The sequence below is a fragment of the Bactrocera dorsalis genome, chromosome 2 (assembly GCF_023373825.1).
Source record: "Bactrocera dorsalis isolate Fly_Bdor chromosome 2, ASM2337382v1, whole genome shotgun sequence".
Classification (NCBI taxonomy): domain Eukaryota; kingdom Metazoa; phylum Arthropoda; class Insecta; order Diptera; family Tephritidae; genus Bactrocera; species Bactrocera dorsalis.
In genome coordinates, this window is record NC_064304.1 from 34202117 (window position 1) to 34274205 (window position 72089).

Consider the following 72089-nt stretch of genomic DNA (forward strand, 5'->3'; position numbering starts at 1 on the left):
TCTGAATTATTGTAAAGTTAGAATGATGCTCGAAGGCTTGGAAATTTGCCTTGAAATATTTTAGGTTTATATTTTTTTTGAGTATTTTATCGAATTATGTGGTTTTTTTTTCAATTCTCCGTTATATGATTTACTGTTAAGGTTCAATTTTCATATCTTAGATCTTTTTGGATTCTATTTCACACATTTTCTCACGTTGATGTTATACACTAATTTTAAAATAACTCTAAGGATGATCAGACGCCAGTGATTTAAAACAGCTGACTCAAAACTTAACGAAAACGAAAAAATCATTGGAACACTCAATCTTAAATTATTATATTTGCAGAAAATTCTTTTCAATAAAAAAATCCCTCTTCCTAAATCCCCTACCGATCATCTGTATTTCTAACAAGAGTTCAGCCACTTTTCATTTCACTTAAAGTTCATTAATTTTCCGCTCTTCGCAAACTTACAGTCCTTTCTTTTCACGCACACCCTCGCCCCGCACACAATGCGCCGCAGTCAGAATATGACGATCGTCGATGAGCGCGCCACTACAGCCGAAATCATCTGCGAATGAAAGGGAGTTGATTATCACTTTCCACACACACAAATCACTTAAGTACACATGCGTGAAATGAAATCATACTTGAATTGTACACCAGCAACGCCAGCCACGGAAACTCATCCAGTTCGGCGATTTCGCCGCCGTAAATACGATTTGTCACCTGCTTGCCACATTCGTTGCGCAAATTGAAACTCTCGCCCAGTTCCACGGTCTGTATGCGACGTTTTAGTTTCTTGCGTTTGAATTGCGCGGTCACATTTTGAAAACGGCGATATTCGAATTTCGAAAACTTCAGTGACGGATATAGATAGTCCTGGCCATTAGCTGGACAACAAACCATAGGCTCCGGCGCAAGCGAGTCACATTCTTTACACGAGCACTGCACTTTCTTTAGAAAATTCACTTTCTCGGCGGATATGTTCGGCACGCTGCGCGCCAGCAGATAAGCCGAGCAATTGCCAACGGTCACACAAACACCCACTTTAGCCTCATTAGGTATATCACACTTCTGCTGAGCAGCCACCGGTTCAAACGTTGGGTTGTCTTTATTTTCATTAACTGCTGAGGGGTCAAGTAATGGAACGTCTGTATTGGCGCGCGCCTTCAACACGACTGTTAGCGATAATGTGACGAGAAAACAGTGGAAGTGCATTGTCAACTTACGATTTCGCCGATTCGGAATTTCGAAAATGTCCCACTCATACGTAAACACCAAAGCGGCCCAGATGTCTAGTCGACACTGCAGAGCGTCAATGAAGGCACGTTTAAAAACCACGATTTATGTGTGTCTACGACCGTCCTCGTCGTCTCCGGCGGTGTTACTAATGTGAAGCGTGCTACTTAAATGGGCTGCTCGCGGCAATAACTCAAATTTACCAATTCAATTGAATAATTCGTAAAACGTTTCAGTTATCCGCTCAAAGCACGGGCACGACCACACCAGCTTGACGTACCGCTCAGCTGTGAACGCTATTTAAGCGCCGAACGTCAATGCCGGCGAGAGTGAACGAAAAACGCTGTCAAGTTGTGCGTTCGCAGCGCTTATGAGAAAGACACTGTATAAATAATAGTTTATTTACGTCTGTTTCTTTGCTCGATCACAACGTCAATGTCGCGTCTTCGACAAAAAAAACCTGCCAGGAGCGGTCGCAGCTCCAGCAGCGCTTTCGTCTACCTTTCATACAGTTAATTTAATAACCAAATCAATATTCGGAAAAACAGTCGTAAAATAATTAGTCCATCAGCTGTGCCATGATGTGGCGCCCTTATTTGTGCTCATTTTATGCGAAATCGCCAAGCGTCCATTTCGAAAACCAGATCGCCAAGCTGAGGCTGCGGTCATTTACACTTTATGTTTACCTTTTTATTCGTCATACACAATGACGGCGACGGCGGCGCCGCTTCGTTGTTAAGTGCGGACAAATTATGCAATGACGTAACGTCAAGCTCTCATACGCGACGCGTGCGTATACTTCATGGTCGCCAAGCAGCATACTTTAAGCCGGTTCCGCACAATAACAACTTGTGTTGGTTTGAACAGCTGACAGCTGTTGCGGTTTCACTTTCGTTTAAGTCATGATTAAGTTGTTTGGTAATTAAAGCGCTCTTGCTGCATACTTTTAGGCGCTAAGATTAGCTTTAAGCTGTGTATGGCGAGATGTAAAGTATAAGACGACTCTTTGTTTAGGAGTGTATATTTAAATTCATTCAAGTAGAGAGTTGAATGCACTTGTACTTTGCTGATATCATTTAAAACCATTTAGCGAGTGGCGAATCGAACATACAACTTGTATGATATGATATAAACTGACCAAATTCAATTTAGGTAAAATAACAACAGTTTATGCCATTTTAATGAGGTATCTGAAGATTTTCTTGAATTCAATTAAACTGGTTAACCACCATCATCACCATCTGGGGACCCGACATTTCTTTTCGGATGATATTCGATCGACATTAGCAACTCGGACTGACGTATTGAACGACTTGGCGCATTTTACGTCGAGATCTTAAATTGAAAACGTACAAAATATAGTTTGTGCAAAAGCTGAAGCCACTCGACCTTCCCAAGCGGACATCTCTTCACTCTATGGGCTCTTGAAAAGTTTCAAGAATATCCTCCGTTTCGAGCCAAATCTTGTTCAGCGGTGAGTCCCACCTGAAGAGATTCAAGAGTTGGCATTTTATCCAGAAAAATCAACGGCTTGTTGTGGTTTGTGGGCCAGTGGAATATCGGTCCATATTTATATTTCTTCAAAAACGATGCCGGTGAGAACGTAGCCGTCAATAGCGACCGTTATCGTGCCATGATAACCCACTATTTATGCCTGCAATTGAATCACGTGATCTCGGCGACATGTGGTTTTAACAAGACGGCGCCACTTCCCACACATCACATCAATCAATGAATTTATTGAGAGTATACTACGGTGAGCAGATAATTTCACGTATTGGGCCAGATGATTGGCCACCAAGATCATGTGATATCACATCGTTAGACTTTTTTCCTATGGGCATATGTCAAGTCTAAAGTTTATGCGGACAAACCTGCTTCGATTCAAAAGAAGCAAAACATCACGCGTGTTATTCGCTAGTTAGCACTCGTTCGAGGAGTCATCGAAAATTGGACTCAATGGATGGACCATCTCAGACGTGGCCGCAGCCCACATTTGAGTGAGATAATCTTCATATTTCGAATAATTCCCTGATAACATTCCCTATTAAATTTGAAGTTTCTGTGTTTTTTTTCAGTTGGGAACAGTGAAACGGATTACCCTTTACTACTGACATAAACTCTCAGAAATATGACCGATACCTGATTGCATACCTGGAAATCATATCATTTAAAAATCGAATACCATACAGTATATTTATGCTGTAATTGGGACTTCATCAGCTTGAGATTTCTTAACTAACAGCCCGCTTAATTTATTGCTTTCTTTTGCCATCTATGAATTAACCTCTTTCCCACTAAACTGCTTTAGAAAAAGATCTGCATCATTAGTGAGTTTTAAACATATATCGCGCTTGAGTATCTTTTGCTCGGGGGAAACTTAACAAAAATTAACAAAAAAAGAAAATCAATCTGTCTACTGACAAAATAAGCTAAAAATTGAAAAAGAAACTCTGTTGGCATGCGAGGTCTATGCCTCACTAATGAACGGGAAACCCGCAAACGGAAATGTACCGCTGAGCTACGCATGCAAAGGTCAACTGCTAATGCTTAGTAAACCACAAGTTGAGCAGACAAATTAATAACAATTTCGAATTGAATGCGAATATAATACAAGCATTTGCAATACTATTTCTGCAAGTCATACTAGTTAGTAGAGAAAATAGTATTATAAATACGTATCATACTTATATATAGCAATGCAACAAACCAGTTGTTATCAACTGTCATCGAATGCTGGGGACTTCACCATATATTTTTGTTACAAAAATTTTTTATATTGCATTTGGTGCAGTCGATTTTTCATGGTTCGTTCAGTCCCTTTGGCTATGGAACTCTTTATATTATTCATTATTAATCCTAATAACCTTGTGCCAAAGTTTTTTCTAATCCTCGAAACGGTTGTTAAAGTCAATTTCTGGAATAGCCTTCAATGCGCGTAGTGATTCGCGTTAAATGTCTTCAATTGACTCAAAACGGTTTGACTTTGCTGAACAGCCAGAAGTCACCCGAATAGCCTTCAATGCGCGTAGTGATTCGCGTTAAATGTCTTCAATTGACTCAAAACGGTTTGACTTTGCTGAACAGCCAGAAGTCACCCGAAGCTAGATCATGCAAATATTGCGGCACGACATTGGCTGAAAATTTTTCGAAAAACTCACGAAGAATCAATGCAGTATGCGACGGTGCATTATCATGGTGCAAAAGTCAAGAGTTGTCGGCTCATAATTCCGACCTATTTTTACGAAAAGTCTCGCGCAAACGACGGATAGCACACAAATAGTCTTCCTTGTTGACAGTTTGGCCACTCGGAAACTCGGAGTGCACCTCATCTCGATAATCTAAGAAAATTGTCATTGATTTTTGAACTGCTTTGACGTGGTTTCTTCGGCTTCGGCTCACCTTTGCCACGAGATCCGGTCGAGTCGGCGTTACGAGTTTTCGAGAAAAAGGTTCGGCGAAAGATGTATGGTTCTTTGCGCGTTGGTCCCGGCGAATATCGCATAATGGCACGATGAGCTGTATGAGACATACGACGACATTGACATACTTGTAGTTCAGCGAATTAAGCTCTGAAAATATTCGACGCAATACCCGCCGAGGGAAAAAGTGAAAGAGGAAGACCTCCACTCCGTTGGAAGACCAGATGGAGAAGAACCTGTCTTCGCTTGGAAAGACTAGCGCACTGCTGTTAACTTGGCTATACTCGGCTTCTACGCCAGTAAAGAAGAAGCTCACCATGCGAGATAATGCGAATACCAAAAGTTTCCTTCAATATATTGATTGGTTCGTTGGATGTATGGTGTGTAGCGACGTTTTGTTGGAACCAAAGGTCGCCCACAGTGCTGTCCCCTTCCCACATGTCACATCAAACAGTGGTTTTGCGAGCATATATCTTTTAAGGATGTAAAACGGATTCTGGATTATCATCACTTTAAAAGCGATAATTTTGTTTCTAGCGTACCTATTCAACTATAATTTTCCATTAAGTTAAGTGTATTCCGGAGTAAGTCTGTTCATTACCAAATCGCAAACCAATATAAATATTTGTCAAATAACAGGTGTAAAAAAAAACCAACGCCAAATAAAGTAATATCTCACTGAAAACCACACGTCTAAAAAACCCCCTATACAATTAACTTGCGTTTATTTATTTCGAAAAGTGAAAGACCTAACAGATGAATTAAAAAGTCCCCGCCCCATCATAGTAAAACGCATTTATTTTTGGCAACATTCGTTTTTTATGCAATTTATGTAGTTCCCTTTAAGGGCGATAGACTGATTATAGCGCTCCTCTAACTTTTCGATACCATTTTTGTGGTACGATTTGTCCTTTGCTTCAAAACATGCCTCGCTTTCGGCGATAACATCTTCATTCGACAAAACTTTCATCCCAGCGAGCCTTCTTTTGTGATCTGTGAACAGGAAATAGTCGGTGGGCCAGATCTGGAGAATACAGTGGTTGAGGAAGAAATTATAAGCCCAATTGATGGATTTTTGCCGTCGTTTTCACTGACTTGTGACACGGTGCATTCACTCGGTGTAACTCTTCTGGAAAAGAAGTTTATCTTTTTTTTTTCTCTACCATAAACTACTGAGTCATAGGCTTAAATGTAGGTAATGTAACATACACACAGGATTAAGGCCTAAAATAGATACTGTAAGGGCAAAAAACCATCTTGTGTATAGGTTAAGTTACTCTGGTAAGCCAATAAGCCAGACCAGTTTGGACCAGTTGGAGTTTAATTGACAAGTCCAAGAAGAGTACTCGTCTTTTAGGATGCCTGCACTTGACGTGAATTTTAACAAACCCTACGGCCTCACTATCGATATCTCCTCCAGTGTATCATTATTTCCCTGGTGCCCTGCTGTAGACATTTTCTCATTTTCTGCAGTCTTCTCGTTCTGTCAGCCCCATTCTGCGGACGTGTGTCGCCAACAGACAGTGACCAGTTAGTATTCCCATCATATTCCTACAGTCTCTTCTATGTACTGAGTGCCAATAGGAATTTTGTGTACTTCCGATCTAGCGTTTTGCACATGACTTTTGAAGTATTGCCCTATGTATATATGTAGCTCGTTCAATTGGGTTTTGATATTCTTTACCATGCTTCTGTTGAGATCGTGGTTGACCACGTTTTCGGATGTTAGCCGTACACGATTCTTAGCAATCTCGTCCAATTATTACCTTCGATGGCTTTGTGGCCGGGGAGTTGCTTGCTTCTGGCAACTTCAGGCAATCTATACGATGTTACTGCCTTGATTGCGGCTTGGCTGTCTACGCAGATGTTGCCTCTGAAATGGCCTGCAGGTTTATTAGAGGATAGTTCTGCGGCTTTCGCAATAGCAAAGCCTCAGCTTGAAATATACTGCAGTGGTCTAATCTTAAAAGGTTGTCTTATGCCTAAATTTGGACAGTATAGTCCCGCACAAACTCCATCGTCCGTTTTCGAGCCATCCATATAGATATCAAAGTGTTGCGCGTAACTAACATCTCTTATGCCAGCCATCTTTTTCTATGTTTACTTTGAACCTTCTTTCCCAGTTGAAAAGTGGGATTATGTAGTTGGTGTTTACCCAACCGCCATTACCCATTCTATGTTAATTCTCTTGCAGCCAGTAGTCGTCCCACCGATTTTTCTGCGCAGTTTTCAGCGAAGAGGTCTATAGATGGCAGGCTTAGTAAGAGTTCAAGAGCAGCGAGCAGAGAGCCTCTGAACCCTTTCCATTGGCGTCCGATAGGAAGCCAGAGATATAACAGTAGTCAAACCATTCAAAATTGTTATAGTTTTTGCGGAAGATTGCCATTTCAATAAATAATTTCAAATTCGAAATATTTTTAATTTAAGAATTTTTTATTGAATTATTAACAACACGAAAGAATTATTTCGTCATTACATTATAAATTCTTATACTATAAAATATAAATTATTTTCTACATTTGGCTAATTTAATTACGATAAATAACCCCACAAATATAATACAATATATATTGTGGGGTATAATTTTTCGAATACGCGAATATGACACGAAACAAAATGAGAAACTAATGGCAAGATCACAATTAAATTCATGTTATTAAATGCTAAGATAACCTAATAATTACATAATTTATATATATAAATACAAGTGTATTAAGAAAAAATTAAATTAATTGCGTAAATTGCTGCGTATCCAGTTGTCATAGTTCGCCACACGCGTATGCACGGCCGGCCAGCCGCTCAGACCGCACTTGTAGCCAAACGACACGATGCCCTCCAACACCCAAGCATCGTTGCGGAAACGCATCAGCGGGCCTCCAGAGTCACCCTCGCAACTATCCTCGGCATAATGGCCACCAGCACAGAGTTGAGAACTGACCACATTCACCTTGCGTTCGCGATACTTGCGCTGACATTGTGGCAAGTCCACAAGCGGCACTTGTAATTTCTGTTTTACAGCACTTTTGGGGCTGCGCAGCGTGCGACCCCAACCGGCGACGGTGTACAGTGTGCCGCTAGCGGGTGCCGAGCGCTCTTGCGCCACAGCCGATGGCAGGCAGATGGGACGTATGGAATCTGAGAAGCGTATATCCTGATCGAGACGAATCAGTGCGATGTCGTTCTCCTTATTGGGTGAATTATCACGATATTGCCCGTGTGGTATCGTCCCTTCAATGCCGACACGTATGGCCGCCGGAGCGCAAGAGTAGTCATTGCAATCGGTTTGCTTCGTGATGTCAAATTCGCCTAAGCGAACGCCAACACTGCGGAAAGAGCAAATAATGATATTAATAATATTTTTTTTATGAATTTATATAAAAGTTATTTTTATTTTTTGTTTTTTTTTTTTTATCTAAAAAAGTAATGATATTATTTTCGTGAGTGAAAATGAATTTTCGAAGGTTAAGAATGTATGAGATGAATTAGTGTTTACTTGTAATTATCAATATATAAATGAAATAGTTAAATTCGTCTTTAGATATATCGATCTGTAAGGAAATTTTTTTTGACTAATCTTCACTTCTAAACCTCAATCGACTGGCTTAGAGCGACAAAGTCGATCCATTTCTAAAATGGATGGTAACTGGTGATGAACAGTGGGTCACCTAAGATAATGTCAAACGAATGCAATCATGGTTTAATTGTGGTGAGCCGGCGCAAACTTGGTCTCAGCAACGATTGATGGTCGGGATGGTTTTGCTATGTTTGGAGGTGGAATTGCTTGGGAATAATCTACTAAGAGCTTGGGCTCAGCCAGGATTGGTTGGATCACCTAAGACAATCTCAAGCGAATGAAATAGTGGTGAACCGGCGCAAACTTAGGCTCAGCCAGAATTGATAGTCTGAAAGATTCTGGTATGTTTGTTTCTGGAATTTCTTTGGAATAAAAAGAGCCGCTCTCCTACGGTCATGTTCTTAATACGGATCTTGACTATCTGCAGTTGGAGGATCTGAATAAAGCAATCACACAGAAGTGGCCAGAGAGTTGGAGAGGAATCCGGCATCCATCAGGACAATATCTGACCAGCGAGATCGAAAGTGACCGACTAGAAGCTCCGGAATCTTGGTTGAGATGTTCACCTTATAGTCTCAATAAGTGATCGCTACCACTTTCTGTCCATATCGAATGATTTTACTGGTGAAAACTTCATTAAATCATTTTTGCCAATAAGGACGGGAATGTCAATGGCCTTGGCATTATGAAATTAGGATAGGTCATGTCGTCCGAATGGATGAAAATACTCCAGCTCTGAGAGTAATCGACGCTGTACCCACCGAGGGAAGCAGAGAAAGACCTCTACTCCGTTGAAACGACCAGGTCGAGAAGGACTTGGCTACATTTTTAATCTCCAATTGGCGAAAAGAAAGAACGACTGGCGCGCTGTTGTAAATTTGGCTATAACCGGGTAAGCGGTGTCTATGCCAATAAAGAAGAAGAAGAAGGGTATTATAGAGTCAGTGCAATCAACGTCCTTTCTTGCTTTTCATTACTTAGTACTTAGTTAATCAAGTCAACTTTCTCATACCGGAAATACCATATATATAGTCATACAGTTTTTGCTTAACTTCGAGAATTTGAGACATCAGTTCACCATTTATTCTTAATAAATCTTAAATGTTCTGCGGTTTTCGACATCTGGCCGTAATTAGCGACTTTCAAAGCGTGACTAAATGGCATCCGCAACTTTAAATTTAGAACATTTATGAATATAGCGCGATAATGAAAAAAAATGTTAGTAAGGCAAACTTAAGCTTTCAATTTTTTTTTTTTTTAGAATTCTTCGAATGAAATCCGCAAATGTCGTTAGTCAAATACACAAAATGTCACTTACAGCTGTCCGATTTGCTTCTCAATGGCACCTTTCACGCAATGCGCCGCCGTCAGCACATAGCGGTTATTTATGAGCGAACCTGCACAGCTGGTTGACAAGCCACCGGAACCTATAATTACAATAGATTGAAAAATTTACAATTCTAATATAATATTATATAACTAAATGTAAATATACAAGCATGCAAATAGGTTTGCGCATTCCAGCATTGGCTGTCAACTCAAACTCTTACACATCACAAAATCAATAAATCTACATAAGTAAAAGTAAGCAATTCGTCACTCACGTCGATTGTACTCGAGCAGCACCATCCATGGAAACTCATAGAGATCCGCATCCGAGCCGCCATAGATCTTATTCGATATTGTCACGCCGCCACAGGTGGGCAAGCGCGGCAGCACGGCCGCGGCAGATGATTGCGCACCCGCTGTCAGATCTCTCGGCTGCTTGCCGCTACCACCGTTGCCGCCGATGCTGTTAAAGTCACGCCCACCGCCAGCTACTTCGCTTAAGCGCTGCCTCTGCCGTTGTCGGCCCTCACCGAAGCCGACGGGAAATAGCACCGTGCTTGGCTGGCGGCTGTAGTCGTCGTCGTCGTCGTAAGTGTTGCGCGTGAAACCGGTATCGCCGGTGCAGCACACATACGGCGCATTGCCGTAGCCGCCGGTGCATTCGGAGGCGCGCAGAAATTCGGTGTCAAGCGGCTGGATGGAGCCGCGTTGCAGCACCGACAACAATGTCTGGCAATCGTAGATCGAGACGCATGCGCCGGGGCGTTGATTGGGATTGAAGCAGCGGCGCGCTGAAAAGAGAAAAACAAAAACATAAATAAAAAGCGTAAAAAAGAGTGGTTAACAGGCAAGGAGCATACGTAAATGTAGGCAGAAAGATAAGCGCTAGCGGTTTAGTTGGCTTTGTTGCCGTTAATAATTTATGCATATGTGTATACAGTTATAAACATGGTATGGTGTCTGGGGATTCACCTTGACCATAGTCACTCACTGTTTTCTGCAACTCATTTTGGTTTGGCCTCTGTTTGCTTTATTTTTTTTGTTTTTTTATTCTTTTTTGAATTTTCATTTTTTATTCACGCCTTCTTCGCGCGCTGCTGCTAGCTTGTCGTCTCATCGTGAATGCATTTGGTCTAATTGAACATTTTTGCGGTTTACAAATATTGCCACTTTATTAGTTATTGTGTTTTTTTTTTGCTTTCATTAACGTTTGCGGTCGAGCGCTGCGCCTAATGAAAGGTTCTTTACTTTTCACGGCGACAGCTTTGACATGTGCGTGAAATTTGCATAAATTAGCTAGCCAACCAGCTCTTGATTATTTTATTGACACAATTACAACAAAACATAAAGTTATATTTAGTCAATCTATGTATATATATGTATATGTTTACTTGTCCGTCTATCTCTTATAATAAGCGCCATTATTATTATTGATTGTTCATTAAGTCAATGTGTTTAATGATTCCCCACACTTTTTAAAGAAATTTTTTGTTTTTTCGAATTTTTCTTTCAGATGCAAATGACATTTCTTGTAACAGGTTGTCCAAATATATTTAGAATTTTCTAACAAAGCAAACAGGTTGTCAAATTAATTTTGGATATTCTTAGGAGAGGGGATTTTCGTAGCAAATTCGGGGTTTGTCAAAGTGATCATTGTTTCGATAAACGTTTTTTAAATTATATATGCCACAAAAAGGAGTACTTGAATTGAAATTTATGCAAATTCAAAACATATAAAAATACTTAAATTTGTGTATTTAAAAAAAAATTTCCATAGAAAGACAAGATTGACAGCTTTAAAAGCTTTAAAAGTACTAAAGTGGTCCGATGTCGGTGGTTTCTACAAATGAGCAGTTTCTTGGTGAGAAAAGCCATTAAAAAAATCTCTCACTAAACTGAGGGATTATTTCGCGTATATACTGACAGACGGACGAAAATGGTGTGATCATTTATATACCTACATATATTGTTTTGTAGGGTCTCTGACGTTTGCTTATGGCTAAGCTTCGTAGAAACTTACGGTGTTATATACAGTTAATTTCCAAAAAAACGTTTTTTTTTTACATTTTTCTTAATGTACATATGTACGTATATTTAAGAATGCACACAGATAATTTCATATTGTTCCGGTGAATATTTTCGAAGTTACACACAAATTTGGAAAAGCGTTTCAGAGTGTTTGGAGGTACAAGGCCAAACTTTAAACGCGTTTTTCCCAAAGTGGTGACCGACATTACTCGAAAACGGCTAAACCGATTAGTCTCAAATTTTAACAAGAGCTTCTTAAATATATTTTGTATATAAAAAACGATTTAGAAACCGCCGTTTTGTCAAAAAATGTTTATTTTGATTGAAGATTACGTTTGTTTTTTTAATTTGAAAGTAGTAGTAGTATCTATCCTATCTCTCTGGTATTATGTGAATTCCATTCCGGAACAACTATCACGGCTCGGCGGTCATGAATGAATTAAGCTAATTTTTAATAGCCTGTTCTGATCCAGTGAAGCCGTCCCTAATCGAATAAAGCAAATGTTAGTCAAATAGAGCAAAATCTGAACCATAAGGCGGTATGCAAAACTATGTTTTCCGAATAGTTTTCAATCGATCTTACAACATGATGCCGAACGTTAACGTGATGGAAATTTATAGATTCGTATCTAGTCGCAAATTTTTCAGCAATAGCTCGATGTTTCATTACTGTTAATAATCTGCTGGAAAGCGACTTCTTCTGTTAGCGTTCGAGCAGCATTTTTGACATGCTAAGTAGTATTATATTTCCACGTCTCTTGGCCTCAACTCATAGGACATCCAATTTTCTTGTTATTACACGTTTTGAAAAGGCTGTCTGAGTGACTCTCAAAGCTTCTGTCAGCTCTTCTTATGTTTGGCAACAATTTTTCGAGTAGTGTTTTCAGTTGCCCATCTTCAAAGTTTTTTTCGTACTTCGGCATTCAAGCCACAATCACTACGTTTAAATCATACAAACCGTTTTTTCCAACTAACCAAACCAATTGTCCAAAACTTTAATTAGAAATTGAATATCTTGTTTATAATCCAAAATTTTATTGATAGTTTGCAATGAAACGTAAAAATTTTTTGCTTTGAAATAAAAAATCTTGTTTGAAAATTATTGAAACACAAGAAAAAACCTTAACTTCGGCTGCACAGAAACACCAATACCCTTTACATACTCGTTTACAAATGTCTCTTTTGTAAAGTCTTGTTTGAGAATTTTACAAAAAATTATATTTTTCAATAAATATTTGTAATTATCTAGCAACATTTCGCTTAGCATCCACAACATGCACAACGTGTTGCTTATATTTTTTTGAACTCTTCACTGATTCACACCGTTAATATACCCAAATGACCTCCAGCATAAGCCGAACGCTTAATAAACCAATATGCCACACATATTTATCTACAGACGGAAGCCCATGAAGAGGCGCACGTTAAAGTGTGGCCAATTGTAGCACTTGGTAAAGATGCTATATTTGCATGTGTATGTACATATGTTAGTATGTAATTACATGTAAGCACACGTTAAGGCAATGTTAGCTTTTAATTGGCATTTATTGTGTAGAAAAGACATTTTTAGTTCGTCGTATATTTGTATGTATGTATGACTGGTCACACGTAGACCGACCGCAAGCAGACAAACTAAAACACCGCATATTCATACATACAAACAAACACACTTGCATGATGTTCATAAATTTGTATTTATGCTGAACAAAAGATGCGGAACTGTGTGCGGTTTTTGAGTGTATGCATTTGTTTATCCGCGTATCAATTAAAAAAATTCGCAAAACAAAACCATAATTCTATAGTTATGTTGTTTTGTTGGTCGCGGCGGCACTTAAAGAACGCTTACACGCTATGTAGCACCTATTGTTTGAGGCATTGTATCCACCTGAGGAGCTGAGATGGATTATGCCATGAATGACGGTTGCGTTGTTGCGTGACGTAGCCGATATGCCGGACACACACACACACACACACATATGCGTATGGTCTGGTATGCAAATATGACGCATTTGCATAAGACGGTTTAATCGAGCTGCTGGTCTCCACCTATGAATATATAGTAATATATATTTTTTATAATTTTACTATGCAATTACCACTAACTTTAATTTTCTGCGGCCAAATCTCATTTGAAAAGTGGGTGCGGTTGCAGCTGAATGAATATTGATTAGCGTCTTTTCTGCATTATTCATTATTATGAAATTCTTTGTTAGTTAACAGCGGTGCTGCACTGATTTAATTTTGCGCAATATTTATGCAAAAGCGAAATTAATCTTTGATTAGGAATGATTAGAAAAATATTTGGAAGAGGCACTTGCAATGATTTGCCAATCTATTTTGCATTACTATAAAGTAAACGCTCGTTAAAGTGAACTAAGTAAAACAAAATGTGAGCGGCAAAAGTCTATGTAAAAGAACATCAGCCGAAAGTCATCGTAATTAAAAATTAAAAGTCATCGTAATTAAAGTTAGAATTAAAATTAAATTTTTCAATACCAAAATGAAAATGAAAATTTGATAAAATATAAATCGTGAGAATATGTAACAAAATATTGAAGATTAGCATTGAAAATGTTACAACATGTTATTTAAAGGCGTTTTTTTATGTAAACTTGGCATTTTTAAATGTAAACTTAGTATTAAATTGTTTGTTAGCCTATTCGGTATTTGGGATTAAAAATTTAATTTTTCTTTTTTCAAAATTCAAATCCTGTGTTTAGGTTAAGAAATTTGACAATTGTTTTGAAATAAGATCTTCTGGATTGTAAAAAAAATACTTTAAATATTAATTCAATTATTTTTCTAATACATTATTTGCAACCCTGATTCCCAGCTGACTTTAATTATGCATATATACATTTTTTTTGAAAATAAGTAAGACAATACATAAAAATAAAATTTTAAATGTGCACAAAGACTTGTGTTGAATTTTAAATTGATAGTGGTTGCCACCTTAACAAAATTTCTAAATATTTTAGGCCAAAAATTTTAAATATAGCTATAAGCTGCGCGCTAATTAATGCAGTCTTAATTTTGTAATTTTTTTGGCGTTACCACCTGGTTTAATAATAAAAAAGCTTAAAGTTTTTTTAATAGAGTTAGCTAATGTAATTTGTAATTTTTTTGGCACCTGATTCATAAATAAAAAAGCTTAAAGTTTTTTTAATAGAGTTAGCTAATGTCGTAAAAAAATTATGTTCAATGAAAAAAAATTTTATATTTTAAACAGAGGTTTATATTTTTTTTTTTTTTCATAAATTAAATCTTCAAAAATTTTGCGTTTTAGTTGTAAAAGTGATTTAGAATTTTTTCCAAAATATTTCGTTAAAAAACCTTTTGCTTTGATTTTATAGAGGAGATTTAAATAATTTGCAACCCTGGTTCTCAGCTGTCTTTTTAAAAAAAAACGCATAAAATTTGCAAAATCTCATCGGTTCTTTATTTGAAACGTTAGATTGGTTCATGACATTTACTTTTTGAAGATAATTTCATTTAAATGTTGACCGCGGCTGCGTCTTAGGTGGTCCATTCGGAAAGTCCAATTTTGGGCAACTTTTTCGAGCATTTCGGCCGGAATAGCCCGAATTTCTTCGGAAATGTTGTCTTCCAAAGCTGGAATAGTTGCTGGCTTATTTCTGTAGACTTTAGACTTGACGTAGCCCCACAAAAAATAGTCTAAAGGCGTTAAATCGCATGATCTTGGTGGCCAACTTACGGGCCCATTTCTTGAGATGAATTGTTGTCCGAAGTTTTCCCTCAAAATGGCCATAGAATCGCGAGCTGTGTGGCATGTAGCGCCATCTTGTTGAAACCACATGTCAACCAAGTTCAGTTCTTCCATTTTTGGCAACAAAAAGTTTGTTAGCATCGAACGATAGCGATCGCCATTCACCGTAACGTTGCGTCCAACAGCATCTTTGAAAAAATACGGTCCAATGATTCCACCAGCGTACAAACCACACCAAACAGTGCATTTTTCGGGATGCATGGGCAGTTCTTGAACGGCTTCTGGTTGCTCTTCACCCCAAATGCGGCAATTTTGCTTATTTACGTAGCCATTCAACCAGAAATGAGCCTCATCGCTGAACAAAATTTGTCGATAAAAAAACGGATTTTCACATTTCGAACCGAACACTGATTTTGGTAATAAAATTCAATGATTTGCAAGCGTTGCTCGTTAGTAAGTCTATTCATGATGAAATGTCAAAGCATACTGAGCATCTTTCTCTTTGACACCATGTCTGAAATCCCACGTGATCTGTCAAATACTAATGCATGAAAATCCTAACCTCAAAAAAATCACCCGTTATATATGTGTTTTTGAAAACGTATAAGAAAATGTAAACAATAAAATTTTAAATGCGTTTAAAGGCTAGAGTTAAAGCAGAAATAAATTGAACGTGGATGCCAACCTAATAAAATTTCTAGACAAAAAATTTAAATTTTTTTTCAAAAATACATAACTTAAAAAATCATTTCGCGAAAAGATTATAAAAATATATTATAAATTTTTCAAAATTAAAAAATTTTTCAAAAAAATAAAAAAATAAAAATTTTGCATTGATATTATACCAGAGCTTTATAAATATGACGAACGATTTTTAACAAGAACCAGCTCGTTAATTCATATTTAATGCAAAAAATATTATTTTCATACTCATAAAAATAACTGTAATTCAATTCGCATACTCTCTTGACTTGTTTTCTCACCCATATATTATATATTTTTTGTAAAAAAGTCGTTTTTCATTAAAAAAAATTTAAAAACAACTACGAAATTTTTATTGATTCGAACTCGAGTAAAAACTTGTTTTATGCCCCTAAACATATTTGAGATAATACAATTGATTTTTGATTGACGTTTATTAAGCTAAAACCCTCATTTCACAATAACTCAAAAATGCCGAAAAAAAAAATTTTCGATTTTTTTGGTTTTAGTGCAAATATTAGTAATTTACTGCTTCATACTTACTCTGTGTTTCGAAGTATTGTCCAAATACTAAGTTGGTGGACAGCGCACTTATAACGGTGATAAAAACTACACGCAACATTTTCAGGCTTCAATTATGAGAATATTTATGCTTTGGTAATTTTTTGGTGTTTAAAAAGTTTATTTAAAATTTTGCACAAATTAACTTTTGATTTTTTTTTCTGCTTCAAATTTTTCAAAACACACTTTGCTCATTCAGTTTTTGCTTTACAACTCACACTCACAGTCACTAAGACAGTTATTCGCACGCTTTCGTAAGTTAGTTATTGTTTGAGACGATTTGCAGCACACGTCTATGCGCAGAGTATTGGAGCACAACTGAAATCTCAGCTGGATCAGTGGTCCACTTTTATAGCTTGACGCTGCCAATAAGATGTGCAAAGAATCAAACTGGTAATCGAAACAGTGATTTTCATGAATGAGTTGACTGAGCGTCTTAATTGAGTGCTTTAACACGCACCGAGCCTTCAACAGGTTCAGTGCTACACTGAATACACATATGCACGTATATATGTATGTATGTATATGCATGCCTGTTAGTTGTTGCTGCGATTTGTAAATCACTTCTTTATTAATGCATGTTCTATTGCGGTTATGAGTAAGAATAGTTTAAGAGCTTAACTTGGGTGTTTACGGCGAAATGTGCCGATTAACGAAGAAAGGCGAAATTATGGCGTAATGTCGCAAGCCTGATAAGCAAACGTTGCAGATTCGTTTCCGTTGCGGTGATAAGCCGATGACGCCAATGTATTAAATTTAAATTTTAGCTCGCGTGCCAACTGCAATGACGTATGTATGTAGGTTACTAAATGAGTTCAGGAAGTGCTACAAATCGAATACATAGTTATTTTGCTGATTCACTTGCTGCAATTAAATTTTTTTTAATATTGTAATTTAAATCAAATTTTGTTTGTTTTTATTATTGCTTTTTTGTTTAAATATAAATTTCTTTATTTGCTCTTTCTATTTCTCAAACATCATCAACTTGCCATCGTGTTCTCAGCAACTTAGCTGAAACTCGTTTGCTCGCCAACAGCTGATAATTAGTTGAAGATGTTCCCCCAACGTGTTATATTTGTATACAAACTTACAAAACTATGAGTGAGTGCGTCTATTAATGTAAATTACCTTTCTATAAACACAAATCTCATATGCGCATCATTTTTTTTTTTTTTTAATTTTACTACTAAAGCTTCTGTGCTACCTTTAAAACGCGTTTGTTACTTAAGTCTTTTGCTTTTGGTACTTTACTCTCGTTGTTACACGCGGCTGAGAATTTGGAATTTTTCGCCTGAAAAACAAGACACTACTCATTCTAATAAACCTCTTACTCACACACCTGATTTGTGGTTTGTGGCGCTAAGCCAAAAAGATTCACTCATTTGCATATAATCTGAATACGAAGGCAGTTCTTTAAGTCAGTGCATTTTTGTACAGCACGTGTTAGTAGTAAAGATGGCACGGATATTGGTATTTATCACCACGATGGCGGCTGGGTGTTGAAGCGAAATGTTGTTACTTCGACATAGAAACTCGTTTGGACTGTTGTTTCGAATTTTTTTATTCGTTTTAAATATTTTCGTTAAAATCTCACCAAAAATGCTTGTCACATCGGCCAGCAAGCTCTTCGGACTCACAACAGTGAGTAGGCAGTATGTTTTCTCTCCGCTGCGACTCGGCACTCCTCATCGTATCAGCTGTTATTTCGCCTTTTCCGACCACCAATGATTTCGTTTGCAGCTGTACGTAAGCAACTTGAAATGCCGACCCACAGTTCCTTTATGCCGAGTTCCTGATGAGTGCTCTCAGAGAATAGGAGTGCAAGTCGAGTATAAAATCGTTCGGCTCTGTTCTGTTGAGATTACAGCTTCTCGACGTCGAAACTTCCTTGTGTTTGTTTGCAGAAAGGTGAGTGCATATCTTCGCTGCAACAAAATAGTGGGCCGAATCATTGCTAGGATCTCGGAGCGTACGTACGTCTAAAGCACTGGAGACGTATCTTCCTTCTATCATAACATGATATTTTACATTTATATAGACTCTTGAAATGAATTGTACTTAACTAAATTGAGCTTGAGATCTAAACTCAAACAACCAAGCATATGAGTGGCGAATCGAACACGGCTCTAGTCCTGATTTTTAAACTGATGAAATAATTTTTATGATGCCACATAGTGATCCACACCAATTCAGTTTTATTATCTTGTATAATTTGAAAATAATTCAGTCTTTGCACTGCGACTTATGGTCTATTGTGCGCTCTCTTGTATAAATTCTTAGAAAGTATATTGGGACAAAATGAAGTAGCATTGCGAAATGAGGAGCCACTTCTTGACTATTCAAGCTTACCTCGTATATAAGTAGCCACTACACACTCCACTAGAAAATATGGGAAAAGAGTCAAGTTTGTTGTGGTTTTCCTATAAAATGGTGTTTTGGAGAATACGGACCACTTATATTAGAGCTAGCATGTAATTTGGGCAAATTAGAAAAATTTCCATTGTTTTCTCGGTTAAATTATAGCAATAATTCGTCATAAAATAAAGTTAAGTACATGCTTTCATCTCTACCCGGCAAGTTCTAATGAAAAATCTTAGGCATAATCATATATCTAACTCAACCAGCGCTTTGGACGAACGCCTCATATATACATAGATACGATATGAAAGATCGGCACCGCCACGAAGTTTGTAACACCAAAAAGAAGCGGCGGATTTATATACGGTATAGGTATGCATCATTTTTATGTACTAAAATATAAATGATCAGCACAACGAGATTAGTCGATTTAGCTATATCCTGCCTGTCCGTCTGCCTTTTCGTATTTATATGCGCGAATCAGTCCCTCAGTTCTTGAGATATCAATCTGCAATTTTGCATATGCCCTTTTTTCCTCAAGAAGCTACTTATTTGTCGTAACCGTCGGTATCGGTTACTATATCGGTTACTATATAACTATATGATATACCTGTCATACAAACCGATCGTTGAAAATCAAGTTCTTGTGTGAAAAACTTGTTTGTTTGACTGGCATAGATTATTGTCTAAGGTAACCTATCTCCGAAAAAATAGTTCAATTCGAACCACAATATCATATAGCTGTGATAGAAACTAACCGATCAAAATCTTTATGCCATATCAATAAATTTATGAAGGGTATTACAACTTCGGTGCAGCCATACGTTTTTTTTTCGTATTTCTTAAACTTTATTTTTCTTACAAATATAAAAGCAAACGTCTTCACATTCATAAAATATTCACAATTAATATTCAATTTTTGTTTACGTTAAATATTCAATTATGCACACAATTTCTTGAAAAACTTGTTGTTGCCTGACTTCTCATTGTCTTTGTATTAACACTTTCATTCTAACGTAAAGCTCAATGAATCGCAACGCGCCAAGCAATTTGCAGCTTTCATGTACATTCCCAGTGTGTTTAAGTGATACACATACATGTACAATATTTGAGTGTAATCGATTGAAAATAAATCGAGCTAATTTGTTGATTGCTCTACATTCAGCATGAAAACAACAACAACAACGCCACTTGTGGTGCGTTGCTCTGGATTGTCATCCAATCTAGGGAAATACCTGCAAATATTACCGTTTCCGTTAGTCTATGAGTCACACATTCTAACCATATTCAGTATCTAATTACGCGTTTCACCCTGCGCGTATTAAACAGCAAGCTTTTAGTAGTTTTATTGCAGTTTAATGACTCTCCAAGTGCGACATGCGTTTGATTTGACATTGTCTCAATGAAAAAGTTATTGAACTCGTGTTGAAGTGGACTAGCGACTGATTTAACATTTTACAGTTAATATAATATGCCGCATAGTAGTTGTGGTTAACTCTTTTGTTAAATTCTGCAAACAGAAGCCGTTGACATTAAACCGCAAGCGTAGTTTTCGTGAAGGAACTAAAATTACAACATTTTTTTCTTATACACACTGAATGATTTACCGAAATTATTAACCAATAGTTTTGAAATAATAAAGTCACTGGACGGTAACATTAAATTATGCAAAGCAAATATAAACTAATGTCTAATGCTAAAAGTAGGGAAAGTACACCTAAAAGTAAGTATTCTAAGTGTATCGTAAACATTCATTACCATAAGGGTTACGAGATGTTAGATAACTGTTATTGATGAGTTTCAGAATTAAGATTTTTAGAAAGTAACAAACGTGTATGTTATCATTGCTATTCCTTTATACAAAAATTTCCACTAGTAATCTTTCACTCTTAAACAAGTTTTGTTTGATATAATCATTTTATTACTTTTTTGAAATATTTTTTAAACTCCTGTCAGCCCCTCGTATTTTTTCTTAAGTTAGCTAGTTAAACTTCTTTAGTTTGATGCATATTTCATTGCATGAAAGATTTTAAATATGTGGTAATCCTCTTAGAAAATTTGCTCAAGCGCTGGGATGACCTTTGCCTTCAGCGAATTCCGTTTTTTTGGTTTTGGCGCAGCATTCCCTAGATTGTGTGACAGTTTCAACATGATGAATATAGTGCTCTCAGTTATATTTCCAAGCACCTCTTTTGCGACCTCTATACGTACTCAATATCGCTTTTTCAAAAGATTAAGTCTTCTAGTACGAATCAAGCATGTCTAGTATCATACTCAAAACTTTAACCAAAATATGTTGAGTCGATCTAATGAGATCTTCTCATAACAGATTAATTGACAGATGGAATTAAATCCATACCTTCAAAAGCCGTGTGTGCCATTTTTTTAGCTGTCGGATCATTACTTTATGAATTGGATTATAGCATTTTGGGTGAAGCAACTTGTGTTAGTTTACAAGAAATTGATCAAAAGTAATTTTATGTGTTAATAAAGCATTGCATTTTGGAGGGAGAAATACTGTTGAAGTCAAGGTCAACGATGATTTGATGATTCGGAGGAGTGTTAGGAGATGTTCAAGCGTAATAAACCCGCGTTTTTACGACGATACGTGTCAACAGACGAAACAAGGCTCCAAAGTCCCATTGACAATCATCCGAGCGGACTGCACACGATGAACTCGCTACTAAACGTGAAAAACGCAACTGTCGGCTGGAAAGGTTATGGTGTCTGTCCATCAACAGCGACTATTACACAGAGTTATTTTACCATTTAAAGGGCGAAATTGCTGAAAATGTCCGCTTTTGAACAAAAATTCAGTGCTGTTTTACCAAGCCAATGCATCGTGTCGCAGGTCAGTGAAACCGAATGCAAAACTCTACAAATAGGGTTAGAATGAATGAGAATGGGTGTGGAAGCACCCATTGAAATTATTCAACAAAGAAGTTCCATTCAATTTTGTGTCAGAAGGCCTTCAGTCATAATTGTTTGTCGCTAACAAGTGATTTTGATTTGTAGAAATTATTCTCAGAGGGTGGAGAACGCGTTGACGACCAACCACGTCCAGGATGGCCCGCAATATCAACTGATGATCAATATGCCAATAAAATAAAGTCATTGGTGAAAATCGATGATTAATTGGAATACCGAAAGGGTTAGTGAAAACAATTTGAAAAATTCTTTGGACCTAAAAAAAGTGAAAGAAAAAACTGTGAAAGAATGCTATTCGACTACCAGGATGTTATGCAACGCCTTACTACTGGCGATGAGTCTGGGATATATGCTTAGGACCCGGAACGAGATTGTGGCAAAGGTGAACCGAAACCTATATAACCACATCAAAGCAGGTGAAAAATCAAGGTTATGTTGACAGTTTTCTTCGATTATCGAGGTGTGGTGCACTCCGAATCCCTTCCGACCGGCCAAACTGTCAACAAGAAATACTATTTTAGTGTTATGCATCGTTTGCGTGAAATTATTCGTATAAAGAGACCAGAATTGAGGACCAACAACTCTTGGTTTTTGTACCACGATAATGCACCGTCCCATGCTGTATTGCTCCTTCGTGAGTTTTTCGCCAAACTTTCAACCAAAATTCGTGTGATTTCTGGCTATTCAGTAAACTCAAACGACCACTCCGAGGAAGCCGTCTTGAGTCATTTGAAGACATTAAACGTGAATCGCTACGCGCATTGCATGCAATTCGAAAATTGACTTTAACGGCTGTTTCGAGGATTAAAAAAAACGTTCACACAGTAGAAATGGAGCCAAGAGGGATTACTTTAAGGGGGACGACATAGAAACAGAGTATGCTCAGGTTACATAGACCTTCTCTGTGGGAACCAAAAAAAGTTCCTTTCAAACAAAAATTTTCGGTTTAATACTAAGGAAAAACTTTTGACTCTAAAATCTTGACAACTTTCGAACAACGTTACATCATCTTTTTTACAAATCATCTATTCTTTTTGTTCTGCATTAATATTAATCCAGTCCCAAAGTAATCTGAATTCCATAATATGCTTTAATGGGGGAATTCATATTTTGTTCGAGAAGAAATTTTTGTAAGTAAAGCTTTGAAATCCCATAAGGTTTCCTTTTAAAATGTCTTAAGCGTTTTCTTTTATAACATACAAACGTTTGTATACAGTAAAGTTTGGCTTTAACAAATCATACACTATATATTTACTCGTATTATATTCCTATAAACTTTTTAAAATTTATATATTTTTGCATATTAGCTAAGTAATACTAGATATTATAACCATAAATTATGGTACTACCAAGGTTCCATGTGATCTGCGATCCAATCGATATAACTTCGTACACGCGTATAAATTCCGGGAATATTCTCTTGACCGCAGCTCTGGCGCCCAAATGACACAACACCTTCTATTACCCAAGAGGCTGAGTGGAGGCGCATAAGTGGACCGCCAGAATCGCCAGTGCATGCGTCTTCATAGAATACACCGCCAGCGCAGAGTTGCTCATTAGATAGCGATGTCTGCGTCTCGAAAACATGGCGACATTTTTCCATTGAATATAGAGGCAAGTGGACTTTCTTCTTCACTCTGCTATGACGGGCTAAATAAATAAGAAAATAGAATTATTTGAATTATTGAAAATGTTTCAAATGTTGTTGTAAATGAACAATTGTTAGTTTCAACTTAGAGAGTTATCGCAATGGAACAACCTCGCGCAAATCCATATAAGGGTTGATAAGGGGATAATAAGACGTCTAAAAATAGGCATTAAACTATTTGATCCAATCTAATTCATAATGAACCTGCTCATTATGTTCATTTCCCACAGTTTAAGAATTGGTAACCCCATTCCCCATTTAACTTCGTATCTAGTTCTTCATTTATTTAACAAAAGAGAACTCAAATATTGATCCATTTCAAGGTTCCCTGCTTTTTGAAGTATTGTTACAGAAGCTTCAAGTGCTTATCTGGTTTTCTGGATAAAATGACAGCTTTTGAATCTCCATAGGTTGCTCTCCGTCCCAAAAGCGACAATTTTTTTTTTGTTTACATACATCTTAAGCCAGAAATGGGCCTCGTCGTTGAACAAAATTTGGCTCGAAAACGTCGGATCTTCATGGAGCTTTTCAGGAGCACATAGAGCGAAGCGATGTCGCTTGGGAAAGTCGTGGGCCTTCTTGATCAAGCTGAATTTTGTATGCTTGCAAATTGCGCCAATTTTTCAAAAAAAGCTATTCAGAAAAGTATCTCTACTTGGATTACCCGGTATATATTGTGAACCAGCATATAAATCTGTCAAAATTTTCCCCTATACTTCATATGCGGAGGACTATCCTTTCAATTGACTATATAATTTCAATACAGAGGAGTTTATGATGTGCCTCTGCTAGTTTTTGAAATAATAAGTTTTGCTTTAAACCTCTGCAAATTGCGAGATAAATTGAAAGAGAGAGAGAGTAACTTACTTTTTAGTACTTTTAGGGCCGTTTTCTCAATCTTTGGTTAGCAACCATCTGTCAATTAAGTTTTGGTTACAAAAATATTCTTTACCGAAAGAAGGAGTCTTGATTAAGAGAACAGTAACTTAACTGAACTGGCTGCCAATCAGACATTGAGAAAATGGCCCTTAGACTTGGTATCTAATATTCCATTCTAAATAGTCTTTTGCACCCGAGAGGCTTTACCACTATTTTTTAATTAATTAAATATTTTAAATATAAGATACCATCAGACTTCCTTATATCTAGAAATTTTATCCCTACAACTTCCTCATCAATAATTTTCGTCTGCTACAAAAATCTACTTACATAAACCCGTATGACCCCAACCAGCAACAATCAGATGTGCTCCTTCTATTAGCTCATCTTGTAGAGCTGGTACTGGCAAGCAAACAGGCTGGATGTAGTTATTAAATTCCACAGATCTGCTCAGTCGAATCAACGCTATATCGTTATGTTCATATACATTTGTGTGCGGATCAAAACCGTAGTGCTCGTGCACGTTAACGGATTGAATGCCAAAACGTTGAGTGGACGGTGCATACTCGTAATGATTGTAACTGTATGAAGATGCGCTCGCTTGATCTCCTACAAACACGGAGACGCTGGAATGACAGAAGGGGTTTGTGGATTGTAAAAGAAGATATGAATGTTTGAAATAGTGGAAAATAGTTTCAACTTACAGTTTTCCGACTTTCTGCTCAACAGGACCGATCACACAGTGGGCTGCTGTTAGAACGTATCGCTCGTTGATTAAGGAACCGGCACATTCAGATAGAATTAAGCCACTTTCTGAAATCAAAGAAAGAAGATGCTGGAAAAACTGTTCCAAATTTATGCTCCTATTTTCGAATCATATATGTATATTATCGTGTTAATTATAAATTATTAAGAACTAGTATATTCCTGTTTAAAAGCATTGCTGTTATCTCCCGTGACATCTCCACTGTCCGAGGTACTATCTTTTCCCAAGAACTTGCCAAATTGAAATTTCCCATACATATTATAGTTATATTTACATTTATCAGTATTTCACTGATTAAATACATTACTGCGAAGAAAGTTTTTAATGCTAATAAATACACACTGGAAACGGAAGTTCTAATTAAATTTAGATTCTTACGACAGATCAGAAATGTAAAGCTAACTAACTTATCTCGACTTTATTATCTTCACCCTGACCATAAATACTTTTTCAATTTTCACTTTCTCCCAACTAGCACCATTTTCGAAAATATATTATACCCAACCAACACTTACCGTTTTTATATTCCAACTTAACCATCCAGGTGAACTCTGTTATCTCAGCTTCCTCGCCGCCAAAAATCTTATTCGAAATAGTCAATGCACCACACTGTGGAGGTGTAATAAAGGCAACACTCTGACGTCCACCATGCGGAAATTCCGTTGTTTTCGTATCCGGAAAGATAATGCGTTGTTTTTGGTCAGCATTGGGATCGAGAAACTTCGTATCGTTCGTACAGCAAACGAAGGGAAATTTTCCTCTTGCATAAGCGCCACCATCACATTGCGACATACGTACGAAACTATATTGTGCCGTTAATTGTTTTCTTAAGACGAAAGCCAACGAACGGCAATCGTAGATTGATATGCACTGGCCGACTTTATGATTTGGGTTTAGACAGCTTGCCGGCGCTAAAACAAAAAAAGAAGAATATTCGAATTCTAATTTCTTGTTTGTTTACCGAAATATTTACGAGTATGTATGTATATTTGGTTTTTACCAGATTCGTATGCCGGCCCGTTATGCGCAGCAATGAGAATGCCGCTCAAAAGCAACAATAAAATTTTAGAAACCTGTCTCCACATGATTTAGCTACTGTGGGTCTCACATCTAAAGTGCTACTAATTCCGGGATCTGACAAGCTGATCGATCGTGCAACTGAACGACCTTAAGTGGGAAGAAGCTTTTGTTTTATTAAGCTTTTACGAGTATAATATAATCTTGATTATTTATAAATGCACTGAGAATACGCTTGGCTTCGGGTTTTCTTCTGTTTATAATTATCGTGCTGAGGTAATAGTGGAACGTTAGAACTGTTACTTCGGTATTGCTATAAGCGTGAAATTTGGTAAGCGCTGATTAAATAGAGGGCTGAGAGCTTTTTGACTATACCGGCTCTGGAGTCGTGCCTATTTATGCATGTAAATATATAAATTTGTAGTAATTCATTGATAAACTATCAATCACGTATATTTTTATATATGTATGTAAATATGTGCAGGCCTTTGGAGACGACTTAAAGGGATTTTCTAAACCGGACGGGTTAAAAATTGTGAAAGTTTTATTTTGTAAATGTAAATCTGAATTGGATTTGACAGACATTTTCAAATTCAATTTCAAGGTTTTTTGCCTAAACTAATGAAATCCGGAAAAGTGAAAGTTTCATAACTGTGGATTCAATGATAGGAACCCGAATTTATATCATTCACGATGCTAGCAAGAAAAAAAGCACAAAACTGCTAAATGATGCTCTGAGACAACCCTTTGCTATTTTCTGCATACCTTTGCTAACAGTACCCCATAAAAGGTGTGGTTTTCGACCCTTAAAAAATAGAATTTTTTTTATACTTTCGCTAACCTACTATTAACTTACTGAATAAATACATCACACGCATTCAATTTCGCAGCCAAGATGTTTCTGTAGCGCTTCATAGGAGTCGGTATTAAAGTTGGACTATGGTCGTGGCACCGTCCACCTTTTGGTGAAATTCTATATCACAGGAACTACTTGATCAAATTCTAAGCCGGATGTCGTGAGCTGCTTACGTCATACTTAGAAGAATCGTTTATGGCCACTCTCAAGAAAATGGCGTTCAGAGAACTTTCCTCATAATTTTCGTTTTTCTAACAAACCTTAAGCCGAATATGTCGGTCAGTGTATGAGTTATATATAGTATACTAGCTATCCCCGCAGCCGTTGTCCTGCGTGAAATTATGTGTTTTGAAATGAAAAGAAAGTTGAATTTATCATTTCATTTTTTTTTTCAATGTAACGCAGCTTGATAAACAAAATTTTTTGGTTTCTGTTCCGGTGTACAGAAAAGATGGCTTTCCAACTCGTGTGCACGCCACGTATATCTAGCCGTGTGAAAAACATAGAATTTCCAAACTTATTGCACACACTATGCGACTATCCTTGTGTCCTGTTGAGTGTCATCTCAAATGCAATTTTCGCTGGAAACTGAAATGGCAAAATCGTTGGAAACTCAAAGAAATTCGTTGAATCAAGCATTCAGCCCTTTGTATTCGATAGCTGCGTCACCATCAGTCGGGCTCCATTACATAGTTTCGGCGCTTGCAGATTGCAAAACATAATAACGACAGATCAAACTTTGAGACGCAAATGATGCGGCGGCATACCAAGCCTCTCCAAAGAATTTGGAAACTCCACTGGATAATTCACGGCGACGTCTTCAATGGAAAGACGATCGGTCGATTTGTTATGAGCGCAAGTCTTCCGGAATTTGACTTTGAATCTTCCAGTTTAAGTCAAGAAAATCTGTATTTTTTTGGCAGTTAATATTGCGCGTGCATTTAAGGAATCATAGTTAAGATAATTTGGCAATGTCCGAAGATTGGTGATGAGTTCATCTTTCGTGAATTGATAAAACCGCAGATGGAATTGATATCAAACCACCGGAAGCATCAACCGGAATTGACCCATTTCCAATTTTTAGCGAATACGATGTAAAATGTCTTCGACAATGTCATTTTTGTTCGTATCTCATAATTGACGCGGATTTAAAGGCTGATATGGTGAAATGATTATCGCGAAAAGTGTGGGAACTTCAGTGGCATTCGAAGTAGCTATCGCATCGTCCAACATTTGTTTCCACTGATTATCGTGTTCCAGCAATTGTAATTGCACACACCATACCATTCACAGTACGCAATACGCCGCGTACATTAATCAGTAGCAACCGAAGGTAGAAGCAATCATCGTTTTTTTGGGTGGGTTGTGTAAATTCATCCTAATGCATTAGTTGAGAACACACCTGAATGTCCATCTACTGTTCGGTCTTGCTTTCAGCGTAACTATTTCTTCGACGATGCATTCCATGAATGCAAGGTATTTTCAAATAGAGCAATGTTCTCGTAAGCGGATCACTGACGAAAGTTGAAAAAAAAAACTCGTCAATGTTAGTTTTGTTATTGGCGGTGTTACCACGGCTGTAATGTATTCTCTGGGCTGAAATAAACTCTTTGGCCAATCTCCATATTAACTGCGAGGACACACAACAATCGGAAACCGTTCATGAATTGCAAAAGTAAATATCCTACAAAAGCGCTTTATTGCAGTTCACGTATGGACCGTATCGTTTAAGACCATTAAGCGCCATGTTGCTTCCCTTGGTGACGTACTTACAAAACGTATTTTATAGATTACACCAAACTGCAATACTAAACATTGATATGAGTTTAGAATGTGAATTAGACAACAGTAGAGAACATAGTACGATCATATGTTGTCAACTTCGATATTCACTACTCTAAGTTGTATGGTCGTCTGATGAGCTACGACGATGGAGTGGATATCCATCATTTCCAGAAGAAAAGCAAGCGGATAGTGTTTCGTGCATTTATTGTTAGACACATAAACCGAAAAAGGGATGTAGTGTCCGCAAGGTCCATGAACCATATTGCTTTCCACCACTTCATATAATACTGGATCTTTCACACGTAAAGTTTTCACTGAATAATTTTCAATTGTTCAATTCACAAACCTGTCGTAAAGCATCGTAAATCGTAATAGTAATAATTTTTCTCTTGAATAGCCGGAATAAAAAAGCAAGCGATCGAGACTGAAAACTATTCAAATAATTTCCAAATCAAAATATTGAAAAACAAAACAGAAATTGAAAAAAAACTGTTTTTGGAAAAAAGTTACTTTTTGGAATTATCCAATTTGCCGACTTTTCATGAAAAGTATAAGATGTTTTTATTTCTAAACCTTCCTTAATCCACAACGAACAACCTCTTAAAATTTCATCAATACTGGTTCAGCCGTTCTTTTAGCGTTACTAACGAACAAACATTCATTCGTTTGTATGAGAAAAAAGAAAAGGACTGTTTTTAGGGGTTTTCCGGCAATTATTCGAATAATCCCTGAACCTAAACGAATATTTTAAAAAAAGAATTATCAAATTTCGTTCAGTCGTATTAAAGTTATGAGCGTACATACATTTTGGCGATTCATTTTTACATACATACATATTTATGTAGACGAAGATGGTAAGGTTGTTTTTATTGTTTTTTTTTTTTTTTGAAGAAATGAAAAATATGAAATGATTCCTACAAACATGAATTTTGAACAAATGCTTATGATTTGAAATATAATTTTTGTATTTATGAGTTGTATTAAATTTTGACATAAAGAGATAAAAAGTATCCTATGTCCGTCTCCTGGCTCTAAGCTACCTCCCTACCAATTTTCAGCCAAATCTGTTCTGCCGTTCTTGAGTTATAAGTGATGTAACTAACACGACTTTCTTTTATATATATAGATATGTATGTATATGTATAAAATTGCTAGGATTTCGATCCTATGTTTAACGTTTTGCACCTTAAGGTATTTTCCTGGCTTTGCTTCAGCAAGTCACAAGAGTATATAGTCTTCATTTGCACCCGAACCTACCGCTTCCTTACTTGTTTTAACAACGTTTCATCTATATTAATATGAAGTATGTACACATGTTTTCAACAAATAATATCGTGTTATACAAATTAGCAAGCAAAATCGTTTACTCGTTAAATTCATACTAAAAAGTTAGTTATAAAAAACCTATAATTTACTTTTGCATTAAATTTATGGTTGCTGAGTGCAACTGCTCGTTTGAAGCGTAATAAATAAAAGCTTTTTCGCATATCGTTTGGGTTAAAAGCGCAAAAGCTCCATACTCAAATAACATGTGAAAGCACAAAACTGATTTTGCCTCAACTAGAGCTTAGATTTCTGCTCGTTACTCTAAGTAACATCGAGAACAAGCTACAAAAGGCGTGTTAATATACTGACAGAGACAGAGACAAAATTAATAGATAAAGCTTCATCTTTTTAAACTAAGCCCTTCATTTTCGTTAATATAAAATCTAAAACTCTAATAATATTTTAAAGGTCTTCCCTGCAAGATTTATTGTCTCTGCACCATACAGCCATATGTCTGGGTGACTTGTAAAATTTGGACTTTGTTCGTCGATAGAAGATAGTAGAACATGTTGGCAAGATTTATTCTGCGTTGGATTTCGAGGCTGACGTTGTTATTGGTGTTTGTGCTGGTTCCAAGATAGACGAAATTATCTACAACTTCGAAATTATGATCGTCAACAGTGACTGACTCTCACGTCTCGCGAGTGCGAGGACTGTTTGTTTGATGACAGATGATATTTCGTCTTGCCTTCTTTCACTAGCAAACCCATTTGTTTCGTTTTTTGTCCAACCTGGAGAGAGCAAAACCAACGATGTGGTTGTAATGCCAATGGTATCGATGTCATCGGCGTAGGTCAGTAGTTGTACACTATTTTAGAAGATTGTGCCTTCTCCATTCAGTTCTGCAACTCAAATTATTTTCTCCAGAAGTACATTGAGGTAGCATTACAGGGAGTTCAGGATTAATGCTGAGAAATTCGGTTCTTCCAATTTTCTTAGTATACTTACTGCCTGACAAGCAAAAGCTAATTTTTCAGTTGGAAACTGCTAAAGTTACGCATCTTGCGACTGGTTATTGTACATAATAACAAGCAAAGACCAAACAAAATTGATACTGTAGTATAAAGGCCATGAAGCTTAGATCACTTAGAGTTGGATTAATTTAAGTTTCGCCACTTTCGTAACTCTACTCTCCAATCTTGAAGCTCTTTGTTTCAGACTTCAGTTTCACCACTAATAATAAAAATTTTAATTTACAACACCAATTTTAAAGGTTTCTACAGAATTCAAAATAAAGCTTTGATTGTATGTCTTGTTGAATGTTCTTTCATCGAAGTCCCGCTTAACCCTTTTTGCCGCCAGCAAGCCATTGCCGATGTATCATAACCATATTTGTATACAGTTGGTAATTTGATACTTTTTGGGCAAATTAAACCAGATTCAACCGCAACAAACACACGCACACACTTCTCTTGATAACGGTACTACGAAATATTAAACAATTATCATTGAAATAGAGCCGCCACATAAACAGATGAACCGAATGGCCCGAATGACTCAAATAACATACATACAAGTTGAAAATCTCTAATTTGTGAAGCAACATTAGATTTTATGTTATCTCCGGGTAATAATGCCTTTCACCCTACGGTGTTAAGCGCTAGCAAAACGATGACATCAAGGTGCCGCATAAAGTCTCCACGGGATCTAGTTATGCGCCGAACTTGTTGGCTTTGACAAGACCAACAAACCATTTGGAGTAACCTTTTAATTTCCGTCAATTTCCTTTTTGCTCGCGTTTTCCTTTGTTTTGTATGTGTGCGTGTGTATATGTTCGAACATGTGTATTTGTATTAACAGCCGAACGCTTCGAGGGTGTGTGGGGGCACAAGCCAAAAAACAACAAATACAATTACATTTTGCCATAAGCAAGGCGAGTTCACCGCAGGGTCAGGGAGCGAGCTCAAAAAGGGTTAAATTTGCGACAGACGCCGCGAAAGTGGCATGGGGTTGGCGCAGGAAGAGTGAAAGTGAAAACGTCAGTCACAGATAACAGCGGGAAATTTAAATAGAAATCACGAATGTTGTGTTTTTTATTTTTATTTGCTGTAACCGTTATTATTTGGTTTTGGTTTTGGTTTTTGTTGTGCCATTGAATTAATGAAGCTAATAGTGGCTCTGTAGATAATATTTCTAAATAATTGCTTGTTCGGATTTTTCATTTTCCAACTATATATGTATATGACTCTTGTATGATACCATTGTTAAATACATATAGTATATAGTATTTATGCTTGTAGCTTCATATGAAAATACTAAAAAGCTTTTTCAGAGTAAATTGCAGTTCGTTGCCTACACTTAGGCGTAACCGCGAAATTGAAGTGCAGATCTATTTGGAAAGAATTTGTATTTCCGGTTTTACTTTGAGTACCCCATTTCTGTTAAATCTAAAGTGCATTTATTAAAGTTAAAAAGTTTGCAGAAAAATTCGATTTATTTTGCATATGAAAATTTTTCTTCTTTTTCAGTAGCGTAGTTACCGCTTATGCGATTATAGCCGAGTTAACAACAGCTCAACAGTCGCTACTGCTTTTCACTATTTGTTTTCAATTGGAGATATCAAGTGTTGCCAAACTTTTGACCAACTGATCACCTCAGCGGAGTGAAGGTCTTTCTCTTCCTTTGCTTCGTACTGCTTGCTACTGCATTGAATACTTCCAAAGCTGGAGTGTTCTCATACATCCGGCCAACATGATCTCGTAGCTTACTTAACCACTTCATTTGTTATGATTGGTCAAACTACAGTCATCTTATAAAGCCAACCGGTCCATCCGACTGCGGTATCATCACTGACAATGCGCAAAGGATCGTAAATCGTCCCGAAACATTTATGTATCTCGAAAGTTCTAAGACTGACTCATTAGATGATGTCATTGTCCATGTTGCTGCACCATATTACAGGATGGGAATGAATGAGAGACTTGTAGAGTTTGGTTTTGTTCGTCGAGAAAGGCTTTACTTTTCAATAGTCTACTTAGTCCAAAGAAGAACCTATTGATAAGAGTGATTCTGTGTTGGATTTAAAAACTCTTATAGAAGATTGTCCCTATCTATTTAGTTTTGCAGCTCATATTACGAGGGCTGTCCGATAAATAACCGACCTAACCATGATGCACGCGACTTTTTCAAAATTTTTTTTTTTTATATTTTTTCTACATAGTCTCCTTGTAACTCCACACACTTCTCCCAGCGATGCTCCCATCTCTGCAACCCTTCCAAATAGTACTTGGCATCTTTGTCTGCAAAATACGAGTTCACGAAAGAGATTGCCTCCTCATTTGACGAAAATCTCTGGCCGCTGAGCGCAGTTTTTAAGTTGAGGAAACAAAAAAAAGTCGCTTGGTGCTAGATCCGGTGAATAAGGTGGATGGTCAAGCAGTTCGAACCGCAATTCGTGGATTTTCGCCATGGCGACTGTTGAGGTGTGAGATAGTGTGTTGTCTTGGTGGAACAAGACTTTCTTTTTTTGCATGTGGCCGATTTTTCGAAATTTCTTCCTTTAGCTTGTCCAATAATGATGCGTAGTATGCTCCTGTTATAGTTTTTTCCTTTTTCAAGATAGTCGATAAAAATAATTCCATGGCTGTCCCAAAAAACACTCGCCATCACTTTCCCAGCCGAATACACAGCTTTAGGTTTTTTTGGGGCTGGTTCCCCCTTTTCAATCCACTGTTTAGATTGGTTTTTTGTTTCGGGCGTATAATGATGAATCCAAGTTTCGTCTACAGTTATCAATCGGCGCCAAAACTCGGTCTTATTGCCTCTAAACTGAGCCAACAGAGCGCTGTGGTCTAGCGTAAGCAAACGCGGCACCCAACGCGCGGACAGCTTTCTCATGCCCAAATCTTGGTTTAATATGTGACAAACAGTTTCTTTTAACATCTTCATAATCTCAGCTATTTCCCTAACTTTAATCCGGCGGTCGTCTAGTACCAATTGATGAACTTTAGCGATGTTATCGTTAGTGGTTACAGTTTTTGAACGCCCAGGACGTTCATCATCTTCCAAGCTCCTGCGACCACGTTTAAATTCAGCTGCCCAAAATTTTACGGTGGTAAACGATGGTGCAGAGTCACCATACACAGAGTCCAACTCATCTTTGATTTGTGAAGGCGTATTGCCTTTTAAAAATAAAAATTTAATTACAGCTCGATATTCAATTTTTTCCATTTTGGGGAAATCACCGAAATAGACTCACAAAAACGACTGTCAACAGATAATTGCGCAAGATAAATTTCTGAAATTTTGGCGAGTAGCTATTATAATATGCACAATTTGAAGTAGAAACTTTTTTTTCAGATGTGCCGCTAGCTTCACGTTGAGGTCGGTTATTTATCGGACAGCCCTTGTATTTTCGCCAGCAATATATTAAAAAAAAAACACACAAAAGTAAGTCTCGCTGTCTGAAGCTAGTTTGGTATCGAACGTTTCGGAGAAGTCCTCTCGATCTAGATGGAGCTATTTGTGTTTCTTACTTGAGTTTACATTTCCGTATTAATTTTGCGGGGATACCAAATTCAAGCAAAGCGGCATAACGGCAGCTCCTTTTCATGCGATCGAAGGCAACTTTAAAATCAACGAAAAGATCGAGTTAATTGCGTTAAGAGGACACTTTGGTTATGAAAATAATATTTTGAAAACTTCCTAAATGGATAAATTAGTAAACTAAACGTCGAAGGTGACAAATTGATTATCTAATCGAACACGATCGGACGGACTACATTTACATGTAATGCTATTGCAATGAGGAAATCGTTGTTAAATTGGCTGGGCTTTACAAGAACTGAATAAATCATCTAGGAGAAGAACATGAAACTAAGTTTTCCTCCAAGGCGTTAAGCAATATCAACAGTTCAATCAAGAATGGATGGAACCTCTGTGAACCTTCAATAGTATTGTATACTCATAGAACGAATTGTTATGAAACGATTTTTAAACTAATATTGGTGAAACTAAATCTCTTCTACATAGCTTCCAAAGGAATTGAGAAGATTGAATTTTGTGATGACAAGTCGAATACGAATACAACCTGTCATCAATTATATTTCCCGGGTACGTGCATCTGTGAGTCATCATATGACTATTGATAGTCATAAAACTGTGGGCAATTGCGCCATTTTTAGGGCCAACATGAACTCTAAAAGCGATGCCAGACTTTAACTGCAACGCAGAATCATTTTTGTAATTTTTTGACAGGGAGTAGAATATAAAGCTCAAAGGGATAAACAATGGCCAAAGGGACAAACAAAGATTACTCTTGATGTGTGCTAGGAATGATTCTCTAACAAAATTAGTAATCTACACGCATTAGCAACGGTGAATTTCATATGAAATACATACATATACACATATATATGGTCTAGTGATCGGCTGAACGAACTTGATGGTGTCTTTATCGGCGACTACGCTAGCTTATAGCTCACTAGAATGGAAGTAGCGTTTATAGGTAGACAAATTTGTTCCTTTTGGTAAGATCGTCTTATTTCTCTCTCTCTTCTATTCACACTTTTTCAAGCGAATTCAACTTTAGACGACATGAGCTCTCACTAAAAGTACAATAGTTATATATACAGACAGTATATTTTTTTGTATCCGTGATTTGTAGCACGTGTGGTATTGTCCACGGATTTTAGAAACATAGAAAAATTCTACATATATTCGATTCCAGTTTTTAGAAGAGAAATCTCGCAACGGAATCAAAGAGCGCTTAGATCTTGTACGTGGTGTCTCCTTTGATAGCATACTTCAAAAATTGTATTAGTTTCGGTTTTTCATGAATCTCGAAATACCACATGGGTCATATCCATTGTGAAATTTCGGGCATCAGAAATCGGTCGACACAAAGAGTGTTTTGCTCACAGCGGTATTTAAGGGTTTTGAAGCGCAATCTATGGCATTTTCTACATCGTTTTGTGAGCGTCAAGATTACATTGGTGCACACTAGAGACCAAGGCACAGCTGAAGACTGTTCCATCGGCCCAAGCGGCGATGGTCACCGTGTTCTAATAGTCTCAAGGTCAGATCTGCATACATTTAGACAGTTACCATAGTTACTTACGAATAACAATTCCTCAATTACGTTTTACTTGTTAATATTTGAAAACGTAAAAGACCATACAAAAGTGTATGAAATCCTTTAAGCAAACAAACAACTTAGAAATGACATAGAATCGGTTTTCCTTCACGTCTTCGGCACACAGCAGATTGAGCATCTCACATATACACTTTACAAAAATAATCTAACAACAACGTAAAAAGCAAACGTGTAGAACAAAAAGATCAAACCAACAAAAGCCGTCAATGAATTAATGCTGCGTCGCAATTTCGTTGCTTCTTCTTCTTCGACCAAAAAGCCGAAATGCTTATGATGCATATGAGCATGGGGATGAAGACTGCTTTGCTGATGAGCAATCAAGATTTCACTATTGTTTGCCTACTTCGCCGCGAAGCCTTCCACTGCCAAGTCGCACAATAGTTTTTGGTAACCTCTTACCCATGTCACTTTTCACCAGCTGAGGCGCAAAAATACCACCAACGACAGCGGTGTCAATGCTCGTCAAACCATATGCTCACAACCGTTCGTAATACATAATAAAAAGCCGAAACAAAACGCTATTAAAAACGAGGCGTTCAATTTACCTACATGACGCGCAGCTTGACGTTTGACGCCACATAAAAGTGCGTAGACATAAAAAAAATCCACAACAAAAATAGGAAAACGCAAAATTATTATCCTTAAAGGCGATTCTAATTCATCGACACACGCATTTGATTTGCCGATAGCATTTACGAGCGATATCCACAGCGGCTCGGCCTTTTGCGCACTGGATGCCTAAACAAATAGTGTGAACCGTTGAATGACAACACCTTTGCCGGAATTGTTGTGTGCACAGTTTGTTGCGATTTTTATTGCTACATTGTGAGCTTTTTACGATTTTTGCATTTGCCAAATTCACGCGCTGGAAAAAAATAGCAATAACATAATAATGCCAGCAACTAAATGACGAGGCGATTCTTTGCGGTGTTAGATTGATTGAAGGGCTTACGCAAATATTTTTCGCACAGTGTTCTATTTGGCTAAACCGAACTGACTTGGTTTTCATAATTCATCAGTTAGGATTTTAACTTTTACTTTTTGCTCTCTCAATCTGCTTTACTTTTTTTCTTTATCTATTTCTTTCATTTGTATATCTTCCCTGATAAATTAGACGAGTAAAAAGCGTAAAAAGGATATTTTACTTAGGACATACTACAAACGATATCTCTCTTATCGCTGCAGTTCCAAGGGTTGGTATTTATTGATATTTATTGTGGTTTTATTATGTCTCCAAAGATGTTTGGCGAAGATTATAAGTTTCCAGGTACCTTTTTCAATCCGTTTAATATAATAGTCCAGTCATTTCACTTTAATTAGGTAAGAATCTCGGAATTCGATATACCCATTTATATGTCTGTAGGTATACCCTACCATATGTAGGTTTTGAGACAACTTTAAGGTGTCAATATACAAGTATTTACAGACATATAAATGAGTATATCGAATTCCGAGGAGAATTTACTATAATGACTGAACTATAACTTATATTCCACATATCAATTTATTTTTATGATATTTTAATATAACTAGATAGGCGCAAAACAGAGTGATCTGTTGCGATAACTTTATAGAATCGGTTCAGTACTTCGCTTAGCTCTAATATCTAGATCCTTTGATTTTCAATATCCGTTTGACTGAAGTCACATGTAGGTCGATATGTGGTCGATGGACTTACACTTATTCCACATATAATAATTTTCGATATTCTGGTCTAAATTTATTATAAATCGGTTCATATATGTATTCTCTCCACATGTCCAATTTTGTTAATGTGCCCAAGACGTATACGAATTGGGAAAGAAAATATTGTTTAGGCGCAGTTATCCTTTATGAAGAACGACAGTTTCTTACCTTTACTTTTTATAACCTATATTTTGGTATAGATATTAAGCTTGCACCGAAGTTTGTAACACTCTGCTCCTCAAAAGCTGATCATTTGTTAGAATCGCCGAAATCGGACCACTATTTCATAGGTTCTTGTTCAAAAAACTTTTCTTTTGACAAGACACCTTCGCGCATTTCGCCACATATTATAGTCCAAGACAACGCAAAACAACATCCGAACTAATTGTTCAGTTCGGTCTACTATTTAATAAACTGGGGAAATATAGCGGGTGTAGTAGGACTTCCCATTTAAGAGCTTCCAGGAAGATTTTTACGGGTTTAGAAATGAGATGACGAGTATTATCATGCAGCAGAATCATTTTTTCATGCCTCTCCTGGTATTGAGGTTGCGCAGTGCTTGGCCGCTGAAGTCGCTGCCGTTCCCCTTTGATGGTTTGTTTTGGTAACAGCAGCTCGTAATAAATAACTCCGGTCTAGTCCCACCAAATACACAGCATAACTTTTGGAGCGTGAATATTCGGCCGAGGCGTTCTTTGAGTTGCTGTCTATGAATCACCTGCTATGTTTTGATAAAGAACCCCCTTTTTTTGCCGTAGGAGCAATTGTACACAGGTGAAAAGGCAAAGCTCTACGTTCCTTGGTTTCAAATTATAAGGATCCCAAGTTCCTTGTTTCTGAATCTTTTCCAGCGCATGTAGTCGCTTTGAAATGGCTTTGTGGGTTACTTCCAATGCTGAAGGGACGTCTTCAATTAATTGGAAAAGCCACTTAAAGATAAACTATAGAAACATCAAACTTAATGGGGAATGTTTATTATCATTTTAAAGAATATTCTTTGGCATTTATTTTTTGAAAATTTTCTCTTTCAAATGTTGTCCGCGGCTACGTCTCAAATGGTCATCCATCGAACCCAATTTTCGATGACTCGTTCGAACATTTCGACTGGTAAAAGGCGAATGACCCGCGTAATGTTTTGCTCCAAGGTTTGAATCAAAGCGGGATTGCCCGCATAGACGTTAGATTATACATATTCTCACAGGAAAAAGTCTAACAGTATGATATCATATGATTCCATCGGCCCATAAGCCTTACAAACTGTAGTTTTTTCTGTATGAAACAGCAGCATTTGATTCTCTTCTGGTTGCTCTTCCTCCCAAATGCGGCAATTCTGGATGTTTACATACCAATGGCGCCAGAAATGGGTCTCATTGTTGCACAAAATTTTTCTCGAAAACGTCGGACCTTCTTAGAACTTTTCAAGAGCCTATAGAGCGGAGCGATATCGCTTTAGAAGGTCGAGCGACTTCAGTTCTTGCCCTATCTGTATTTCGTATGCTTGCAATTTTAAATCTCGACGTAAAATGCACCAAGTAGTTCCATACGTCAGTTCGAGTTTTTGCGAATGACCGAATCGACTCTCCGTGATCTTCGTATATACTCTCAACTACGGCTGCTATATTTTCGTCACTGCGAGCTTGAGTGGTCTATCCAATAATGAGTGGGTAGGTTTCAAGATGAGTGATGGTGTTGCGAATAGTATGCTCAGTAGGCCGACTATGTTGATCATAAGTTGAACGATTTGTAAACGTTGTTCAGGCTTAAGTCTTTCCATGACCAAACAAGACTGAATAAAAAATTGCAAGTAGTTCCACTGTGCATTAGTAAAAGTATAGGGTAAATTTCATTTACAATATATTTAAAAAGCATTTTTATGCCAACGCGCATAAAAGTAAACACAGGATGCCATTTTGCGTAATTTTTACTGCATTTTTATGGGTTCACAGTTCACTTTTTATGCACTGCATTAGTCCACGCCGCCGACCTTTGCATATTCACTTGAGTTATTAACGCCAAAGAGATTTTTGTGGGAAATTTCTGCACACCCGGACATTGTGTTGTTCATAAAAAAATATTTTGACAAAAAATATAACTTTTATGAGATTGAAATAAAATAACTTATGAATATTGCTACACAATGTATTATGTAACTGAATGTTGTATTCAAGGGAACGGCGAAATCAAATGCGAAATGCCGCAATGCAAGCGAAAAATGTTGGCCGGAATTCTATTAACTCACACCACGTCTCAATTAACTGTTATGTAAATTTACACGAATTTCACTTTTCATGCAAATAAGCAAACTTTCTTAATTAAATGCGCAATTTTATTACACCAAAAATAGTTTGTTACGGAATTCGGGCCGCTGGAAGGAAGGTGGGCAGATGGGCTTTGCAGCTATCCCAGCAGCCAGGAAGCTAGGCAGCTAGACAAACGCAGGGCAATCAGGATTACCGCTGGCATAAATCACTTCGCATTGACTGCTTCATTCCGTGCGAAACACGCCCACTGCCAACCACGCCCCCACCCTCCATGCACGCTACTAAATCGGCACAAAATAGCAAGCAAGCAGCAACAAATTTAATTAGCAAGCAAAGCGTGCAACATAAATGCTGCTGCAGTCAGCAACAAAGTTTTGGGGTAATTAAGCTTGGTGAAATGGATGCCTGGCCCGGCTTTTTCCGCTCGAGCCAAGGTGCGAGCGCTGCGCATCCTTTCGAAATGAAAATATGCACGAAACGAAAAAGTATGGAAAGTGTGCATTGTTGTTGTTGTTCAAAAGTAAAAGCGTTAATTTATTTATTGTACAAATTTATTGCTGAAAAGCGCAAAGTATGCGAAGCATGGAAAATATTTACAAATCTTTAAATGTGCAGAAGCATTGGGACGTGGCGTGGGGTTAGTAGATACGGCGGTAGTGAATTAAGCAGCAGAGGGTTAAGCTAATTCAAGTATGTAGCGCTGGAGGTTGAGTAAATTCGTTGGATATTTTGACTCTTGCAATGCGTTGCACGCAGTTGAATAGTCTTGCTTCCTAACGATTGCTATGGATTTCTGAAACGATTCCGAATAGCCTGCAGATTATGGAATTATACCTTCCCTTGATGGGATTACTACATTGGGTAGTCGAAAAAGTCTCTTCGTTTTTCTAATCAAACTTCACTTTTTGCCATTTTCTCGCTAGAGACACTTTTTCATCAGGGTAATTTTTTTTTGCTTTCTCGGCGAAAACTGCTTCTCTTGAAGGCAACTTTACTCCATTAAGGGAGTTCTGCATTGACCGAAACAAATAGTAGTCCAATGGTGTAAGGTCAGAGCTATATGGTGGGTGCATCAAAACTTCCCAACCAAGCTCCTCCAGTTTTTGCCAAGTCATCAAAGATGTGTGTGTTCTAGCGTTGCCTTGGTGGAAGACGAAGCTCTTTATGTTGATCAGTTCTGCCCATTTTTTGCGATTGCTTGCTTCAATCTCATCAATTGTTGACAGTAATATGTAAAATCAATCGTTCTACCAGGCTGGAGCAACTCATAGAGAACGATTCCTTTCCAATTCCACCAAACACTCAGCATAACCTTTCGTGGTATCAATTCTGGCTTTGCGACCATTTTTCCCGCTTCACCACGCTTGGACCTTGATCGTTTTCGCAGATTATTGTCATAATTGATCCACTTTTCGTCTCCTGTTATCATTCGCTTCAGAAATGGTTCGATTTAACTTCGTTTCAGCAAAGAATCGCAGATGTTAATTCGGTCCATATAATTTTTAACTGACAATTCAAGTGGTACCCAAGCATCGAGGTTCTTTTTGTAGCCAGCCTTTTTTAAATGGTTCAAAACCTTTTGATGATGAATGTTAAGTTCGTAAGCGATGTGATGGCTGCTTATGTGACAGTCGTGGTCAATATTTTTCATAATTTCAACGACTTTTCCAACGATAGGTCGACCAGAGCGAGATGCATCTTCCACGTCGTAATTTCCAGAACGGAAGCGAGCGAACCATTGTTGTGTTACACGAACGCATAATACAGCATCGTCCTCGTCTTCACAAGTTTTATTGGGGGCTTGGGTTGCATTCTTCCCTCTTTCGTAAGCTTAAAATTTAACCTTTCCAACACTATATGGTATTACACAATGCAGGTTGGTGGAGATATACGACTGCAACGACAACTATTGACAAAATACGAAAAGACTTTTTCGACAATCCAATATTATTCCAATAACAAGTGAAACTGTTAGTAAATTAGTCACTTCCGATTGACCTACTGACTTGAAGAATGACTACGAGTCTTGGTCTATACCCATGATTATAAAATCACCTTTTGTAGTGCTGCCACGAGGAATTTCTCCCACAGGCCCGTTCTCATTTCCGTGTTTTATATGGCCAACATCGTCAGTATCGAACATTAAAGCTAGCCTAACCCTAACGAAGATTATTAATTTTTCAGGTGTCTAGTGACTCCTTTTTCGAAGCAGACCATTTCGATCTTGAACACTGACCTATTCAAGGCTCCACAAACATGCTCTCATCGTTGTTGTAGAGTACCCTCCACGTATGACTTTATTCTTTCCCTCTGCATCGTCAATAGTATTAAGTTTGCTCTTATCGATCCATAAAACAAATGGTGCAATACTGTTCCGCTCAGTCGATCCCTTATAGCGTAATTTTGCTATCGGCAGATGTTCGGATTCGTTTTCCTGACGGCGGAAGTTTTTTTTATTTTTAGGGAGGGCCCCATTGTCCTAAGGGTTCAGCTACCAATAACCGCCTTGAAGCGTTTGCCAGTATTTCGCACGTGGTTCTCATCTCCCATCGAAATGACGCTTGGTTCTTTCGTTCGTCTGTAAGCGGGGTTATGACCTCCAGAATCCGTGCTGCTACCACAGCCGAAGCTGTGGGTGGATTACCATTTGCATGGGTGCCAACTTGAGCATTAATTCTAATGTTATCACTTTTACTCACATTGGCTACAGCATTTTAACGTTATGCTAAAGGTTTGTGGGTCTTTCAGAAGGTATTGTTCGTTTCTTCCTTATGGTCACCAAGACGTATACTAGGAACCTCAATCTGTTGAAAATTTCGTCCAACAATGAAAATGCAACAATATGCTTTTATCGCCTGTTCTGTAGCTCTCAAACTAAGCCCTATCTTACTTGTTTAGATATTCCTATAAGTAAAAAATTATGTAACAAATATAAAACTATTAATTGCACCACTAAATAGTTTTCAAACACATTACCAATTAAATGCCAAGTTGCTTCTTTTATCATTAATAATTGGCCAGACATCGAATCAAGAGCATTAGTACTTTCCCAAATGCTATTTTCAAGTTCATTGTTTGTGCGGGTTTCTCCGATATTCTACGATAAAAACAACGACTGTTGGGATCTAACAAGTAATGCTTTTTTATGCTAAAGAAAATATTTATTTTGTGTTTAAACAGTTATCTCATTGCATTTACCGCTATTGTTGTGTGATACACGTGCGATTATTACAGCTTTACTGAAACTTTGTTGATATGATTACAGCAGGTCATTTCACTTTCGGGTGATACATCAAACTTTATCACTGGCTACTGCCACTGCGACTCCGCATTCAAAGTATGTTTTGATAATTTCATAACGAATCGGTATTAAAAACCAATTCTTCAAAATATTCTCTAAAGTTCTAACAACGTAATTAATTTCCAAAAAGATTTGCTGTCATTAGTTTACAGTAAATATACCATAGGAATACAAGTGTTGGTATGTATATATCTATAAATAGTTGAAATTTGAATATATGTATATATAACGGGTGAACCAAGTAGAGATACTTTTTCCAATAGAATTTTTTATACAGATTACAGGTAAGATTATTTTTGCTTAGTATTGCTTGCATTTTTATCATGGAAAGACCTATACCTGAACAAGGTTTATAAATCGTTCAAATCTATTACGAAAATTCAAGTTCTGTAAAGAATGTATTTCACGCGCTTCGCTCAACTTATGGTCAACATAATTGGCCTACTGAGCGCACTATTCTCAACATCATTACCCATCTTGAGACCCAGCAACATTCATTATTAAATAATATTCGACCGAATAACCCACGTCCAGCACGCAGTGAAGAAAACATAGCAGTCGTAGCTAAGAGTGTACACGAAGACCGTGGAGAGACGATTTGGCGCTGTACACAGCAATTTCACATGACGTATGGAAATTGGCGAATTTTACTTCGAGATCTTAAATTAAAAACGGACAAAATATAGCTTGTACAAGAACTGGAGATTAAAAAGATCCAACGATGATACCCATTTCTAGCTCCACGGGTATGTAAACAGCAAAGTCGCCGCATTTGGTATGAAGAGCAATCTAAAGACATTAAGAGCTGCCAGAAAAAACAACTGTCAATGGCGACCTTTATCGAGCCATGATAATTGATTACTTAATGCCTAAAATTAAAGCTCGTGATCTCGGCGGCATTTGGTTTCAACAAGACGGCCCACACATCACACCAATGAATGGGCCGGTCGATTGACCACAAAGACGGTGTGATATCACACCGTTAGACTTTTTCCTGTGGGGATATGTAAAGACTAAGGTCTACGGACAATTCCGCTCCGATACAGGCCTTGGAGCAAAACATCACACGTGTCATTCGCCAGTTACCAGTCGAAATGCTCGAACGAGTCATCGAAAATTGGATTCAACGGATGGACCATCTGAGGCGTAGCCGCGGCCAACATTTGAAAGAGATAATCTTCAAAAAATAAATACCAAAGAATGTTCTTTCGAATGACAATAAACATTGAAAACAAAAATATAAAAATAGGAAACCACGTAATGAATCACCCTTTATTATTAGCTGTATAAGTTATCTTTCATTTTGTATATTGATGATGTGCGAAAATATTTATTTATGTTTTTTTTTTACTTTTGTTTATATAACGCTTTGGTTATGACACTTCTCACTTTTGAATTGGTTGTTTTGCTTAAAAGCTTTAATTTCTGAAGGTCACTATGGGACATATGATCCGAGTAAGCAGTGATGATACTTCTTTTTAACAAAAATGGTACAACACATATTGTTACTGACATCCAGTTTATTGTTAATTTGTGGATAAAGGTGTCTTCTACTTCAGAGAGACTTTTTCAGACATGTGAAAAAGGCGATGACCATGAATAAGATCGAATAGGAATATGGGTTGGAATTAAGAAGTCAGAGGGCCTGGTAATGGTGTGTCAGTTGAGCTAATGAAGCATACTGGCGAAGTTGTTTAATCCAACCAACGATATGGACAACACTCTCTATGATTAGCGGTAACATCCAAAATGATATTGCCCCAAATATTAGCTATTCCAGATACTGGCGAGTTTTAATTCGTTTTTACTTTCTTCCTCCAATTAAACCAACTAACCATCGAATATAAGATTCAATGAACGAGCTATATGAAACATTAGAGCTAACTGAACCTTGATGGATTAATGAAATATTCTCAACCTCATCTTGACCACGTTCTAAGCTTCCTTGAAACAATCTCTGCCGTCAAATATATACATATATCGTTGTTTTTACTTGTAAACAAAGAAACAGCAACTAACTAGCTTATGATTTGATAGAGTCAATAAAAACTAAGATATGAAGATGAAAAAGAATGATAAACCTCCAGACAAGGTTGTTTTATGAATTATTAAAAGTTTTACTGGTGCGAGAAGTACTAAAAGACATATAGGATTCTTGATCGCTTAAAATTTTTATCCTTTAAGCGATTTTTCAATCTTTTCTTGATAGATAGAATCTTTCGTACTAAAAACTTTGTTTTCACATTCTTAATAACCCCAACAACTTCTTTTTCTTTATACATACAATTTTTAATTTTTCTTTGTAATTATCAAAAGCGTTCACCGATCGCAACTGGATCACCTTAACCTTCGTTTCACACTGAGAATCTACCACTATTAGCAGTGCTTTCTCAATAAATTCGTAAGCGAACTACTTTTTTATACTCTTGCATTATGTTGCTCCGGAGTATAATAGTTTTGTTTGTCTAACGGTTATAGTAACACATAAAACTATACAAGATAGATATGGAGCTGTGCATGCACATGTTACAATGATCAGGATGAAGAGACGCGTTGAGTTCCTCTTTATACTAAATAGTTTGTTTGACGGTCCATCTTCACGTCATTTAATTTTCTATAATAATTTATGCTGATATCAAAAAGGATGCTTTGCTGGCTGTGCTATCCAAATACGGCGGCGAAAAACTGATAAGTAGCATGCATTAGCTTCTTTGTAGAGTATGGTCGGTCGAAAGAATGCGCAACGATTGGAATTTAAGTGTGCTCTGCCTAATCTACAAAAAGGAAGACCCAACAATCTGCGCCAACTACCGTGGGATAAGCCTCCTCAACATCGCGTATAAGGTTCTCTCGAGCGTACTGTGTGAAAGATTAAAACCCACAGTCAACAAACTGTTTGGACCTCATCGGTGTGGTTTCAGGCCTTGAAAATCAACAACCGACTAGATATTTACCATGCGCCAGATCTTGGAAAAGACCCGTGAAAAGAGGATCGACACTGCCCACCACCTGCAGAGGCATGTACAATGAATGGCAACATCTGGTGAGTCGGCGTTACAAGTTTTCGAGTTTTCGATCGATCAGCGAATTAAGAGACAGCGGCCACGCTGGCTAGGTCATGTTTTGAACTTCGTCTCTATCTTTACGAATTGCGAAAATATAAACTGTTCGGTTACACCCGAAAATTGCACTTCCCTACCTCTTTAATTCATCATTTCAAACCTATATGAATAATTAGGTATCGTGATACCCTTATACAATCAAAGTTTTTAAGCCCAATAGTGGTAAAATAAAATGAAAACCAAATAAATTCTTATCAACAAATGGCTCATTCATATAGTTTGAACTTATTTCACTGATGAATTCGAACTTTTCTTATCGGACTCCAGAAGGTGTCCACGATTCCAACATGAGTGCTATAAAAGCAACTACAATGCAGAAGAAAGTAAATATTTCGTAAGAAACTTTTAAACAAACAACTACAAAATGTTCAGTGCAAAATACTTGATCGTCGTTGCCTTACTTGTATGCTGTCTGCTCTGCCAAGAGGCAGTGGAGGCACACTTCCTCGGCAAAGTGGGACATGATGTGGTGAGTTGATGTTCTCAAACTAAACTCGGGAACTAAGATTTAATTTCATTTTGTATTCCTATTTTATGTGTAGCACAAGGCCGCTGAAAAGGTGGACAAGGTAGCTAAGACTATTGGCAAAGCGAAGGGCGCCATTGCCGCTGGTACTGCTGTGGCTGGAATTATTGCCGGTGCTGCTGCTGTTGCTTAAATAACGGAAGCTGGCAATGACTTATTTTCTAATCCCAATGAATAAAATATAAAACGTAAAGCAAAAATCTTTGTGTTTTTTCTAATTTCTGTTGACAATGACTATATTCCCAATTTACCCGTTCGAATCAGTCTAAATCGTGAAGAGGTTAAGATAAGGTTTGAGTCCTTTCCTCTTCATCACTAGTCCATAAAAAGAATTTAAAGAACTGAATGCGATGGTAATATATCACGGCTCATTAGGTTTCTTAAAACCTGTTACAGAAACAGCTTCGAGAACTTGTGCGCTCGAGGCTAGCTAGGCTAAGTGCGCTATCTTCAAACGAGTTTTTCTCGAAACTTTGTTTTTGAAGTCGGTTGGTAAAATTTCTCGAGAACTACTCAACCGATTTTCATGAAATTTTACACAGGACTTTGAGATACAATTTTTATATTAATTTTAATTTTTTTGTAAAAATGTCGTTCGAAAATCCAATTTTTAGTTTTTTTCCTTCGTCTATGTTTTAAGTTAAAATTTTAACTTAAACACGAACTTTTTTGAACTTTAGATGATCTTGTAAGGAATTATCCTGTCAACGCCGGCGCATCTTTTTTGCGTGAGGTCGCCGGAAATGACGTCGCAAAGACCGACTTTAAAATATTTTTTTTTTTACAAAAACTTCTGAATTTTTTTGTTAATAGTGTACGTTTGTAACAATAAAAATTCGAATAAAATATTTAAGTTTTTGTATGAGAAAACAATTTTTGAAAAAAGTTTCTTTTTACCTTAGGAAACCCATGTAACCCCTTAAGAAAACTTTTCAAGATGCAGAAGAACTTAGAACAATTGATACTTATGAAATCATCGGTGGTGGAGTTCCTCACTATTTCGATGTTTTTTTTTTAATAATTACCCTCTAAGCCTTACATGCCAATACTCGTTTCTGAGAAGTATACCTCCCATAATAAACCTTCAGAGCTGTATTAAAAACTGAAAGTTTTGATTCAAATTCAATATATTTTATTTTAACGGCTTAAAAACTAAGCGTAGATCTTTTATAATTTTCCAAATAAGTAGTCCGTTTAAGTCAAATTTCTAGGCAGCAGCGGCACCGGCAATGACTCCAGCCACAGCGCTACCGGCAGCAATCACATTCTGGGCCTTATGAACAGCGTGAGCCACTTTATCGACCTTGTGAGCGGCCTTGTGCTAAGGATACAATATAAATAAAAGTAACACAAATTAAAATCCTTTCAACGATTAATTCAGGTTATTTTTAAAAAAGTTCACTCACCAATTCGTGGCGGAAGCTTGCCTCCACAACCTCTTGACAGATGAGGCAGCATACCAGCAAGGCTACAACGATCAAGTACTTAGCACTGAACATTTTGAAGTTTTTGGTTTAGTCGTTTCTTTTGAACTATATGCTCTTTTTGATTTTGCGTGAGTTTTTATACCAAATTCTCTACCTGAAATGTAAACACTGATAAGGCAGACACAAGTGGATTTTACTTTGTATGTAAAATGTAAGAGATATTATCAAGCAATTAATTATAATTCTGGGGAAATTATTTGGTAAATAAGTAATTCCGGTAAATTTGCTCTTTATCGGAGTTATTGCTGCTTTTATATGTACTATGGAGACTTAGTTACAAAAACCCACTGCTTCTGAAACAAAGTTGTAGTAGAGTTTTTGACGTAAATGTTTGATCGAAAATTTCCTTTATGTACTTTGACAGCGTTCCTGTCTGAAACATTCTATACATACAAGTATATCGAATCCCTGTAGACCCAGATACGCTATTTCATTATTTTGCTGCTTTAGAAAATCTGCTTCGAAGGAAAGCAAAAAAAAAATAGACAGTTTGGAATCTTCAGATCAAAATTAGTCAAACTTTTCAGAGAGGGGTTTTCAAAAGTGGGATAAAAGTAAAAGGAAAATAGAAAGATAAATCCTTCACATTTTGGTGATCAGAAACTCGGAAAATATAAGGCGATCCATTTCGAGGTTACCTACCATTCTTAAAGAAAAAAACACAGAAACTTCGAAAGAACATTCTGTGGCATTTATTTTTTGAAGATTATCTCTTTCAAATGTTGGTTAAGATGGTCCATCCGTTGAGTCTGATTTTCAATAACTCGTCCGTGCATTTCGACTGGTAACTGGAGAATGACGTGATGTTTTGCCTCAAGGACTGAATCGAAGCGGAATTGTCCGCATAGACTCTAGACTTTACATATCCACAATGAAAAAGTCTGTGTGATATCACACGATCTTGGTGACCAATCGACCGGCTCAAAACATCAGCGTACCGAAGTGTTCTCTCAATAAATCCATGCGATGTGCGGGAAGTGGCGCCGTCTTGTTGAAACCAAATGTCGCCCAGATTACGAGCTTCAATTTTAGGCATCAAATATTCGATATATATGTATGTATATGTCGCGGTACGGGTCGCCGTTGACGGTTACGTTCTTTGTGACATCATTTGTAAAGAAATATGGACCGATGATTCCAACGGCTCACAAACCACACCAACACGTTGTTTTTTCTGGCAGCTTTTGAATTTCTACGGGATGCCCTTCGTCCTAAATATCGCAAATACGAATACATATAAGCATATTGGTATCATAAGTTTCAGTTAAGAGTTTCCTTAACTTGATTCAAATAATTTTTCAAACATTACAACTGATTGACAGATAAATTTTTGTTATTGTTATAAACAACTACACACGCATGAAGTAAATTCAAACTTCTTATCACAAGCGGTCTACTCTTCGGTTAAAAGAATTTTGTATAAAAGCTCTCGCAAAATCAGAAAGACCATGTAGTTCAAAAGAAACGACTAAACCAAAAACTTCAAAATGTTCAGTGCTAAGTACTTGATCGTTGTAGCCTTGCTGGTATTCTGCCTCATCTGTCAAGAGGTTGTGGAAGCTAGCTTCCGCCACGAATTGGTGAGTGAACTTTTTAAAAAATATAACCTGAATTAATAGTTTAAAGGATTTTTAATTTTATTACTTTTATTATACTATCCTTAGCACAAGGCCGCTCACAAGGTCGATAAGGTGGCTCACGCTGTTCATAAGGCCCAGAATGTGATTGCTGCCGGCGGCGCTGTGGCTGGAGTCATTGCCGGTGTCGCTGCTGAATAGACTTGATTTTTGACGACTACTTACATGGAAAACTGAATTTTAAACAACTTTAACATGTGCTTACTTAATAGACTTATGTAGACCAAATAAAAAAAAAATATTTTAGATGCATCAAATTTTGCGCTCTTTATACTATTTCCATTAGATGTAAATCGCCGGTACTTACACTTCCTGTATTTAAATTAATTGAGGAATGTACGTATATATACATATATATACCTCATATATGGAGCCACTCAGCTCAGTCACCTTCATCAATTTACACGTTTTTGTCTCAAAACTACACTTTTAAAATTTTCTCCAAAATTTTCCTACTGTTTTTTGTTCTGATCAAAACCCGTATTTTAGCATGTCGAAAACGATCGAAATTTTGAGTAATACTCAACTTTTTTAAATCCATTATTTTGTGAATTTTTGATATTTTTCGTTCATATATCAATACTCGTACTATACCTTCTAGTAGTATCTTTTTTAGTTTCATCCTTAAAGAAGTTATCAACACAGCAGTAAAAAGCCGCTATCGTAGATCTCGTGTAATTTGAAAAATATATTAAATTTTTTCTTCAGACAATTTTTCGTTTATTCTTAGACTATTTTTTAATTTAGCCTTAAAATTATATGTAATATAAAAAATAAAATTATCCTTATTTCCTTTTTTATTTCCAAAATTACCTTTTTCCTTACTTTTTGCCAAAGCATGGAATTATTTAATTCTTGTTATTTGTTACCGACATGGAACTCAAAACTTTTAATTCTGAAAATACTAACTATACAAAGTATTGGTTTTGTCATAGTACAAGCAGCTTATATTTGGGCTTTTAGCTGGTTGTGGCACTTATCCACAACAAGTCTGAACTTCAATTTCTGTTGTAATGCATTCTCTATACATTATTTGTTACGCAATTCCTACAAGACCCCTTTAAAATTGAAATCCATTGTATACTTTGAGGCAGTTAATGATCGCGCGTTCTGCAGCGACATCTGTTTTTCGATTTACACATTTCGGTTTTATGAGACAATATCTATGTATGCATTATTGTGTTACTACACATATTCTAGAATTTGTGCATATGTGTAAAGTTTAATTATACATATGTATGTTAAGTCATTATATACATACATATTTTCAACTGTTCGACTTTATGCTGAAACTCTGTTCACACAGTCAGTGGGTCTCCGAAACGGCTGCACCGTACAACTTGAAATTTGTACTCGACCTTCTTCTTCTTCTGCAATATTCGCCGTGGCCAACGCGCAAAATACTATTGAACTTCCGCAGAACCTTTCTCTGAAAAACTTGTAACGTCAGCTCATCGAATGTTGTCACCATATAGCAAGACGGGTTTAATGAGTGTCTTGTGGAATTTGGTCTTTGTTCGTGTTGGCAAGAGTTATTCTCCGTTGACTTTCGAGACTGACGTTATTGTTAATACTGGTTCCAAGATAGACGAAGTGGCGTAAATGCGACGATTGTTTGATTGATGACAAGAGAGACCTGGGAAAAGCCGGACTAACGACGCGGTTGTTGAGGCCAATGATATCGATGTCATCAGCGTACGCCAGCAGTTAAGTCACACGTTAGTGAAGCGCCTTGTCTGGCAACGAACGGCTCAGAAAGGTCCTTCCAGATCCTGATGAAGCTTTTGGTATTGCTCAACATCAGTCTACACAGCCGTAGTTGTTTTGCGGGAATACCAAGTACAGACGACATAAAGGCAGCTTCTTTTCATGCGTCAAAACAGCTTTAAAATCGACAAAAAGGTGGTGTACAAAAAGGTGGTGTATGGTGATCCTCTTTACACGGATGTTTTCCATGATTTTCCACATGGTGAATATCTGGTCAGTTGTTGATTTTCCTGGGCTAAATTTTGTTGACGTTGGGCTTTAATCTTTCACACAGTATGCTGGATAGAACCTTATGTAGATGATTATCCCACGGTAGTTGCTATATATTGTGGGGTCTCCCTTTTTGTGGATTAGGCAGAGCACACTTAAATTGCAATCGTTGGGAATACTTTCTTCCGACCATATTCAGCGAAGAAGCTGATGCATCCTCTTTATCAGTTTTTCGCCGCTGTATTTGAATAGCTCGGCCGGCAATCCAATGCCCCCGTCACTTTGTTCTTGCATAAGGTATTAGATCACCTCTAGGGGAGAACATGCTCCGGTTTTGAAGCCATCTGTTAAGAGTCGCATCTTTTTGTAGAATGCTAGTTTGAAAAAAAAGAATGACTAAAATGCTTCTTTTACTACTAAAAACTTTAAAGGTTTTGAACGAAACTTTTCCATTTGAGAATTAAGCTCTAAAATTAAACATTCTATTTGTCATTTATACACAATATTTAGTATAGTTTATGTGGACCTCTCCTTTATATACAAATACAAAATTTCAAATATGCACATATAAATGCATATGTGAGCGTGTCACTGATATCCTTTGGCCTCGTTTCCACGGATCAGCCGAGAATTAGGTCAAACGTTGTTTCGTGGAAGATAATAGCTGACATAAGCCGAATGCGAAACTAGAACGGAATAAAAAGAAAACTAAAAACTATTTTTTATCTGCTTTGGTGTGTGTGTGCATAGTGTTTGCGGCGAAACTGTTAACTGCTGTGTGGTAATTGCAGGTTCTGGCATTAATCAGCTGCCACAAAAGGTGTGAGAGAGGAAGCCTTTCCTATAAAACAACAAGAAAAAAAAAAACAATTAATAATAGCGATTTGGTCACTCTTTGTATAAGCAACCCTCTGTACTAACGGCATGCATGTACTCGTATTTGTGTGTATATATGTAAATATATGCTAAATGTTTTGAAAGCTAATAATTAAATTATTTTTTTAACTATGATTAACGGGCATATCCCACATTTGCGTTAAAACGCTTCCGTTTAAACGGAAACCTTTCGGTTATATTTTGGTTAATTGTTTTTTTAATGATTTATTATTTATTTACATGCTTAAATAGTATTTAGATGTGGCTCAAACAACTCTGAACCAGCACATACAATTATTAGGCTCCACTCACTTTTCCTACCGGGCATCCTCTTGACAGGCTTGCATGCCCAATAAATTTCATAAGGTTATACAATTGGATAACAGCAACTTATACATACTTATTTATGTATGTATGTGCCGGCAGTTCCATAATGAAATATATGCATGTATGTGTGTGCGTGTACAGCAGAAAATGTACAATTAAGCTCAGACCGTGCGGGACTTGGCAACGTTGTTTTCGGTTTCAACAGCAAACCGGTTCCCATATAAAGCACACATGGCAACGCATACATATACATAATCGTATGATATGCACATATGTACATGTATATACATATATGTATATACTTTCACGTATTGCCATTTATTTATGCGCATGTGGCTTACTTCAAGCTCTCTGCCGTTTTTCCTTTTTCGATGTTAGTGGTCAAGGTCTAAGGAGCAGACGGCATAAAGGAATCGAAGAAACACGGCAGTGCATAAGCGTATCAGTTGCTTATCTATGTATATATACTAACGTACATTAGTAAGTATATGCTTGAGAGTACATGTAAATATATGTAGATGTATGTGTAGTTGCATGCTGCTGACTGTGGGTCGGCTGTATTGAACCCAGCAGCAATCGCAGCGCATCTAATTTCAGTTCAGTAGTGTCTAATCAGCCATCAAAGACAGTCAGAGACTTTTAAGTATGATAACTTATGTCTGTTACTGATGAAGCCTCTGGTGTCCATGTCGATAAATAGGAGGGGAAATCTTTTCCAAGTTGTGAAGGATTACGAATATCTGCTGATTGAGCGACTTCCCCCGTCGCAAGCTAGATTATTATGTCCCGTTCTATTTGTTGGTGATCAGTCTCTCCTTCTTACCTGCAATGTCCAAAGATTTGAATACGTATATTGTGTATATTTTTTAGGGTCCAACGAATGTTATCCGAGGCAACGTTTTGATACCTACTTTTTGTCGGATGTCCATTATTGCTAGAGACGCCAGTCCAAAATTTGTAGGTATGGTACAAAAAGCCTAGAACCTGCCATAAATTTGCTAAGGCGGCTAATATCAAAGTGCTTCAACTTTAATCAGGAAAAAGCTGGAAAGTGTTTAGATACATATTTCCACCTCATATTTCTCAATGCAACTTGACAAGCTTTGTGCTCGAAAATCTTTTGCCTCACCGCGTAAATACGAATGGGTCTGAGTCCAGTTAGGCCACCTGTCATTGCGGCGATGTGAACTTTGTTAAGAGCTAGTAGTTCAATGAATATTATACGTTCCACTCTGAGTCACAAGCTGCGAGAAGATGTTCATCCAGTCGGTGTTCGGTCTCAGGATATTCGAATCCATATAAAACTGGAATGATTTATTTCATCTAAGACAGCGTAATCGATTTAGTTTTTTACGTTTTTTGATGTACTTTCCTCTCCTGGAAAGAATTGCTAGAAAAAACTACTATCGAGCGATGATGAATCGACATTAAACCGTTATTAAAAGTTATGAAAACTGCCATTTTCGACAGTAGGCCGTTAAGAAAGTGCATTTAAATTCAGGTTCAGAATTCCAGATTGACGATACGCAGATTTGAGTGGAGTAAACTTTTAAACTAAATGTGGAAGTGTCTGACTAGAGTTCGCTCTCTTTCAAGCATCGGACTCAAGGCTCCATTTCCTTGTATTTCAAACGTTGTCATGTATAGCCTCACAAGTCTATTTGGGAATAAGTACCAATAAGACAAAAAACCGCTCAAAGTAATGAAAATATTGTTGCGGTTTAGGCAAGTGTTGCTAAAGACCACAATTTGTCGATTCCAAGACGTTCTCAAAAATTAAGACTATCTCAAACCACAACCTGGCGGATTTTGAGAAACGATTTGAACTTACTCGTACATTCGTATAAAATTGTTCCCACTCAAGCACTGAAGCTATTGGACCACCTTAAGCGTCATGAATTTGCTAATTATGCCTTGGAACAACTTGAAAACTATAACAATTGCTTTAAGAAAATCATCCTTATCGATGAGACTCACTTTCATCTGAGTGGTGCGTTAAATAAACAAATATCTCGATTTTGGTGCAAAAAAAATCCACAAACTTCTCATGAACAATCATTACATTTACCTCAATTAACAGTTAGGTGTGGTTTTTGGTCTGGAATCATCGGTCCTTACTTCTTTCGAAATGAAGCCGGTGACACCGTTACTGTCAATGGAGGGGGGTATCGATCGATGATAACCAACTTTTTATGGACTCAATTTGAAGAAGTTGATCTTAGTCAAATCTGGTTCCAACTAGACGGGGCTACGTGCCACACAGCATGTGCAACAACCGAATTATTACGAGAATAGTTTGGAGATTTGATTATTTCAAGAAATTGTGACATTGAATGGCTTGCAAGAAGTTAAGATTTATACTACTTCTTGTGGGGTTATTTGAAGTCATTGATCTTTAGCAATAAACCAGACTCTATTCGAGTTTGAGAAGTCAATCTTGAATGTACTATTCATGACATACCACTTGATTTAGTGGAAAAAGTACTCGAAAATTGGGGTTTATGTCATTCGCTTTTGCAAAAGAAGTCGTGAAGGCCTTTTTAAAGATATTATATTCAGAACACATTTTTCTTTTTAAAAAGAACTCACATCACTCTTATTGGAGTCAGTAAAAATCAACATTTCAGACCTCCACCTCTCTTTAAGGTAAAATACATACTCTCCATTCAATACTAACCAATAATTCTTTATTCCTCATCATCGGTAATGAAACTGAGGCAATTTTAGCAAACCATTAGGGCACAATAGACCTTAAGACGCAGTGTAAACCTTAATTTATTTTTTCCAAATCATTCAAGCTTTCACACTCAACCTGCAGAACCACAAACCTGTCTTTAATTTATTTGTGACATATCCGTGCGTCAGTTTGTTCATGGTTGGTGATGATGTAACCCAGAGCACCTCAACTGTCTGCCTCTTCCCAGCTCGCAGCTCCCAGCCAGCAGTCGCAATGCCTTTGGGCGATCGCTTGTTCGCAAGGCGATAGGGAACGCATTTTTATGAGCACTAATAATGTGAATAGTAATTATGTGCAAAAAATGCAAAACTGTGCATATATATATATCTATGTATATGTACATATGTTTGGCAGTGGCCACATAGTTGCATATAAACCAGAAATTCAAATTTATTTGCGCAATAAAAGTGAATAAGCGACGTGGCGCAGGATGCGACCTGACGAACTGGTTTGGTAAGATTCACTTTTTATTTGCAACAGCAAATGAAAAATTTGAAGAAAAAAAACACATTACTGATAAAGAGATACCGCAAAAAACAATAACTATAGTCGCACACGCGCACACGAAGTGTCGATGGCGCAGGGTTGCTGCGAGCGGGCGGAGTTGTGGCTCGCGGCTGCACTTGTTTCGGTAGACTGCTGCTGTGAAGGATTGTCGCTGCTGTTTGTGTGTGTGTTTGCTGCCTTTTAATTGTATATTCATCTGTCTTAGGTTCTTTGAGTGCGGCAATGAAGCCTGCTTGGCATACCGAAGCAGCAACAGCGTTGAAGGTTATGTTGAATTCGTTGAACAGGTTACTTTTCGGCTTATTCCAGCTTTTCAGCATATTTTTGCAGCGTTTTTTTGTTTTCTGTGTTTTTTTTTTGCATATATATTCGCTCATTTATCTTAAGTATGCGCGAGCAGGTAGTAGCATACATACGTACATATTTAGGCGTACTTGTGTGGCAAGTTTTTTCATTGCATTACCTGCCAATTTGAAGGACAGACCGTGTAGACAGCCCGCCTCGTTGGCGTGTGGCCAAGTTTGTATGGATGCACTGGGTCTGTGGTGTTCATCATTACTTTAAACGGGCATATGTATGTACATGTGGATATGGAATAAGCGCTATACAAATATACATACATATGTAGTACAGATATAGTAACATTATTTGTATACAATTTCGAACCAAAGGCTTTAGTTTCGAACTCTACACTTGTAAACAGTTGATTGTCAAACTTGCGATATGTTAAACTCTTTGAAAGGTATATGGTTCGCATTATTTAAATTCCTGTTTTACACTTATCACTTTGGATTATAGTAAGATCTGGGTGTTTGAGCTGGAAGCTTATTTTTTAGTAGGGGACTTTGCTATAACTCCTTGTCAGTGCTCAGATGTAGATTGTTTCAAAAGGCCGGATCGTATTTGATTTTAGGCATAGAATTCAACAAAAATGTGAACGAGTTAGTCCATTCAAGGGGTAGGAGCTCCACTGCCTTTTTACGGTTCAGTAAGGGAACTTGGGACTCCCGCAAGCTCGACAAGCGCAAGATCCTTTTGACGCAAGGAAATAGTAAGAGTTCCAAAGGGCTTCATGCCTTCAACAAAGTTCATTTTTCCATTTTTATTGAGGTTCTAACTGCCCCTGACCGATCGGGATTCATGCGGTAAGGTTGGAAGACTTATCGATAAAGAAGACAGATCTGCATAGAGAGAATAAGATAGGTTCTTATACGATTATAAGCATAGAAATCATCATAAATATGAACGAGTTAGTCAGTTCAAGGGGTAAGAACTTCATTACCTTTTTGTGGTTCATTACTGGAACTTGTAACTCTTGCGAGCTCGGCAAGCGCTGGTCAGATATTAGCAACCGTGCAATCGCAAAGTTCTTCTGACCTAAGATTAAACGTAAGTTGTCCAAAGAGTTTCTTGCCCTCAACAAAGTTCATCTTTCCTTAGTTATGAAGGTTCTAACTGTACACTGCCCAAACGAAGAAAATTGAAAGTTTTACCGATAAGCGTTAAAAAATACTTTGAATCTTATAATTCAAGACATCCAGGTGAAATAGTGAAATAGTAGACGCTATGTCAGGAGTTAATTTCTTACTTAGGAGCTTTTATCTGGCTTCACAAAGTACTGATCATCCATCTAATCTACCTAACGAATCTGATTCTTTCAAACGGCCGAGATGCGATTGCCTTCAAATTGCCAATACCTCATAAAAATCCCCTGCAAGAAGAATTCTTCACCAGACCGAGACGAACCTTAATTTGAATTTTTTTGGGTGTATCGTGAATGAATTTCGGGTAAAAATAATGAAATATTCAATTAATTCGCGAAATTACGTGGCTTATCGCGTTTACCACGTTCATTTCCTTTGATTTCACCATAAAATCAATGTTTCAGGTAAAATAAATACACGATTTCTATTTTGACTTTCCCACATCGACCCAACAAAATAGTTGATTTCTACTAAATATTTAATAAAAACCCTTCAATCCTTGCGTTCAAAGCCGATACTGTATTCTGCAATTTTCAACTTTTGTGGACTGCGAGTGATATTCTTGTATATAAAAAGTAAAACGATAGCCCCTGAATAAAAATTTTTCACCAGACCGAGACGAACCTTAATTTGAATTTTTTTGGACGTATCAGGAATAAATTTCGGATGAGAATAATGAAATATTCAATTAATTCGCGAAATTACGTGGCTTATCGCGTTTACCACGTTCATTTCCTTTGATTTCAGCATTACGAATTAATGGTTACAAATAAAATAAAATACACACATTATATTAGTGCGGAACGATTCTTAAGGTTTCCAGAAAAGCAATTCAACATTTAACTGACGTAAAAGGAAAGCGTTAAATTTAAAAAAAAATCCTCATATATGCTGAAATAATTGTTAACACTATTTTGGCGGCTTCAAAAACTTTTGTTCCCACAAATAATGCCGCAGAAATTGAATAAAAAATGACGATCTTCACTAATTCGTGTTCGCACCTCCACTAAAAGCAATCCCTTCCGCTGTTGGTTTTTTGGCAACCCCACCCGAAATCACTTGAGCGTACTTCCTTCCTTCACACGCCGTTTACGTCAGGCAATGTTTACCTTCGTATCCATCGGCTGCGTAGTCGTCACCGAAAACAGTTACAATTTTCTCTCTCGCGATTTTGCATATTACATTATTCACTATTTTGGACTGTTGTAATTCTTATCTTGTTTTTGTTTCGGTTCCATTATGACCATGTTAATGGTGGCTAATGATTTTTTATTACTACGTCAAGTGTGTGTCGCAGAATTAATTATTTTTAATGAAGGTGTTAAGTGGATTACGCCACAAAACTTAACAGCTACATTTATTCTCACTTCGAGGATTTACTATTTTACTTTTCCAACTGACAGTTTAACTACCGACAAATGAGATTATGCGTGGAGAAAATTAGTGAAACAATTCTCAGATTTCGTGCGCTTGTTGACAGCTTAATTTGGAAAAGCTTTACGCAAGCTTAATCAACGGAAGTGGGTGCGTCATGTATTTGAGAAGGTTTGATTACTGTTTCTACTACTCTTAAGAACGGTAAGATAGGAAACTTACCTGCAAAATAGGTGCTGAGACTTTAAACTGTTTGCATTATAAAGGCATCAAACAAAAGAGTTCTCGGAAGGTACATACAGCGAAATCGGCAAACTCAGATATTGCCATTATCTGATTGTCTGCTTTTCAACAGTCAAGCAGTATTACTGATGAGGATACTGCCAGTTTGGAAGTTGTTAACAACTGCAAAACTTTGTTAAGTTCTCTAGCGAGATTGCTCCAATGACTGCAGTATCTGGTTTCCCTATCATAGGAACATGTTAGGTATCTAAAGAGCTAATAAGGGTGCGAAGAAAGGTCTTCTTTATTAATTCCATCCAAAGTACAAACTTTGTTATGAGCGCTGAAGAAAAATTCAATATACATACGCTTTCTTACTAATCAAAGTAAAAAAGGGGGTAAAACAAAAATGAAACACTCAACAAATATGGGTACTTTTACAGAAATAATCGTGAATTCCAATTCGAAGACAGCCTATTATCTTCACAGCAGTCAACTACCTGTTTACGTAACATTTGAACACCATCAAGTACGAAACTGTAAGCATATCTGACATAAGTGTCTATAATACCACCATTAAATACCACCTTGAATAGTCAACACTATCGCTAGACAACGCTAAGTCCAACAATCCAACTATATTTGTGCATTCCTCTGCGAAAACTGCTAAGAATGGAGATCTGTTATCGCTATAATGTTAAAAAGATCTCATAGAATTCGACCATTTCTCTAACCTCTAATGAAAGTTATTGTTCAGCGCGGTACCGATTTCAATATGCGCTAATCCATAAACTCCATGCAATAAGAAATAAACTAGATTTAGCGCTAGTGCTTCTGATATCTAGCTTCGATCTCATACCTTAGAAATTTCTTAGCACTCAGACATAGATCTGGTCAAACAAAAGATTTATCCGTGATCCTCTCCCAGAAAATCGGTTCTGTCTGACGGAAACAATCACTGTGTAAAGTTATTAGCTTGGAATAGTTTCTATTTAGGCAATGTTTAATGCTTTTTCAATAACAGCTAACTGACTTTAACTACAAGTTAACTGAATTTTTAAGTGAAGTAACAAAGAAACGAGAACAAAGAAACGACCTCATGGACTATCAAAGTTGCAAACCCCTACAAGTTAAAGTAGCTTTCATAAAAAAAAAAATTATCTCTAGTTCCATCAAATCTATACACAACAACATACTACGAGCGTGATCTTAAGTGAATAAATACACCAAAGTATTAATTTTTAACTAAATTTTTATATTTTTGTATACTCTATTTTGTCGAAAATCCACCTGTGTCCGTCTCCAGCTAACCTGTCGCAGCCTCAACAGCGGCAACTGAAGCAGCGATTTTGGCAGCATTTCCAGTAACTTCAGCGCCTTGTTTCAAACCCTTTTTCACTTCTCTGGCAATCCGTTTGTAGAACTTCTTTGATTCCGCACCAGCAAAGAGTGCTGACATGACAATCAAAGCGAATATAAAGAATCGCAAGAAATTCATTGTACTTGTAAGCTAGTTTTTGCAGACAACTTGTGATTAGCGGTTTATTCACAGAAGTGATACATTAACTGAGAACAGGCAACGTTTTTATACCCGATACTCTTCTTCAAGCTGCGATTGGTCTTTAAACACAGCTGCAAAAAAAGTCTAATAATTGTTCAGCTTAGTAAATATTTACTAATATTATTTGCAGAAAGTGAAAGAATGTTCCGTGTCAATTGCTTAGAAAGCTACTAGCGGTTCTATAAACACATATTGAGATCCATGCTTTATTTATATAAGAATCTACGTAATAATCACGCAGTTAAAGGGAACATCTTAAAGGTTGTATATCATGCGGGTAATTTCAGTTGCGAGCCAACAGAACATGTGACTCGATGAAGTATTCTTACGTTTTTGCACTCGAAAGTGTTTACTTTTATCTATTGCTTAGTTGCGTCTTAAAACTATATTGTCTCTTGACAGTAGAACACTTGTATTTGTATAACTGAGAATAAGCAAAAATTCGCAAAATTCGAAAAAAAGATTTTCCATAAGGACCATATGAATATTACAATATATAATACAATATATGTGAAAGAATAATTCTAACTGATGTAGTTGTTGTTCTTTATCTTTATTTGCGCTTACGAGGTTATAGTACAACAACGCGCTAGTTGTTCTTCCTTTTCACTGTTTGGTGCCAATTAGATATTCCAAGTGTAGCCAGGTTCTTCTCCACCTAATCTTTCCAACCGTTTGCAGGTCTTCCTTACCCTCTGCTTCTACCAGCAGGTACGGCGTCGAATACTCTCAGAGCTGGAGTGTTTTCATCCATTCGGATGTCATGACCTAGCCAGCGTACTATGTCATAGCGTCGTACATCGCGTACTGCTCATCGGATCTTCGACTGCGGTATTCCGCCTCCTCATCAGATGTTGTCATCATTAATTATCACCGAGTTTACAACAGCACGCCAGTTGTTCTTTCCTTTACCAATTGGAGATTCCAAGTATAACCAGGCCCTTCTCCACCAGGTCCTTTTAACGAATAGCGGTCTTCCTCTCAGAACTGAAGTGTTTTCATCCATTCGCTGAACTATGTTATTGTCGTTGTATATCTCGTACAGCTCATCCTCCGCAAAGGACCATAAATCTTCCGCAGAACCTTTCTCTCGAAGACTCGTAACGTCGATTCATCAGATGTTGTCATCGGCCATGCCTCTGCACCATTTAGTAGGACGGGAATAATGAGTGACTTATAGAGTTTAGTTCTTGTTCGACGAGAGAGGACTTTACCAAGTTCGAAGTATCACCTGCTCTCAAGAGTTATCCTGCGTGGGATTTCAAGGCAAACATTTTTGTTGGTGTTAATAATGGTTCTAAGATAGTTATGACTGTCAACAGTGACGTCGGAGCCAAGTCGCGAATGAGACGACTGTTTCTTTGATGAGAGGAGATATTTCGTCCTACCCTAGTTCACTATCAGACCCATTTACTTCGCTTCCTTAACCAGTCTGGAGAAATCTGAACTAACAGCGCGGTAGTTGTTCGTTTTTCGTACTGTTTTTACGCAAATCTGTCAAATGATCATTACCAGAATTAATATAGGTTCTGGGAGAAAGCCAAGAAGTAATAGAACAAATTGTATGAAGATTATGGTAACTCTTTGAATGAAGTGACTCAAGAAGGGCATCGTCGAGTAGTTCACGAAGAAACTGATTAATGCTGAGGAATCGAATGGATTCTCGGGTGTAACTACGCACAGCTTTATAAAAATATTTCACGAGGTCTGAACCTCGATTCAGCTTAGAATGGATAATAAAGCGAAAGCATGAAAGGGAGAATTTAATTTCAAGAAAAATTTTTTTGGTATAGTATTATATAAACTTCATGAGCGTATTCTTTTTATACTCTGAATAGGGTATATTAAGATTGCCAAGCTGTCTGTAACACCCACAAGGGAACGTCAGAAAAAGTATATACAATAAATCAGAGTGCCGAGCAGAGTCGATTAATCTGTATACACACGAACTAGTCTCTGAGTTTTCGAGATATCGATCTGAAATCTTGCAAACGTCCTTTTTTCCCAATAAAACTGCTAATTTGTCGGAGCCGCTGATATCGGACAATTATAACATATAGCTGCCATACAAACTGAACGATCAAACTCAAGTTCTTGTAAGAAGACTTTAACCTGTGAAGGGTATTATAGCTTCAGTACAGGCACGGTTACATTTTTTCATGTTTCTACGAATAACTGCGGTAAATTTTTATAACTTTTTTTAAGAATTGGCAACCCTGTTAACAATAAATGTTCAATATCGAATTCACTTAATACGAAACGTGATTGCAACTGATAACAAAATCACGATTTTGTAAAAATGAAAAAAGATTATCTCGGCAAGTAAAGGACTCCAAATAACAACCAGTTAAGGCGAAGTGAGAGGCTAAAGCTGTGCGCACAAACTCCACATTTACCCACAAGAGAATGAGGAGCAGCAGCAGCAGCAGCAGCAGCACATACACACATGCAAACGCATGCAATGGATGGAATTTAGCTGACGATAAAAATAATTAAACGCCTATTGTGTGCGGCCATGGCCGATGGTCCAAAGGTGCTGACTGCAAAGACAAAAGCTAAAAAACAAGTACAAGAACAAGGTGCATGCTACACATGCAACCGAGGTGTGTGAGGAGTTGGAGTGCAGCGATGAGTGAAGCCGATCCGCGCGGAAGAAGTGGTGAGTTGCGTTAGCGGAGCCAAGCGGACGGGTTGTGTGGCAACAATTGCCGACAAACCTCCTGCCTTACTTTAATCGCATTACTCCTTTTTTTGCCACATGCTTAGCATTTTATTGTTGTAATTGCCGTTGCTGTTGTTGTTGCAGGGCTGACATACTGCCACCACTGGGCCGTGGCCGCTACGGCGGCGTCGCGTTGCACCTATGAATGCTTTTAACTTGCTACAATTGCATAGTTTCGCAACAATTTTGCCAACTTCAATGTGGTTGTTGTTGTTGGCGATGTTGCCGTAACTGCTGCCATTTTTCACAGCACGATGAGATTGTTGTGCAATCAGCGAAGCATTGAAAGTGAAAAACTTCCAAAGTAAGGCAAATGCAACAAAAAGGAAGCAAGGGGAAGAAGAAGAAAAAACGGCAAACAATAGCGAAATGGATCGAATGCCCCATTATTTCTCAAGCGCAACACGCCACGCTGGGATCAGGCAAGATCGAGTGAACTTGGCCAGGAGCATGCAGGGAATACTATGGGCACCACGTCAGCGAGTGCTGCGCAGCGAAGTCTTGGCAAAAATAGTGCGTTGCTTTCGTTACGCGTTGGAACTTCAACGGCTGTCGCTACGCTCTGATGAGGCATGCACACATACAAACAAACCTCTATACAAGCATAAAAACATATGTACATATATTTAGCGCAGTTGTCGAGGCATTGCAAATTGCCGCAATCAAAACACTGCATGCAACATTGACCATGAGAAAATGCCGCACAACTACAACGACAGAAGCTATAAAAGTAGCACTTTCCATTTTAGAATTGACTTGCAGCATTCTTTTTTGCTTCCTTCACTACCATGCTTTGTGCATTCTATCACATGGCAACTTCAGTTCGATCTGAATTTGTTTCAGCTCGCAGTTTTTCGTATTTTCTCTAGGGTCTTGAAGATTCTGTTATAAATAGTTATCGCGCATGTGAACTTGCCTATTTGAACCCTTGCACTGTCCATACCATTGAACCGCTCATTGAAAGCAAAAATAGACAAGTTCCCTGAGAAAACTTTTTATTTTGAAGATACTTTATAATAGCAGATATAATTTGAAGCACAAAATCTCTGCCTAAAATCTTGGTCTGTGATTGAATGAACCTTACCTAAGCGCATGTAACTAGAACATTCGACCGGTTAATAGCAGATATCTGCCACAGTTTACAATGTGCACTTACAATGTTGCGCTTTAAAACAAGTAAACAAGGGTTAAGTTCGGGTGTAACCAAACATTTTATAATCTTAGAACTTGCAAGGATCAAAGCCTTCTAAAACACCTTGATAGTGTGATGTTTTACTCCATGACCTGTATACATGGTTTGTCCGGAAAGTAATAGTAATGATTTTCCTCCTCCGCGACTGTACTTCGGAGTGTGCGCGCACCGACTGGATTTGGTAGAGGACGTTCCTAGCTAATGAACGAGTGGCTGGTCAGTTGTCTCTGAGCACATGGAGATTAAATCCTGTGCGAAACTCAGTAAATCTGCGAAAAGACGTTTGATATGAACAAACAGTCTTATCCAGATGTTACTTTAGCAAGAAGAGGTGTGTTTAGCACTAGGCTTTTTGGAGGACCGGGAAGATGTCGATGATAAATGAGCAAATCCAAAGTGAAAACGCTGCTCACTGTCTTTTTTGACATCAAAAGCATCGTCCACCATGAATTTGTTGAAGTCCTCAAGAGACTCAAACCAATCGGGTCCGACGAGACATAGCAGCCGATTGGAAGTTGCACCACGTCAACGCCCTGGCTCACACCGCATTCCTTGTGAACAGCTTCCAATCCAAGGCCGGCATCCCAACGCATCCGCAGCTGTGCTACAGCCCAGATTTGCAATCAACAGACCAAAAGGTCCAATAAATGTTTTTTAAATCGTCTCAGTCCTATTACTTTCCGGACAAACCCTGTACATATACCCACACATTGACCAATATTTTCGGTAAAAACTCAGCTATACGCACTGAGGTCCACATCTTCGTTACCTAGCGGCTTGAAAAGTTTCGTTTCGATTCCAAAAATTTTGGTCATAAGTTGACATACTTCAGAGCTATTATTCATTCAAAGTTCTATCTCCATATATTAGATGGTGTTTATTTGTGTACTGGAATCTGAAAGAATCAGAAAGAATTTAAAAATTGGAAATAGGCTTAATTACATGTTTACACTGTAGCACAGAAATAACAGAATTTTGTTTAAATATCACGGATAATAAAAGATTTCGGGCAAGTGACCTCCGCGGCTGGTTGAAATAAATTCGCGGTTTTAAATCACATAATCTCAGAGCCAACCGAATAATATTGCGCTTACCAAAACTTTCCTTCAATAAATTGATTGATTTGTTGGTTGTATGGCATGTAGCGCCATCGCCATCATCGAACTTCCACACGTTAATCGTGATCTCTAACATGCCCCATTGCCTGTAACATAATGACCAATTTCTTTTCAAAGAAATTTGAACCAATGATTACCTCTGCCCATAGAGCACACCAAACAGTAACTTTTAGAGGTTGTATCGGTGTCTCAACAATAGTATGGTGATGATTATCATCACTTCAAATGCGTCAGTTTTTTGTTAACGGACCCATGCAAGCAAAGAAGGACTTCAACGTTAAACAAAATTTTCCTTGTGAAAATTGAGAACGGTAACCATCTGGTTTTGGTCCATTTGAAATTTTTTTTCGGACTAAGTCTATTGTCCCTCTCTCATAAAAATAAAGAATAAACTATATACTTAATCTACATTATAATGAAGAAATAGGTGATATTTAATATATTCAGTAGTTGAGCGAACTTGAAGAGTTCTATCGGCTCATTTGCGTCCAAAATAACTTTTGTCTGTTGTCGTTTATATTTTTATGCCTTATCAGATCTTTCGGATTCTTAGGTAAACATCAATCATCTAAATACCCAATTTTACAGCATCTGAAGCCACCCCATTACTGTAACGAAATTTAGTAACCGAATTATACCAAAATTTGGTCCATAAAAGTTCTGTAAAATATGTGGATAAAGTGATTTGACTCCGATGACTTTTTGTGGAGGTAGAGACGTTAAATTTATGATCTGCGTTGATAAAGCGGCCTCCACTTAGTACTTCGAAGGCAATAATTGACTGAAAAATGAATTTTCACCTACTATGCGGCTTTTATAAGACGTTGAGACTACTAAAAAATAGTAAGACATTTCGTTTCGATATTCCTACGATACCTATATGATCTCTGACTGTTAACCATCGTTTCTCAGGCGCCAATTCCTTTATTTTATTGACGTGTTAATCAACAGTTGATTTGCCGTGTATTATAAAAGTCCCCTTCTAATTGCATACCTAAGTGTTCCTTTAGAGTTAAGGTTATGAGGACTAGATGTACGCATAGTTAACAACAGTTATAAATTCTTCTTCTTATTTAAACTTAATTTACTTCTTATTAATGCATTACTTCCTTTCCATTTATCTTACAAACATTTTTCTTTCGGATTTCAATTAAATTTTTCTCTCAGCTCCTCTAACCTCATTTTCCAATTTGTTAGCAATTCAACGCCTTTTCCAACCGTTTAACCCCATTCAGATTATGACATATGCACAAAAGCCTAGAGCATAGTAGACCCTACTTTCCCCTTATGTCGTCGACTTAATGTGTCTCGGTGGCATATTTTAACAATTATGCTTATTAAAAATTTACATAATAAATCATTTTTATGGCGCGTTGAAAAATATGCGAAGCACTACTTCAGTAGCATGAAGAATAGAAAAAACCGTGGAAAAGCAGTGTCTTCCAAGTTTTACATTTTCCGCCATTCGTTATGAAAATCCATTCAAATATAGGTTTTTACGCAAAATATTCAATTTTTTTCTATAAAGAGCTGAGGCTATAAATTATAGAACTAATTTCCATGTTTAACCCTTTCACGTATTTATGCGCTAAGAGACCATGTGACTCCACCCTTTCGTGTAGAGTAGAGAGCCGGCTGTTGGAAAATTCAACCCTGTCGAAATTGGTGTGATAACTGTATTGACTTTTTGCTTTTGTGCAGGTTTGTTTTGCATTTCCTTTTCTTTAATTTGTTTTGTATTTTTTCACAATTTTTTTTTTGAGAATTTTCTTTTTGAATTTTTTTTTTTATTTCCGTTTTAATTTTTTTTTGGTACAAATTCGATTTTTTTGGCAATTTTTAAATTGAATTTCCATTTCCAGCAGCCTGTTTGCTTGTTTACGCGCACTTTCCTTCATTCATTTTTTTTTTTTTGTTTTGTTGTTGCATAGCTGCGGGCGTTTATGTTGCTGCTGCATAGTGCTTTGTTGCCTGCCACACGCCTAATTTGGGACAAGCGTGTGTTAGTTCTTGCCAAGGTAATTAAAGCAAAATATTTTTCCTCCCTCTTCCCTCCTTCTCCTCCGTATACGCTATGCAAATGCGAAATTTTTACAACAAAACAGCAAGAAAAAGCCAGATTTTTTCTTTGCAGCTGCTAGTGACTAAGCAACAGCGACAAGCCTTTACCTTTGCCCCAACAACCACAAGGCAACACAGTGCAACATCGATGATGCAGTACATTTTCCACTTGAGGAAACCGCAAAAACGCCGAATCTATGAAATGAAAAATGCTCGCATTGAACCCAAAAATGTGTTTTAATTGCGACTTTTTGCGTAAAAAAAATAACAACAACAAATTTGTGTGCGTTTTCATGCCGCCCACTGCGCTACGGCCCGCAGGGGAGACTGCAGCAATTTGTCTCCTGGGTGTAATTCATCAAAAACAACATCAAAGTTGTTGCACTATTGCCTTGTAAAAAAACGGTAAATATATATATTTTTAATTGGAAACAGATATCGCGCAGTAAGGGTCAAGCAAAAAAGAGTTAAATTAGGGAAAAATTGTGTAAAAAACTCGAAGCTGGCATTGGAACTAATAAGCCTGGCGCTCCACTTGATTTCTTTCTTCGGCACAGCTGGCGTCACGCGCGAAGGGTTAGCAGCGCTTCAAGGAAATGCGTTCTGCGCTCGGCGAATCTCCACTAAATCATGCACTGATAGGCCTGTGAAGCGTGAAAAAAATTTCATTTGACAAAAAAAAAATTTCAAATTAATTTATGGCCTAACTTGACACAGCACTTTTATACGAGTTCGATAAGATTTCCGCACGCCGCTTTCGACAACTCGAATTCAAGCCAAACAAGAATGGAAAATATTTTGACAAACAACAAACAGCCATATGTACATAAATACATGGTATTTGTTATTTGTTTGTTTTTTCTGAAACATTACTTAGCATATGTCTTTATATACATACATACTTATACACATATGAACTCACATAGTATGTGGTTCATTTCACTCCTTTAATTTATTACGATTTTTAATGAGCTCGATCGTGTATGTTTCTTGTCACTTGCTCTATATGTCATGTGGCTACATAGATACAATAAAAATATACATATACACATATATACTTATTTAAAAGGAACAAAAACCATTTCTCACATGTTTTCCGCATCTTCCCGCCCAACTGTCTGACCCTGTTGCTGCCGCCGCAAAGCTTTGGAATCTGGAGGTCTCTTGTTTGTGGTATGTCCGGATGGCAGAAACACATGTGACACTTTTCGAAATATCTAATTTAACAATGCACATACATACATTCATACATGTATAAGCTTGATAATATTTTTATATACTTATGTATATATGAAGATGTGCTTACGAATCAACCGCATCTCATATAGGGACATATGGTCACTTTTCTCAAAATGTGCCTACAGTTGCTTAAATACTCACTTATAAATATACATATACGATTTTCGAGATTCTTAGTTTATTTAGTAAACGATAGCATGATGTCATTTTATCAAAATCAGTCGCAATTAGTTCGTATACAAAATTTTATTGTTATAAGAATTTGACCCTTTCGAGAAATTGTTGAAAGTTCTTTGAAATTCGGGTTACAGAACAAAACAAAACCAAACTGAAACTCAGCCGATTAGTACTTATCTGGTGTAGAACCGCCAAAGATCTCCAAAATAAATACTCACTAAGAAAGAAAAATTAAACCATAATCGACACTACACGCCCGATGGTTTATTAGTTAGCCTCGATTGACTTCGCACCTATTCTAACACAGACAACATTAGTATGATATGAGACCATCAAATATAGTCTCGTGTGAAATACCATGAGCAACACTTTAAACGGGTGATCCAAGTAATGGTACTTTTTTCCATAGCCTTTATTTGACAGATCATGCGTGACTCGTGTCAAGCTGTCATGTTTCTTATGTTCAGTATTTTTTGGCATTTTGTCATGGAAAGACTTAGGCCTAAACAACCTTTACAAATCATTCAACTTTATTACAAAAATTCACGTTCTGTAAAGAATGTGTTTTGCACGATTTGCTCAACTTATGGTCGACATAATCGGCCTACTGAGCGCATTCTTCGCAACACCATCACCCATCTTGGGACATAGCATTCATTACTGGATAATATTCGACCAAATAGACCACGTTCAGCACACATTGAAGAATATATAACACCCGTGGTTGAGAATGTATACGAACCGTGGACAGTCGAATCAGCGCGGTTCGGAGCAACTCGGACTGACATATGGAACGAGTTGGCGCATTTTACGTCGATAGCTTAAATCGAAGAAATACAAAATACGACTTGTGTAAGACTAGAAGCCGCTCGAACTTTCTGCAACATTTGGTTTCAACATCTTTAGACTTTTTCCTGTGGAGATATGTAAGTCTAACGTCTATGCGCACAATCCCGCTGCGATTCAGGCCTTGACACATCGCGTGTATCGTTCGACCGTTATCAGTCGAAATACTCGAACGAGCCATCGAAAATTGGACTCAACGGTTGGACCATTTGAGACGTAGTTGATGCCAACATTTGAAGTTTCTGTGTTTTTTTTTTTTTGTAAAAAAGTAGGGAAGTAGAGTAGTGGATCGCTATTTATTATTTGAAACTTGAGCCAAACACTGTAAATATACAAGTAATGCCCGGATTTTTTTTTATTTAAAAAATCTGAAAAAAAAAACAAAACTTCGCCGATTCCCTCTATCCTTTGTGAAGTTATGCCAGTTGCATACACTTGGCCCTGCGTGAGCGACCTTACGTTTAACTACTTATATCCATGTCGCTATAGTGCTTAAACATTCCTTGCCAAACCCAAAATAGCTCCAGTTAGCAAGTGAGATAGACAAAGTTCTTCACTTTTCCAGTTTAAGAAGTTTGTCCTTTCGTTTCTATTTCTAGGCTGGAAAAGACTTCACTACCCTGCGTCTCTAGTAACATCGCCCTTTTAGAGTAGACAGTGCCACATCGGTTCAGATTAGCGGGGCGTATTACCTTTTCCAGCATAGTATGAAACGAATTTCAGGCTTCAGGGATGTATAGCTTTTCGTGAAAACTTTCATGCAAAAAATCCAATTAAACTATAAGCTATAATATTAGGTTGTCGATAAAGTCTTGCGGTATTTTCGCTAGTTGGCGCTAAAAGCGCGTACTTCTAGTTCTAGGAGTATTCGTCGCATCGGGTCATGCTATACCTTTTTGGAAAGCTCATTTCACGCGCTAACACGTGCTTGATTGATTGTCGTTTCTTTTAAGTCGTTCGTGAGTTATAGCGTCGCAAACATGGAGCAAAATAAAGAGAAAATACGGCACATTTTACAGTACTACTACGATAAAGGCAAAAATGCATCTCAAGCCGCCAATAAAATTTGTGCAGTTTATGGACCCGATACAGTTTCCATTTCCACCGCACAACGATGGTTTCAACGTTTTCGTTCTGGTGTAGAGGTGGTCGAAGATGCGCCACGCTCCGGAAGGCCTGTCGTCGAAAATTGCGATAAAATCGCTGAATTGGTCGAAAGAGACCGGCATAATAGTCATCAAACCGTTATAAACCATTTGAAGAAGCTTGGAGTCACTAAGAAGCTCGATGTATGGGTGCCACACGAATTGATTCAATAAAAATACCGCAAGACTTTTTTGATAACCCAATATTTCATGCAGAGATTAGTCCCTTTAGGGATAATAATATTCCGTAGGAAATATATTAGGAAATATTGCTTTCGTCA

At 37.4% G+C, this 72089-nt stretch overlaps 3 protein-coding genes and 2 long non-coding RNA genes across 6 annotated transcripts in view; 2 read left to right on the forward strand and 3 right to left on the reverse strand.

Moving 5' to 3' along the window:
• LOC105231774 (CLIP domain-containing serine protease B8) overlaps positions 1-1554 on the reverse strand; it is a 3164-nt gene extending 1610 nt beyond the window's left edge. The window contains exons 1-3 of one of the 2 annotated variants that reach the window (XM_019992284.3): positions 1214-1554; positions 632-1151; positions 456-552 (exon numbers count right to left, since the gene is read on the reverse strand). In XM_019992284.3, the coding sequence (XP_019847843.2) occupies positions 456-552; positions 632-1151; positions 1214-1252 (656 nt within the window). In that variant the 5' untranslated portion in view covers positions 1253-1554. Of the gene's footprint in view, positions 1-455; positions 553-631 lie in introns of both variants that reach the window. The other variant, XM_011213230.4, reaches the window with a different exon arrangement.
• Positions 1555-7066: 5512 nt separating this feature from the next.
• LOC105231773 (uncharacterized) lies at positions 7067-26462 on the reverse strand. Its single transcript, XM_049449728.1, has 10 exons — positions 26146-26462; positions 25661-26056; positions 25084-25192; positions 24710-25005; positions 23202-23502; positions 18916-18986; positions 16549-16638; positions 9824-10339; positions 9538-9646; positions 7067-7968 (listed from the first exon to the last, which is right to left on the reverse strand). Exons 1-10 carry the CDS (start codon positions 26228-26230, stop codon positions 7374-7376), a joined length of 2568 nt encoding a protein of 855 aa, XP_049305685.1. The 5' UTR covers positions 26231-26462; the 3' UTR covers positions 7067-7373.
• Positions 26463-46942: 20480 nt separating this feature from the next.
• On the forward strand, positions 46943-47319 carry LOC109579944 (uncharacterized; the record flags this gene model as incomplete). The annotated part of the gene is made up of 2 exons (XM_019992341.3): positions 46943-47062; positions 47136-47319. Coding segments are annotated over 2 exons (237 nt in total), but the record flags the coding sequence as incomplete, so codon positions are not given.
• Positions 47320-48250: 931 nt separating this feature from the next.
• Positions 48251-48815, reverse strand: LOC125776849 (uncharacterized). Its single transcript, XR_007422023.1, has 2 exons — positions 48526-48815; positions 48251-48440 (listed from the first exon to the last, which is right to left on the reverse strand). It is a non-coding gene; the product is annotated as an uncharacterized LOC125776849 (long non-coding RNA).
• A 947-nt stretch (positions 48816-49762) lies between these two features.
• Positions 49763-50500, forward strand: LOC125776848 (uncharacterized). The gene is made up of 2 exons (XR_007422022.1): positions 49763-50186; positions 50271-50500. It is a non-coding gene; the product is annotated as an uncharacterized LOC125776848 (long non-coding RNA).
• The last annotated feature ends 21589 nt before the right edge of the window (positions 50501-72089 follow it).

Bases quoted from the DNA above. Each gene is read 5' to 3' on its own strand.
- LOC105231773 (XM_049449728.1), bottom strand. From the start codon at position 26,230: ATGTGGAGACAGGTTTCTAAAATTTTATTGTTGCTTTTGAGCGGCATT. The intron at 26,057-26,145 runs GTAAAAACCAAA...TTTTTGTTTTAG, and splicing joins CGGGCCGGCATACGAATCTG to CGCCGGCAAGCTGTCTAAAC. The intron at 7,969-9,537 runs GTAAGTGACATT...CTCTTTCCGCAG, and splicing joins GAGAAGCAAATCGGACAGCT to TGTTGGCGTTCGCTTAGGCG.